This window comes from Leucoraja erinacea, chromosome 16, assembly GCF_028641065.1.
Source record: "Leucoraja erinacea ecotype New England chromosome 16, Leri_hhj_1, whole genome shotgun sequence".
NCBI classification, from domain to species: domain Eukaryota; kingdom Metazoa; phylum Chordata; class Chondrichthyes; order Rajiformes; family Rajidae; genus Leucoraja; species Leucoraja erinaceus.
In genome coordinates this window covers 7,656,106-7,728,194 of record NC_073392.1, presented here as the reverse complement: position 1 = coordinate 7,728,194, position 72,089 = coordinate 7,656,106, and the positions used below count along the sequence as shown (strand labels likewise).

Here is a 72,089-nt window from a genome sequence, read left to right as displayed (position 1 = left end):
TTGGACAGGCTAGATACAGGAAGATTATTCCCGATATTGGGGAATTCCAGAACAAGGGGTCACAGTTTAAGGATAAGGGGGAAATCTTTTAGGACCGAGATGAGAAAAACATTTTTCACACAGAGAGAGGTGAATCTCTGGAATTCTCTGCCACAGATGGTAGTTGAGGCCAGTTCATTGGCTATATTTAAGAGGGAGTTAGATGTGGCCCTTGTGGCTAAGGGGATCAGGGGGTATGGAGAGAAGGCAGGTACGGGATACTGAGTTGGATGATCAGCCATGATCATATTGAATGGCAGTGCAGGCTCGAAGGGCCGAATGGCCTACTCCTGCACCTAATTTCTATGTTTCTATGTTACCATATTAATGGAACAGCAATGAGCAAAGGCAGAAGAGGAGTGGGTACACAAGCAAAGCTGTAAATCTGACAAAAACGCTAAAATTATAAGTGAAAAGTGCGGCAGCCACTAATCTATAAACTGGTGGATGAACAGGAAGAACATGCACACACCAGGAATAATTTGCAATGATGTGTGAAGGGAGAACTTGGCCAATGCCCAAGGGCATTCTGAATGTCATACCTATCATCTTCCAGAGAGAAAGCGAGAGAGAAAGAGAAAGGGAAAGAGAGAGAATGAAAGAGAAAGAGAGAGAGAGAGAGAGATAAAGAGAAAATAGAGAAAGGAGAGAAAAAGAGAAGAGAAAGAGAGAATTAGAAATAAAGAGAAAGTGAGAGAGAGGGGGGGATTGAGAGAGAGAGAGAGTGATGAAAGAGAGATTATATATATAAATCCAGAGAACAGTCTTGCAAATAATAAAACATGTTTCATCATCTGCTTCCTTACCTGGGAAAGAAAGCAGGATACTGAGTCAACTGCATTCAATTACTTTTCTCTTCAGAAAAATTGTCTCCTCTGAGACTTGATTGGGTAAAGGTTAAATTCTAAGTTATTAGACATCCTGCATTCAGAAAATCTAATTTGTCACATTTACCCTTTCCTCATCATCCAGAATAACTTGTGTGTGTGAAGTGATTTTCCATTAAGCATACAGTACTTTGCTTATTAAGTAGTTATGAACTTCATTCTCTGCTATGGCTACCGAGGCTTAACATTTTGAAAATCTTCTAATCATCATGTCCCTTCTGAAGGCTCTTCGAACATCAGTATCCTTTTGAAGCCATGATTTTGAAAACTTTAGAGATACAGCATATCAAATGTGATCTCATTAGTTGGAGAAGCAGCTTCTGTATTGAAAGACAATACTGTTCAGCTTTTCCTCTACTTCTTCGATCCAAACGCTAGGTCCGATGTATGATTACAATCATCACTAATAGGTCAACGTGTCCAATGAATACATATTGTTCACCATCAAATATTTCTCCAGTCGAGCTCTAGATTTATAAAGGGACATTTCACAGTGCACCCTAATTCAGTAACATGCTAAAATTATGATATTGCTACCAAGTCTTTTCGAACAATCTTAATGGCCTTGTTGTTAACAAGTGGAACTTTCTGCAGTGCTGAGTATAATAGTACAAGCCCAACTTAATTAACGTATAATGAGACATTAACTTCAATAATGAACTGGAAGGTCACCAGTATTTCCATTGTCACATAATAGACTTTAAATGAAATAGCTAGTCTCCATAATCATTTGTATTCAATTAACTCACTGGTACAATGAAGCGACCCAGCCCAGACTCATCAACAGCGTATCCACATCCTTGGCAATGAATAAGAAAGAGTTATTGTTTTGTTTTCTTCAAGTCCTAATATGCAGCTTTTCAAAGTATTAGCAGTAACCTATCCTCAATCAATCAAATTAAACTAGACAATCACCAAGTTCCACGCCTCTCTGACCCTCACCACCTCCCCAACTGATCCCAATAATGGAGAAGGCAGAATGCACTCAGGTTGATGTGGGAATCAAAGTTCCTCTAGTGTAGCAAGATGGACCGCTCCTGCTAAATGCAATGGGCTGACGTGTAGAACGCAAAGGAAATGAACGTGGGTCTTTTTTTCATCCATTTCCGTAACTGGGCCAGACCCAACCCGACTCGCAGTGTCATTAGCGTTGTGGGGGAACAGTTTGTTTTAATAAATTAAAATTCCAAAAATGAGGAGAAGATTTTTCTCAAATTACTTTTATTTTTTTCAAGGATGTAAATTTTCCCAAATTACTTTTATTTTTACGTGCATCCGGAGAACAGCCACGCAGGTCATGGGGAAAACGTACAAACTCCGTATATCAGGATTGAACTGCAGTCAGGATTGAACCCGGGTCTCTGTGAGGCAACAACTCTACCGCTGCGGCACCCTGGTATATATTCTTGTTTTTTAAATTAATTTTAAATTAAATTAATTTTTTACACAGGGAGTGGTGAATCTGTGGAATTCTCTGTCACAGAATGCAGTTGAGGCCAGTTCATTGGCTATATTTAAGAGGGAGTTAGATGTGACCCTTGTGGCTAAAGGGATCAGGGGGTATGTACAAGATACAAGATACATTTAATTGTCATTTGGACCCCTTGAGGTCCAAACGAAATGCCGTTTCTGCAGCCATACATTACAAACAAATAGACCCAAGACACAACATAATTAACATAAACATCCATCACATTGCTGTGATGGAAGGCCAAATAAACTTATCTCTCCACTGCACTCTCCCCCCCCCGATGTCAGAGTCAAAGTCAAAGCCCCCGGCTGGCGATGGCGATTGTCCCGCGGCCATTAAAGCCACGCCGGGTGGTGCGAGGTCGCACACCGGGTTCTTGATGTTAGAGCCCCCGGCGTGCGCTCGCAGAGTCCCGCGGCCATTCCAAGCCGCGCGGGGCAGTGGTGTTAGGCCCCGCTCCAGGAGCTCTTCAACCCCGCAACACGGGCGGGGGAAGTCGCCGTTGCGAGAGCCCTGAAAAGCAGTCTCCCTCCAGGGACCCGCGGGCTCCCGGTGCCGCCGTCCACAGACCTGCCGTTGAAGCCTCCGACTCTCCGGTCGGGCCGCAGCAGCAGCAGCGCTCCTCCCGCTCCGGACTCAGCCAGCCCCGCGACGGTGACGGTGAGTCGTCAGCACCAGAGTCCCCGGTCTCTTCCTGTTGGAGGCCGCTCCTCGTTGCAGCCCCAACGATAACGGAAACCCGACGAGAAAAGGTCAGGTCTCCCGTGCAGGGAGAGATTTAAAAAGTTTCCCCCCCACACACACACCCCAACAAAAAATAACAAAAACTACATAAAAACACAGACAAAAAATAATAAAACGCGGACAGACTGCAGAGGCCGCTGCTGACGAGAGTCGCGCCACCCACCGGATCTTGTTTGTGCAGCTGTATTTCTTACGAACTGTTGAATTTATTCCAGTCATAGAAACATAGAAAATAGGTGCAGGAGTAGGCCATTCGGCCCTTCGAGCCTGCACCGCCATTCAATATGATCATGGCTGATTATCCAACTCAGTATCCTATACCTGCATAGGGTATAGGGGTAGAGAATGCAGGTGTAGGATACCGAGTTGGATAATCAGCCATGATCACATTGAATGGCGGTGCAGGCTCAAAGGGCCGAATGGCCTACTCCTGCACCTATTTTCTATGTTTCTACGAATGGAATAAATTCAACAGTTTGTAAGAAATACAGCTGCACAAACAAGATATTTACTTTTGAAGGAAGGCTTGATACTTGTGCAATGGTGGCTCCAGAAAGAATAGTTCCACTGGCCCTAAAGGGCTCCAAACCCACATGATGCATATTGGACAAATACCTTCCCCTGTATAAATTAATGAATCAATTAGCAGTTGCTAACGCCCATGTTAAATCTGCTCCCAGGTTTCTTTTCCCCAGTGAAAATAATCTCAGATGCTTGATCCTCCCTTATCCCTTTGATTTCCCAGCTGAGGTTTACATTCCCAGCTGGTGCAATGATTAATATTGAGTGTCCGTAACGATGAACAGAGGAAAGATTTATGGAGCGTACCACAGGAGAACATGGTTGTCATTGTTTATTATAAATCGAATCAATAACCTACATTAACTAAGCAAGATAAAAGATAAGCTGTGACCTTGACTGCAAAATTATCACCGTTATACCGTCACCAAACATTTCTCATTTATCTTTCATTACATTACAGGAGAAGCGGTATCACGTGCATCTCATTGTACAACATTCTATTCTTGCTTTTGAAGACCATGCAAAAATCTGCAACAGTTAGACATCTTAGATGAAGCAGAGAGAGCGTCGAGAATGTGTCCGTCAAGACACATTTGTGAAGAAAGAAACAGTTAACATAGAAAATAGGTGCAGGAGTAAGCCATTCGGCCCTTCAATCATACAAAAATCAGTACCCCGTTCGTGCTTTCTCCCCATATCCCTCGATTTTATTAGCTATATCTATCTCTCTCTTGAATACATCAAGTGAATTGGCCTCCACTGCCTTCTGTGGCCGAGAATTCCACAGATTCACCACTCTCGGGGTGAAAACGTGAAAACTGTTGTGCCGTTATTTAAGTTGGCATACAAGCCTGGAAACGGCAGGTGAATGAACCCATCATCAACAGTGGACAGTATTCTGAGACAAGGGCAATAAAGAGTAAAGTCAAGAATGTTTTATTGTCATATGTCCCAGATAGAACAATGAAATTCTTACTTGCAGCAGCACAACAGAATATGTCAACACAGTACAATGTAACCAATATAATAAACGAGAGAAAAAAGTTCAGTGTGTCTACATACATGTACATTCTCTCAAATACACATATGTATAGATTATGTATAATTATTTATACACGCACACATACTGTATGTACACACAAAGAAAACAAAATAGTGCACCAATAACAATAATAGTCTATGTAGTTCAGAGATTCTTTGAGGTTGTAGTGTTTAATAGCCGAATGGCTGTAGGGAAGAAGCTGTTCCTGAACCTGGACGTTGCAGTTTTCAGGCTCCTGTACCTTCTTCCCGATAGCAGGGGTGAAATGAGTGTGAGGCCAGGGTGGTGGGGGTCTCTGATGATGCTGGCTGCCTTTTTAAGGCAGCGACTAGGGTAAATCCCTTTGATGATGGGGTGTCAGAGCCGGTGATGGAATGGGCAGTGGTCACAGCTTTTTGCAGTCTTCACCCCTGGGCATTCAAGTTGCCGAACCAGGCCATGATGCAACCAGTCAATATGCTCTCTTCTGCTCACCTGTACAAGTTCAAGAGAATCCTCTGTGACACACCAAATCTCCGTAATCTTCTCAAGAAGCAGAGGCGTTGATGTGCTTTCTTTATAATTGCATCAGTGTGCTGGGTCCAGGAAAGATCATCGGAAAAATATGCACGCCCAGGAATTTGAAGCTTTTGACTCTGCAACCTGCACTTGATAAAATGTACAGCATGGAAATAGGTCCGTCAACCCACATGAACTATCGAACATCAAACAGCTCACACTAGTTCTATGATATCCCACTTTTGCACTATTCACGACACATCAGGAGCAATTTATAGAGGGCCAATTAACCTACAAACACGCACGTCTTTGGGATGTGGGATGAAACCAGAGTACCCGGAGGAAATTCACAGGGAGAGCATGGTGCAAACTCCTCACAGACAGCACCCAAGGTCAGGATGGAACCAGAGTCGATGTGCCACTCAAGGCAAAGACAAATTAGGGATCGTCAGCATGTGTGCGGCTTGATTATATTCATGTGCAGTCTTTTCCTTGACTGCATAGCTCACAAACATAAGCTTTCTACTGCCCCTATGTACACGTGACTATAATAAACTAAATTAAACTTTTTCAGAAAGTTTGGAACTTGCACTTTAATACCTGCCCGCATTTACCCTGGTTAATTACCAGAAACATGCCACAGAACTGCTGCTAAAAACCAGGAGAAGTCATCCCATGATGATTTGTGTCACACACCTCCAGCAGGTAAAGAAACTGGATATAATTGGCATTAAGGATACCGCATGACTCAGTAGGTCCAATCTAAGCATGGCCTGTTGAACAGAAGCAGGACTGTGATGGGCAACATTGTAGAGGGCTTCACTCACTGCCCTGTCTTTGCTCTGATCTTTGACACCAGTAATTTGTCCATGAAATCCGAATCTGTAGGCTGTCTCATTAAAACTTAGCAAAGTTGGATTTTGTGATCTGTTGGAACCAAGCTACAATTGGGTCAAAAAATCTCTAATTTGTCAAGAGTTTAGAGAGTTTTATTGTCATGTGTCCCAGATAGGAGATTCTTACTTGCTGCAGCACAACAGAATATGTAAACATAATACAAAACAGAAGATAAAAGTTCAGTGTGTCTATAGACCATATATACACAATAAATAAAGATATAGTGCAATAATAATAATAGGCTGCATTGTTCAGAGCTTGGACAATAGGTGCAGGAGGAGGCCATTCGGCCTTTCGAGCCAGCACCGCCATTCAATGTGATCATGGCTGGTCATCCCCATGATCACATTGAATGGCGTTGCTGCCTCAAAGGGCCGAATTGTCTTGAAGGGCCGAATAGACAACAGCTTATTTGATGTTGTGTTTAATAGCCTGATGGCTGTGGGGAAGTAGCTATTCCTACTTCTATTCCTATTCCTGAACCTGGTTGTTGCAGTCTTCAGGCTCCTGTACCTTCTTCCCGATGGCAAAGGTGGGATGAGTGTGTGACCAGCTTTTCGTTTAAATTCCCACACGCTAAACTGACAGCGCTGCTTAAACCTGGAGCGGGACAGGCAGACCAAAGCTAACAAAAATAATGATCCAGATCTTGTAGATTTAATCTGCTATAATTTTTAGAGGAACAGTATGACTTTTTATATCCTTGCATTTTTTAAGCAGCAAGATGAAACAGGAGGTCGGGCCGATTTAAAAAAAATCCGTATTTAACAACGCAAAATTGTACATCCGTATTCTGATTGCATTTCCGTATAAAATACGAAAAATCCGTACTACTTGACAACACTGATAATGGGATTGAAAGGTACATGAATTGAAATGATAGACAGAGTTGACGTGGAAAAGCTTTTCCAACTGAGAGTAGGGAAGATTCAAACAAGGGGACATGACATGAGAATTAAGGGACTGAAGTTTAGGGGTAACATGAGGGGAACTTCTTTACTCAGAGAGTGGTAGCTGTGTGGAATGAGCTTCCAGTGAAGGTGGTGGAGGCAGGTTCGTTTTTATATATTTAAAAATAAATTGGATAGTTATATGGATGGGAAGGGAATGGAGGGTTATGGTCTGAGCGCAGGTATATGGGACTAGGGGAGATTATGTGTTCGGCACGGACTAGAAGGGTCGAGATGGCCTGTTTCCGTGCTGTAATTATTATATGGTTTATATGAATTGGACAGGATCATGGATAGGAAAGGTTGAGAGGGATATTGTCCAAACGCTGACATACGGGACTAGTTTAGATAGGGTACCTTGGCTGGCATGGACAAGTTGGGCCGAAGGGCATGTTTCCATGCTGGGTGACTCTATTACTCTATTTATTTAGTATTGAGCAGCTATGCGTTCTGCCACTATGCATATGATATCATTTTTATTACAGCGATTTCATCCCATCTCCTAGAACATTACTTACATTTTAAATGGTTGTAGAAGACCTTTGGAATTTATTTATACAATCACTGCCATCGCCATCTCTCGTACACTCTCTTGCCTGCCTGATTTTTCTTTCCATTTATCCTGTGCACTTACTATTGTGCCTGCTTCTCACTGTAATCAAAATCATAAAACATTACCAAATTGCACTTTCAAGAGAATGTTATGAGTTGTATCATTGATGGTACACAGATTAGTGGTACTTGTGTGGACAGATTCTAGTTTCATAACTTAATATTATTTCCCTTCTGTAATTAATTTAAAATATTAATGAAAGCCATAGGCAAAAGGAAAGCATTGCAATCCTTCAGGAGAACAACAGAGGGAAGCACATTTGATTTCTGGATAGATTTTTTTCATTAAAATCAGCAATGGTATTACAAATATTAAATTTAATAAAGTAGCGACCATAACAATCGTTACAGCTTCTTCCCCTCTGCTATCAGGCTTCTGAACGGTCCTTCCATAAGCTAGGGCACTGTCCAATTCACTTTTACCCCAATGCGGACATTGGGTTTTGTCTATGAAACAGCTGCCTTAGTTGCTGCCTTAGTGAATGCAGCGCCGGAGACCCATGTTCGATCCCGACTACGGGCGTTGTCTGTACAGAGTTTGTACGTTCTCCCCGTGACCTCCGTGGGTTTTCTCCGAGATCTTCCGTTTCCTCCCACACTATATGTATGTATACAGGTATGTAGATTAAGTGGCTTGGTAAATGTAAAAATTGTCCCTCTTGGGGATAGGATAGTGTTAACGTGTGGGGATCGCTGGTCAGCGCGGGCCAGGTGGGCCGAAAGGCCCTGTTTCCGCGCTGTATCTCTGAACTAAACAGACGCGTTACAATGCTGAGAGTTATATTCTGAGAAGAGCAAAGTGTATCTTCTCCTTTGCTCTATCTATTGTACTTGAGTTTGAGTTGATTGTATTTCTGTACAGTATTATCTGATCTGTATGGATAGCTTGCAAAATAAAGCCTTTCACTGTACCTCGGTACACCTGACAATAATAAACTAACCTAAATATTATACAAGCTAATCTTTCAAAAGTCAATGTTAAAGCGTCCACTGTGCACAAGATGTAGTATAGCATGACAAAATGTCTCCATATTTAAAAACCAGCTTTACAGCCTTTTACCATTGGCATTCTCCACTGTATTCTCTTAGAAATCAGATTATAAGGTTCAACGCTGTGGCATGTCACGATCTGCAGTGGACCTTCCATTAAGAAGCTGCATTACATTCACCCGCTTTTTGTCCTTTAACAGAGAGAAAAGCCTGGCCAGGATCATTGGCACTTAGCAGAAGACTTCTCGCAAAGGGCTTCTTGGGGAGCAGGTCCCTACGAGTCCACCTCAGAACACGCCTGATTCTCAGGCCATAGGTTACGAAACGTGGATGCACAGGGAACAGCGGTAGAGTTTCTGCCTCACAGCGCCAGAGACCCAGGTTCGATCCTGACCTCGGCTGCTGTCTGTGCGGAGTTTGTACGTTCTCCCTGTGACTGAGTGGGTGCCCTTCGGTGTCCTCCCACATTCCAAAGGCATGCAGGTTTATAGGTAATTGGCTTCTGTAACTTGTCCCCAGTGTGTACGATAGAACTAGTGTGAACAGGTGATCAATAATCAACAGGGTGATCCAAAGGGCCTCTTTCCATGCAGTACCTCTAAACTAAACTGCAGATGCTTGAATCTTGCGTAGACCACAACGTGCACAGTGGGTCAGGTAGCATCTCTGGAGGACATGGATAGAGGGCCTTTCAGGTCGGGACCCTTCTTCAGACTCTATAATTTGGAACATGTACATAGATGTTTCTTTAGAAAAACTTAAATGGCCTCTGCATCTTAACTTGGAAACATCCAGCACCAAAGTGCATGTATAAACATTGTATCATAATACAATAATGGCTGCAAAAGATATCACTGGACATTGCTAATAATAAAACGTGGGTTTAACTGAGACTACAGACTGGGAGCCAGCAGCAGTGGGCAAGATTCATATATTACAGGACAGATAAAATGTTCAGCACAATATGTAGAGACTATGGATGGTCACCACGAACCACCCAACAAAGGGGGACCCGGCAGGGGGGCCGCCGAGATCCAAGTCCCTGGCGGGGGGGGGGCTGCCGAAAATGAAGGGGGACCCAGCGGGTGGGTCACCGAGAACGAAGGAAGTACTCAGCAGGGGGAGCGCGAGAACAAATTGGAGATGGGAGGGCACTAGAATGAAGGGGGATCCAGCATTCTAGTGGGCCTTGAGAACGATGGGTGGGGGCCCCAACAGGTCACGTGCGGTGGCAAGCAGAAGATAGGACTGTCTGGAGAAAGTTTTGTATCTTTGTCAGCGCCAGAAACGTGGCAACCCTTGTGTGCTGCCCAGATGAGGTCTGCTATATGATTTTACCAGTTTGTGCACAAAAACAAAGCAATCTCACTGTACCTGGATGCACGTGACAATAAAGTATCATGGAATCATCATTGAGCTACACACAAGTCTCAGATTTCAGCAGCAAACTGAGAATAACATTTATAGAGCAACTTTCAAAATGTAAAGTGCGAAAGTGCGTGACTTTAATAATTCATTTCTCTAAAGTAAACATACATCATTATTAGTAACTTGGTCTCAAAGGTAAAATAATGCAAGTCCAATTTTAGTAGGACTGCTGTTTTTTATTGCTTGCCAAGTACAATTCCCCTGATGTTTAGCAGTACTCTGACAGCCAATTTGGTAGCTAAGATTGTGTCAGCATCCCTGAATGTCTTCTGTGATATTATTAGAAATCAATCCATATTCCTTTAAGAGTTATGGGGTCTTTTGTGAGAATGCTGGTAATTTTACCATGAATTACTGTCAAGGTGAAATATGGCATACAGCAATAAAGCTCATTTTGCTAGTTTTAATGACATGGCTTATCGTCTGATATTAAAAAAAGATTCAACAGTGACAGGAGACACAGAATTAGGGGTCAGGCCCAAAGAACTAGTAAATCTGCCACTTTTTAAATATTTGAAAAGCAGAATGGGTCATAATCGAAAATTGAAAGGGACTGTGTTGCCATTTGTTTAATCTACTGAAAGTGTTTACAGTGAAATATATGTGGACAACCCTAAATATTTTTTTTGTGAAATAATAGTTCAATATTTAAAAAAAAAAGCACATGGGGTTATTTGCAACTAACCTGTAACACAAAGTACTGGAGTAACTCAGCAGGTCAGGCGGCATCTCCGGAGGACATGGAAAGGCGACGTTTCAGGTCGGGACCCATCTTCAGATCATCTATGTTTTCTTGAGAAAACTGTAAGCTTAAAAAAAAAAGGCTCAAAGTGCTGGAATAACTCAGCGGGTCAGGCAGCATCTCTGAAGGACAGGAATAGGTGACGTTTCTGGTGGCGATCCTTCTTCAGACTAATGCTCGCTTGTAATGACTTTATTGTTTTTACTTACTTTTCCCACAGGTTTCTATAGACTGCTGATTTATAAATATATGCGTTAGACATTCTCTTCTCTACATTCCGCAGCTCCGACGTTCTTTTCCCCATAGTTTAACTCTCTAATTGACCCCCTTCACTTATTGAATAGAGTTAGTTGAAAGATACAGCACGGAGACAGACAGACACAGACAGACAGACAGACAGGCAGACAGACAGACACACACACCTATTTTACACTTATACCAAACCAATTCACCTACATACCTGTGCGTCTTTGGAATGTGGGAGGAATGGAATAATTTATTGTTACATGTGACAAGGCACAGTGAAATTCTTTGCTGCCGTACCCAAGGTATGGAAATAGTGGCCACCTACGGCGCAGACAGAGTTACAACGTAAGCCGGCTCCTCCTTTGTTCCCTCACACTTGGTCCACCATTGATCATTGAAACCGAAGATCTCGGAGAAAACCCCACGCGGTCACGATGAGAACGTCCAAACTCCATACAGACAGCACCCATTTTCAGGGTCAAACCCGGGTCCCCGGCGCTGCAAGGGCTGTAAGGCAGCAACTCTACCACTGCGCCGCACGATAACCTTGTTTGTAGCCGATCCCCATGGTCATCTGGTTTAACCCTGTTGGAGACAACCTCCATCCCTCCCCCACCCTCCCTGCAACTTATTGAGCTGCATTTCTCAAAGCACATTGGAGTTATTTGCTACTAACCTGTAACACAAAGTGCTGGAGTAACTCAGCAAGTCAGACAGCATCGCTGGAAAACATGGGTAGATGTTGCTACAGGTCGGAATCCTAATGAACAAAAGTCCTAACCTGAAACATCACTTATCCATGTCTTCCAGAGATGCTGCCTGATCCGCTAAGTTACTCCGGCACTGTGTATTTTTGTAAACCATCGTCAAGGACGAGTCTCACCCCGGTCACTCCCTCTTCCATCAGGCAAGAGATAGAGGTATGGAAAATGCACACCTCCAGATTCAAGGACAGTTTCTGCCCAGCTGTCATCAGCCAACTGAACCATCCTACCAACAACTAGAGACGGTCTTGATCTACTATCTTCCTCGAAACCCTCAGACTACTTTTGATCGGACTTTACCTTGCACTAAATGTTGTTTATGTTATTCACTGTATCATGTATCTGTACATTGTGAATGACTCAATTATAATCATGCATTATCTTTCCGCTGACTGGTTAGCATGCAACAAAAGCTTTTCACTCTACCATGGTACTAAACTAATCTGCATTTTTTTTGTTGTCTACACTCAGCTTCATATCTCTCCTTCCTATTTGTGACATGGTAGCTCTGTTTCCCTTCACACAGATGTGGGCTGACCTGCCGAGTGAGGAGCCCCATCCCGTGTATCCACCTATCACTTGCCCGTCTTTGTCCTGCCCATACCTCTCTTTTCCATTTCTCTCGCCCCCTACCGCAATCAGTCTGAAGAAGGGACCCGACCCGAAACATCGCCTGTCCATTCCTTCCACAGATGCGGCCCAACAGTACTTCCGCACTTTTGACTTCCCTGTAACAATCCAGTATCTGCATTTCCTACTGAGTCTCTCCATTTCCAGCAAGTTCTGTTTTATGCACAAAATACTCAACAGGTTCCACACCATCAGCAGATGACTAATTATCACACATGTACAAGTACAGATACGCTGTATGACTCCATGACTCTAGTTTTGTGTCTGTGACGTCACCCCAGGTTCTTCTAAATTTCAGTGATTACTCACTCAATCTCGCATCACAGCACAACCTTTAAATCCAGAAATCAATCTACTGAAAATAGACACAAGGTGCTGGAGTAACTCTGCGGGTCAGGCACGTGCCTCTGGAGAAAAAGGATGGGTGACGTTTTGAGTCGGGACACTTCTTTAGACTGACTGAATCTACTCTCTCTGCACTCCAAGATTACCCAGGTGTGGTGTTCTTTAGCACTTTAATAAAAGTCAGCATGTATAAAATACCAGACGGTTTCAGAAAGTTTTTCTCAACACATAATTAGTAAATAAATAGGCCAAGATGTCATCTGCAGGTAACTATGGAGATGACTAATTTAGACTAGTTTTTAATTTAGACACACACTGCGGAAACAGGCCCTTCGGCCCACCGAGTACGCACCGACCAGCGATCTCCACACACAAATACTATCCTACACATGCCAAGGCCAATTTACATTTATACCAAGCCAATTAACCTACAAACTTGTACGTCTTTAGAGTGTGGGAGGAAACCGCAGGTCTTGAAGAAACCCGTGCGGGTCACGGGGCGAACTTAAAAAAATCTGTACATTCAGCACCCGTAGTCGGGATCGAACGCTGGCGCTGTAAGGCAACTCTACTGCTGTGCCACCATGCCGCCACTAAAAGAACCTGTGAAAGCATTGCAAATCACTGACAGGAACTTCCAATCTTCAGAACATTATAACTTTTTTTACATCACAACTTTAGAATTTAGAATTTAGAGATACAGCACGGAAACATGCCCTTGGGCCCACTGAGTCCGTGCTGACCAGCAATCACCCCTTACACTATCGCACACACAAGGGACAATTTTTTTTTAAATCTAAGTCATTAAACTACAAACCTGTATGTCTTTGGTGTGTGGGAGTGAACTGAAGAAAACCCAGAGTTACAGGGAGAACGTACAAACTCCAAACAGACAGCACCCGTAGTCAGGATAGAACCCGGGTCACTGGCACTGTAAAGCAGCAACTCTACCGCTGCCTCACTGTGCCGGGCTCTAAATTAGATCTATCTGATTTAGTAAACCAGAATGGTATGCAGAGAAAGGTTTGGAATAGTGTAAGAGAAAACTTTAGTACTCCAGTCAAAAATCTACCTCTAACTGCTGGAATGTAAACACCAGAATTTGCGGCCAAATTTTGCTCTTATACCAAAAACCTCATTGTTAATGTCATTGTAACTCGTAAGGCACTGTTTATAGTTCTGTTACGTGCCATTTTATTAGTTACGTAAGTACACTTTCATCTTCTGTGTGGTTTTGCTTTAAATGAAATAATTGTACTGGAATCAAGACCATAATGAATGTTCAAAGACATCGCTTACACTAGTCTAAACTCCTTCTCTTTTCATACCATTCGAACAAACCAAAATCAGATGTGACATACAAAATGTCACATTTGAATATCATGAAACCAGATCTCATGCCCAAATTTATGCAGCTTGCTGCCTCAAATATTATCATTTGCAACAGCTATTAATTTTATTACATTATACATTTTTTTCTAACACAGATGTGAACGTCATATGAAGTGTGTTAGGGTTGTTTACTAGTTTACAAATGTACGAATGGCTCCACATGAAATGGACAAGGACAGCGTTTTAGTAATTTATGAAGAAATCAATAGAATTATTTTTCCATTCATTCAAAATATTAACATATATATTTAAGTCTATTCCACAGGGAACTCCTGGCCCCACCAAGTTAATTGTGTTTTATAATTTTAAGTATGCATTTATCTCCTAATAGACATTAAACTTGAATTTCATGGATGTTTTATGCAAAACGTAATCAATATAACCCAATTATTCTTTTATGATCACAAACCATTACTGATGATCTTGATAATGCAACACCTCACTGGGTGAATTATTTCAGATAGAGTACAGGGACTCCATTTTCCTACGAGGATATTTTCTTCACTTACTTTCTTAAGTTATGATTAATTAATCAAACCTAGTGATAATGATCATTTCCAGGAAGTTAGTAGTACGAACACTTTACAGACTAATGAAAAATCAGCAGTAATACCCGAGAGGGAAAGATGAACATTTTTTGATGCACTCATTTAAATCTTAAGTGCTGGTTCAGTAAAAAGTTAAACATGCATATAAGAGGGCACAGTGATGCAGTTGCAGTCTCACAACGCCAGAGTCCTGGGTTCGATTCTGACCTCAAGTGCTGTCTGTGTGGAGTTTACACATCCTCCCCATTTCCTCCTGGTGCTCTGGCTTCTATGCACATACCAAAAACATGTGGGTTTGTAGGTTAGTTGGCCTCTGTATAATTGCCCATGACATGTTGTGAGTAAATGGGATAATAGAACTAATCCGAATGGATGATTGATCATCGGTGTGGACTCAGTGGGCCAAAGGGCCCATTCTCATGCTGTATCTCAAAACTAAATACGGAAATCCAGAAGCTGAAAAATTCCCTTGAAATCTTCATACAATATCCATTTGGTTTAGTATAGTAGGTTGCAGGTGTGAAATGTTAAGTTTAGTTTAGACATACAGCATGGAAACAGGCCTTTCGACCCAGAGCCTGTGCTGACCAGCGATCATCCCGTACACTTGTGGCATCCTGCACACTAGGGACAATTTATAATCTTTACCAGAGGAGTCAATTAGCATACAAACCTGTACATCTTTGGAGTGTGGGAGGAAACTGGAGCACCTGGAGAAAGCCCACGTGGTCACAGGGAGAATGTACAATCGCCATACTGACAGCATCCGTAGTCAGGATTTAACCGGGTCACTGGCGCTGTAAGGCAGCAACTTTACTGCTGCGCCCGCCAAAATAGTTAAAGACACTTAAAATGACTGCATACAGAATTGCAATTTTAAATAAATCAAACCATTCATCCTTTAATCAGTTTATTTCAAGAATATAGTCTCATTTCATTACAAGTCACAGTACTTTAAACTACATCATGTATCAAGTAAACCATCTTATCCCGCCTGAACACCAATTCTGAAGCATTCAAATCCTGTGCAAGTACAGCTAGATGTTATTTTACATCTCATAATTCAAGTCATAATCTCAAGGTACATTTCAAATCACAAAAAAAAATGTTAACTAGAGCTAAATCTTTGCACACAATGGAATGAGCAGCTTTGACAGCTGATGGAAAGAACACTAAATCTACAGGGCAAATATCTAAATTCTACAAGTGTTATACAAAAACACAGTATTCAACTTCACAAAAATCGTAAACCAGCTTTGTATTTTCACAATGCAAGCTAGACAGGTTGAATATTATATGGTGTGATGTGGTTCATTTGCTGAATCAATTCTAGCTAACTGCAGCTTCATTTAATTGCCCCCCCCTCCCCTCCCCTCCCCAATGTTGATACCCTCTATAAATAAAGATTGTCCTAAACAGCAGCAATATTGTTTAATTTAGAACAAATTTCTGAAAATTAAATATCTCACTGTATAGTTTCTTACATTTAATGCAACACAACCTGGAAAGGTGCTTTAAAAAGTTAGCAGTTACCAAATTGTAGAGTGGTTAAAATGCACAATATTCAAGCTGGCCAACACCATAATGACAAATGTTATGAATCAAAGAAAATAGCAAGTTTGTAACCTGTCAGGGTTTCTGATGCTGTGTATATCCAGAGTTGTGGCCAGCTTCATCGATACACAAGCTTATAGCCAAAATGTTGCTACCAAACTGTTTTCTGGACCTTTATTATTGCTAATAACCTATTATAATACATAGCACTTAGTTTACCTTATGCTGAATGTGGGGAATATACTAAGTTTTGACATTTAGATTTTAAAATGTAGCTGCCATTTTTATATTTCAGTCCAAAGAAATATTTCATATTACCTTCATTGAAGTACGACATAATTACAGTGGCAGAGAGGACTGCACCATTAAAGAGCTTCAAATAATTCAAGCCCTGTAGTCCAAACCGAGCAGTATTGAAAAGTTATGGAATCTGGAAAATGTAAATACCAACTATTATAAGGCATTCATCCCTTTTAAAATGCACCATGTATATTAAATACTAACATTGTGGCCAAGTGGCAAGTGACTGTCAGTTTCAAAATAACCTGGGAGACACCCAGTATAATACACTTTAAGATGATGGCTGGCTTACACGTCAATGAAGTATGAATGCTTAAAGTCTGAATGATTGCTAGTATAATTGGTAGCTCTTGTGCACACGGAAATATTACATCTACGGCACAAGTAAGATGTTGCTATATCTAACTTTGTCTCACATAGCAGAGGAAAGCTCTGGAATTCAAAAGTTTAAACACCCACATAGCAACAACAAAAATAGAATCCATCTGTGCTAGCAAATAGAATGAATCAGACTAAGAATTTCAACCAGGAATGAAATATTAAATTTGCTTTAAAATCCAGTTGGGAGAACTTCCTATCATATCTGGATTTGAAGCCTATGACCCTACATTAATCTATCATCAGTCTACTTCCAAGATTGCTTAACTTGTACTCAGGCCTACAGCTTCACTTAATTTTGCAGTTAGAGCTGAAAAGCAAGTTCCCAGTGTCAACCACAGTTTAGCCAAGAATGTAGACAAATGCACTGCATTATTCAATATTCAGTAATTGTCAATAAACATGTCCAATCCCTCAGAGGTTATCCTAAAATTATTTTAATTGCAACTGACTGCACTTTAAGTTAAAGCACAGGTCAACTGGGTGAAAAAAATAATTTCAGCTTGGCAATATTTATCTTTATGTCAAGACTTACTGGGTGGAACCAAGATAGAACTGGAATTTATTTACAGACAAATTTAACCAACTGGTTTTGTTAGATAACATTGGGTTATCTGGCGTTGTCATTATGCTAGATCATTTTAAGTATAAAATGTCAGGTGATTTTGGCTTTGCATTCTAACCATGAAGAATTCACCCTCAAATGAATTTAAAGATACCCAAGCACTCCAACGCTGCATATTCTTCAAATCAAGATTCAAGTACACTAGAATGTTCCGCCAAGGTATCCAGTCTATTGGAAATCCATCAAATTACGCATTATACAAAATCAACACCAAAAATGTTCAAATTAGTGCTGCTCATCTGAGATTGATTCACCTTTTCCAAGTAAATTTGAGACTGAAGAGCAAGGATGGAACTTGTGACCATAAGGCAGCAATCCTAATTATGTACAATTTGGTTTCTACAACTGCAATATTTTTCCTGGGAAGATATTAATGCCATTTAGTATACATAATCTATTTGCTGCATTTCGTATGTTACTCCATTCAATTTTAAACAATGTGCATGTTTTGAGAAATGCATAAAATATTGTTGCACCTGGTTATAGTTCTCGGCTGTACAAAATTAGTTGCTTTTAGCTTGTTAGAAGGTCTTATTTTGACAAAGAACAGTTTGGAAACAGATAAGATCTAAAATATCATTTAAGACTAAACTGTGCTAAAAATAGTGCAGATGACATACATAGGGGTTGACATTTCTAGCCTCAAATGCATCAGAAACAGTTCAACCAAATTCACATTTTATTCCCTTCAGTACACACTTGAACGAGTAGAAAAGTTCTGGTCAAGGATTTAATTTGTACAATAGTGACTGCTGATTACCAGTTCAGTCATGGTCTTCTTACAAGGTTTGCACAAAGAAAGCAGATTGAATTTTGCCTGTAATCATCGTTCTAACATACATTTCAGGCTTCTAATTTCCCTGTCTTTCTATGCACAGTTTCTATTAATGCTTTCCCAAAAACTGTATGCAAAAGGATTTTTGAAACTCATATGTGATATGTACATTTGCAGTGATGAGCAGAATGCAGATGGCATTATAATCAGGGCACATTAAACTGTTAAGACAAAGTGTGAATATGAAATTAAACCAAGGGAGGAATGGTTTACATAACAGCCAGTACACCATATTTAGGTGTGAAATAGTTGAAAATGATTTAAGCGAATCGGGGGGGGGGGGGGGGGGGGGGGGGGGAGATACAGTGCAAGCACAAAATACAAACATTGAACGTTTGAATGCTTTTTTTTTAAGATGCCGTTGTAGCTCAAGTCAATTGGAGAGGTTGGAGAATGAAGAACCAAAATCGCCCCATCACTCAATTCTGGTCTGTTCTCACTAACAAATGAACCACATTAAATGTTGTGGTACAAATATCATTGCTCGGGTTCTGTGCTACCACACTAAGAATGACAATGAAGCTCAGAGACCAATGTTTTGAAAAATACCAAATACATCTCCACCCTCCTCAAACTATTTTTTGGTAAATGCACCTAAAGTAGTTATGTCTGTTTCATTACAGAGCTTGAAATTGACACTTGTTAAATGTATATTATGAGTATTCAAAAGGTGTGTAATTAGAAATGAAAAATGTTCTCCTTAAGTAATGAAAGGGACAGGATGGGAACAAAAAACAATTCCGTGGGTGCCAATTTCCAGGTTTCTCCTCCGTATATTTAAACTGTTACGTTTGGTCGTCCATGGATGCTGAACTTCTTTCTCATTCAGATCCAGCCAAAATATCTTCACAATCATGTCAAGTAACTAAACATAACATACTCAACTCACAAATACAGACACACAATTACAAGCGTCTGCAGAACTTAAATTCATACCCGTATCTTAAAGGCTTCAGAGTTTTCCCATACCAATGGGCAAAGCAAATTCTTACTGACAAGCTGAATTTTGCCCGTTAGTCTGCATAGTTTTAAGGTTGCCAGGCAATGGATGACAGCTGTGCAAGAAGAAATGCCATTGAAAGAACCAGATAATTTAACAAAAAAAGGTAATCCAAGTAAGTAATTGCACTTTTATATTCCCCAGCACCAGTGAAGTTAGTAAAATTGATTAGAAAACTAAACTTTTGAACCAGTTCAAAAGACTGCTACTTTCAAAAGCACCCATCCAGCTTCATCAGTGCTTTTAAAACAGCCACTTTCCTCACACAAAATATTGTTAGCCCATGTCACACGTTATTTCATGCAGGATGCCAAAAGTAAATCAAAACACTTTCTGAAGACATTGTGGATAAAGTTTGGCGACAACACATTCAAAATGGCGGCCGAGATCCCATAGCTTGTCTGGTGACTCGTACACTTTCATCCACTGGTCGGATTCTTCGTCGTACTGGTACAAAGAGTTCTTGCGGCTTGTACGGAAAACATGCTCCTCCACCACCACCTGCGTTGCCCGCACAAAGAGGTGCAGTTTGTTAAGGAGCAGGAAGAGTTTAATGTAGGGGTTTGTGGACTGATCCAATGGGAGATCCTTCTTCCTTATCCATTTATTAAGTTGGATGTCATAAGCCTCGACCGTGGGCATCCGCTGATGTGCTTTGCAAATCCCAGCCACGTAATAGATAAAATCTTTGCAGACAGTGGATAATCCTGCAGATCTAGGCACGCTCATTGGTGTCAGACAACCCCAGTAGTCTTTGTGAGGGTTGTAGCACAGAAAAAATTCCCCTAAAAACAAAACAAATTAAGTTGAAACTTTTTACCCACTTCTTGTTTCTCACAACACTGGATGGGGCTATTCAGCTGACCACATCAGTGTCAACTCTTAGTCCATACCCATCCATCAATAACTATTGGATAGCAGAATTCATCAGCCTAATATGTTCGAGATTAATTCACAAAGAAAATAATTTAATGTTTCAAATTAAACTGTGCTGGTGATAACACAAATGTTTAATTCCTCAGTTCCTGAATTCAGCAGTGCTATGAAGTCAATGTATTCTAGACATTGTGGATGAAGGAACTGGAGATGCTGATTTACACCGAAGATAGACACAAAATGCTGAAGTAAGTCATCGGGTTAGGCAGCATCTCTGGGGCACAGGAATCTATGACATTTTGGGTCAGACACTTCTCCAGAGTTGGGGCAGAGGGAAATGGTATTCTAGACATTCCCTAGAGTGATTCACAGGGTGTGGGTTGTGGTCACGAGCCTGGCAGAAGCTAATACAAAGTAAGGCAAGCTTAATTGTCATGCTTTTATAACAAAACCTATGGAATACTTAATGTTTCAGTTGATGGGAGTGGAATGTACCCACTGCGAAAGTTATGGAACGTTGAGGCATTAATATAACGTACACCATTTTAACACCCATAAAATAAACAGTGCTGATTTTTTTCATTGTATGACCATGACAGGAGTCATTCACCTCCATAACTGGAGCACTTTGCAGATTTACCAATGATGTATAAATCTGCTGAAAAAATATGTGCTAGTTTTTCACACCTGAATTACAGATACCTGTTAAAAATTAAGACCTCCAGATTCTCAACTTCATTGGGCATTTTCAGGATATCCAAATCATGCAGCATATTAAAAGTTTGCAAAATATTTCTGGTTCAGACTCATTAGGTAAATGTTATATTCAACTAGTAGTTTACACCTGTTAATACACATTACTAAATGACCAAATCTTAAGAAGACTCCAAAATGATTGTTTAAACCACATGTCATATTGCATGGTAAAATAAATGTATTCTTAAAACATTTTGGGGCATTAAAAAAATTACTGTTAAGCGTCTACATGTTTCCTTATTTTTTGTTAACTGCATAAAAAAGGAATTGGTTAAAAAAAAAAATCAACTATAAAAATGAGCTTTCCACAAGGTATGAAAGATGATTTAAAAGGAATGGAATGAACAGCCTTAAGGTGATCTGAACTTTTGATTTTGGTAATTTTCCCGAATAAACAGGATATCAAAGTAATAATATATTTAAAGATGATCAACTACACTTTCAGTTGTATCTAAAATAGATGACACTTCAAAGCAAACTTCCAGCAGAGATTCTCCTTACTGAAGCCAAACAGAAAATATGGACTACAAAGAAAATCACATTGTTGTTGACCCTGCATCATAAACGAAACAGGAGAAAAAGGGATGATATTAAACAACTAATGATAACTAAAGGCAGTGGAAAATACACAGGTAAATATGCAAACAAAAAATGAGTTCAAAGCAATACTCTCCCCTTCTTCCCAGTCCCAACTCCACACAATCTAGTCAATTATCCAATTAGTACCACAGTACATCTATCAGCACCATATCTAGTTCCTACCAGATGCCAGGTAAGGATTCTGTATTCCATAATTGATACGCTGAGAAGAAGCCACAGCAGTAATCTTAGTATAACTTACCTGTACTGGGATAATGAAATGATCAATAAAGGTATTCTCAAATCTCTGTAGTCAATCACTGCAATTAAAATCCTATGACTTATGAAAATAGTTCATAAGATATAGGAGCAAAGTAGGGCATTCGGCCCATTGAATCTACTCTGCCATTCAATCATGGCTGATCTATCTTTCCCTCTCAACCCCCTTCTCCTGCCTTCTCCCCTGACACCAGTCACTGATACCCGTACTAATTAAGAATCTGTCAATCTCTGCCTTAAAGATACCCATTGACTCAGCCTCCGCAGCCTTCTGTGGTAATGAATTCCACAGATTCACCAATAATGTCCCATTATTAAAATAGTTATGAATTCCACAGATTCACCACCCTCCAACTAAATAAATTCCTCCTCATCTTTCTAAAGGTACGTCTTGTTATTCTGAGGCTGTGCCCTCTGGTTCCAGACTCTCTCACTGGTGGAAGCATCCTCTCGACATCCACTCTATCGAGGCCTTTCACTAATCTATGTTTCAATGAGGTCCGCCCTCATCCTTCTAAACTCCAGTGAGTGCAGGCCCAGTGCAGTCAAACATTCATCAGATGCTAACCCAGTCTATTGTCTATTACTCGAAGGGCCAAATGTCCTACTCCTGCACCTATTGTCTATCCCCAGATCATTCTCGAAAACTATAATACATGATATATATATATATATATATATTATACAAATATAAATATAGCACTACATTACAGCATGGCTTGGGAACATTTGTACTGAGAATTTAGCTCATTTTCAACAATGTATCCAGAATTAGCAGAACACTGATGACCTTACCTTGCAATACATAGATATTATCCTGATGCTCCACTGCAGTGTGAAACTCCATAGCGACAGGCATTGGACACACAGCTATCCAGCAGTTGTCCCTGCCGTCGTAGCTCTCCACTGATTTTAGTGCATTCCGCCCATCACCTTCGTACACACGGCCTCCAATTGCATAAATCTTGCTAATACAATAAACTAGCTTACAGCCAATGCGTGCCCTGAGCAATGGAGCTCTGGGCAGCCACCTATTAGCAGCATGGTCGTGCATCCAGAAATCACTCTCGGCCTTGTGATCTATGGAAACGTCACTGTTACTTGGCCTGTAACCTCCTGCAATGTAAATGTCATTGTCAGGCGACACCAGGATTCCCACCTCCCTCAGGTCATTTGGGGGTTTGCATAATTTGAAGACTTCTCCCGTGACGGTATCTAAACAAGGCACAGTTTGTTTCTTCCCTGAGTGTTTGTTGGCAGCTTCGAAGCAGATAATCATCTGCGAGGCAGTCATACCAAGTCTTGGCTTACAGCCGTCTGCCCCTTCACAGTTTCCATCTTCCGAGGAGCTGCAAGCCATAGCCTGTGCAAAAGTGCAAGGGATTTTCTGCAAAAAGTTTTCATCTATCAGAGGTACGCGTATACATTTGGCAAAAACGTCCGCAAGATCCGGTTCCCGTTTGTCTCTGTTATGCTCGAGCCACAGAATGATGCTTTCATAAACGTGTTCTTCCTTCTCTACATTTAAGTCATCACTGTTTAGGATGCTCGTGAGCTGGTCTTTAGTCAAATGGAGGAATTCTTGCTCTTTGGCAACACATAATATTTTCTTTCTAATGTAATCTTGCGATTTCTCCTTCAACTCCCTGTGTCCGTAAGCATCAGCAAACATGAAGACCCCGATGGAATTCTGCGGATCCAATCGGCTGACCATGTACTGGGCACACTGGTCCTGCAAGGATGGGATTTGGAAGAGACTAGCAGCTGTAAAAAGAGCCTGCACATTGACCTCCGTCAGCAATATTCGGGAAGTATATGCATAGTCCAACACAAGCCGCATTGCATCCTCTTCCACTCCCACAATCCGCACTCTTCTCTGGGTGCTCTCTGTAAGGCCACTTGTGAACATAGACCTAGACAAATAAAAATATTAAATGAATTGAACCCATTCTGAATTTAAAAAATGTATATAAAAAATAATGTACACAAGCATATAAATGCATACAAAGCATCACAAACCCCATTTTAATGCAATACTCAGCAGTTTAGCAATTTATGGAATAACATTACAGCGTTGTTCTGCACTAAAGCACATGTAGCAAAGAGATGACTATCAATTGCGTCTGAAGAAGTGTCCCAACCCAAAACATGGCGTTTCCATTCCCTCCACAGATGCTGCTTGGCCCATTGATCGTTTGCTCAGGATCCCAGCATTACGGTTTCTTGTATCTCCCGACTATTAATTTGTTTGATTACAGTGATTGACGGAATTTTGCCCCAACAACGAGAAGGCTTTAAGTGATGTTTAATATTTTCAACTACTTGAAAAGCTGGAAACTCTAAAGTCAGATCTGAAAGAAAGCTTGAATGCTGCACAGGGGAAACTAAACAATGGTAATTTTGGACCAGTGTGGGATTTTCCTGGCCCAAAGAAGATCTAATCATAATAGTAGAAATTTAAAATTAAATTCCACATTCCAAGATTGAACTATTTTATTTGCAAATTTCAAGAAACCACCCAAAGTAAAATGAACCAAACATGATCAAAGACCACTGCATTCAAAAGATGAAGTTTTCAAACTCCTAAACATGGTGACGAATGCTCCAAATAGCAAATTATAAAGACTTTTTCCTCCCATGGATTATACACAGGGCAAGATTAATGAAACGTTGTAACCATATTTAAGTGTAAATCTTTAAAACAGTCAACTTAAAAACCCCAATGGCCCACTCATTCAATTACATATCATTTGCACACAGTTGATTAGTTCTACAATTATCTTTAAAAAACTTTAACACTTTCACAACTTAATTCAGATTGAAAAATAAACTTTCATTGCATATTGCCACTGCTTCGATACGCCATAAGCTGGTTTGTAATATTAGTATGCAACTAGCTACCAAAACAGCAAAAGCGTACCTAAAGTAAGGACTAATTGCAGCGAGTACATTTCGGTGACAGGAAAACGTTTTTCCATGATCTACCTCCACCACAATGTCTGTCAGCTGCTGTTCATCGTACATACATTTAAGCTGCTGCAGTATGCAACATGCATGTGAAGGATCCATCCCGACATTCTGGCTTTGACTTGAAATTCCATTGTGTCCCAGTAAAAACTTGTTCAATTCTGTGGAAAAATACACACATGTACTCATTGCTTATCATAAAAACATTTTAAATATATTTGCATTCAGTTTTAGACATCAGCTTTGTTTAGTTTAGAGATACAGCATGGAAACAGGCTCTTCGGGCCACCGTGTCCATACCAACCAGCGATCCCCGCACACTAACACTACCCTACACACACCAGGGACAATTTTTAGATTTCTACCAAGCCAATGAACCTGTAAACCTGTACGTCTTTGGAGTGTGGGAGGAAACCGAAGATCTCGGAGAAAACCCACGCAGGTCACGGGGAGAACGTACAAACTCTGCATAGATAAGCACCCATAGTCAGGATTGAGCCCGGGTCTCTGTCGCTGTAAGGCAGTAACTCTACTGTTACGCGACCGTGCCACCGGGAAATAAATTTAAATATTATACAAGCATGATTATAAATTTTAGACAAATCTACAACACATCACGGAAAGGCTAATTACAAGATTTGCCTGAAAGGAGGATTCTTGTGTGTCCAAAATAGTAATCTCTTCTTTTAGATGGTGATGAAAGATGGTATCTGATTTCAATTTGCAAACAATTTATAGGGCAACACCTTAAAAGCAGACTTAACTTTTAAAATTAGACAAGTCTAGCTATTGCATATTCAAGGTCAATCTTCATTTATTAAGGGAATGAGGTTGTGCTGATTGGATTAATTGCTGGTATTGATAGCGAGTTGGTGAAATAGTATAAAAATGTGTTCAGGATTAGACATTTACAATTCATCAATATAGAGCAAACAGGAGCACGATTTTAATATTCAGTTGCTCAAGCCCTGGATCCAGAACAGGAAATGGAACAAATTTTACATAGCTCAGTACAATCGCAAGACATCATTAAAGAAGAATTACTTTTAAGTGCAATTATAGAGTGTAATTATTTTTCCTGCAGCCAATTTAAGGTCAGCTTCAGTTATTTGACATGGCTGAAAAATAAATCCTGAAAACAGCAAAAGAGAGCTGCTCTATAAATCTGGCCCATCCCATCTTATTCAATGAACTCTGAAAATTTAAAAAATATCTCACCAAGCAAGGTGTCATTTGCTAGACAAGTATTGACCAGATTCACATGCTGAAGATAAATTAGAATCTGGAATGACTGAACTAGCAACCCAAAACCTAATACCTTGTTTCAAGCTAAAACACATGCCCAAGAATGGATAGATGTCTGAATGCACTACCACTGCTCAAAGATATACAAACACCATGTGGGCAAAAAACTACCAATGGTTATGTCCCAAACTTCAAGAACATTTTCCAAGATCCTAATTGTTGTTCTTCCATATACCATTAGTGACCTGGTCTGGGTGCTTGGCTTTCAATTACACTAACCTTGTACCCGTTTCCCTCAACCCAGTCACGTCATTGCTTAATATGACAAAGACATCTGATTATTTTCTGCCGTGCTTCAGTTAAACAAGATATTGAATACTTCGAGACTAAAGATGTCTACATTTCATTGTGTTCCAAATCACAGTGAACGGAGCAATTTTGTTAAAAACTAGGCACTTCAGATTTTAATCTTCGAGGAAATATTTACATGCAAAAAATCCAATTCATATTTTTTAATAAACAAAAGAATGAAACAGATTTGGATGCATTCTTCATTTTTACACAGAAAGTTTTAAGGAAAAAAAGATAAAGGACAAAAATAGAACAATGCGGTAACCTGGACTGCAGATAAAAAAATAATAATTCAGAGTTTGGAAGGCAGGCTAATGCACTAGGAAATGTGGACATCCAATACAATTATGTTAGATCAAAGCAGAACCCATGACAAAAACATTTTGATAATATTGCCAACACTGAGGTTTTATTGGGTCTCATCTTTTGCCGATGGTGGAATCAGGTGTTGAAGGAACTGATAAGAATAAGAGTGAGATGAATTCCAAGGATTAGGATCGGGAAAACGAAATATATAGCTGTCCATGACAGACCAATTCGCAATTCTCAAAAGATGGAAGAGCACACACGAGGGATACAAGGTGGGATAAGATATCAGAGCTCAGGGCGGGTGCAAGGTTATGGTTTTGTTTTAAGGGGAGGGACGAGAAGAAATTGTAGGAGTGAAAGGATTTGAAAGCAAGACTCATTTTTATCTCATGGCACTGCTCAACCTTGAGCCACAGCTGATGCGAGCCCAGACAAAATACAGAAATTAGGTAGTACAAGGCAGCACAGTTTCAGAACCAGAAAGTTACAGAAAGTACAATAAAAGCACTGGGATAGTCAAATCTGAGGGCAATTAAGAACATGACACTTTTCAATCAAAGATCCGGGTGGTATTGTTCATCATTTTTGGCAAGATGGAAAAAGACTGCCAAAAAGTGAAGCTGACGCTCCAAACCCCATAAGGAGGTAAAAATGACAAATGCCGTAAGGAGTCAGGTTCAGCAAAAACACAAAGAGAGCAAGAATCAGAGGCTGCAGAACAAAGTTTAGGACACCAAGGAGAAAATACTTTCTGTGCTCAATATTAAATTGGAAGAATTTCTGCCCACCAAACAATCTAAAGAGTGAAGAAATCAAGATGGTGACAACATGGAACCATGCACTGTTTGTTTCAGATGATGTTACAGAGGGGCTATATATGGATGAGAAACACAAGAACTAAAGATAGAGTATGGGAGGTCATGTTGCAGTTGTACAAGACGTTGGTGAGGCCACATTTAAAGTGTTCAGTATGTCACCATGTTATAGGAAAGATGCAGTCAAGCTGGAAAGGGTACAGAGAAGATTTACAAGGATGTTGCCAGGACTAGGTCTGAGCTATAGAGAGGAGGTTGAGTAGGCTGGGCTCGATTCCTTGGAGCGCAGGAGGATGAGGGTTGATAGAAACATAGAAAATAGGTGCAGGAGTAGGCCATTCGGCCCTTCGAGCCTGCATCGCCATTCGATATGATCATGGCAGATCATCCAACTCAGTATCCCATCCCTGCCTTCTCTCCATACCCCCTGATCTCTTTAGCCACAAGGGCCACATCTAACTCCCTCTTAAATATAGCCAATGAACTGGCCTCAACTACCTTCTGTGGCAAAGAATTCCAGATTCACCACTCTCTGTGTAAAAAATAATTTTCTCATCTCGGTCCTAAAAGACTTCCCTCTTATCCTTAAACTGTGACCCCTAGTTCTGATCTTATTGAGGTGTATAAAATCATGAGAAGAATAGATCTGGTAGAAGCAGTCTCTTGCCCAGAGTAAGTGAATAGAGGGTCAGAGGACATAGGTTTAAGGTGAAAGGGACATAGGTTTAAGGTGAAAGGGAAAAGATTTAATAGGAATCTGAGGGGTAACTTTTTCACACAAAGGGTGGTGGGTGTATGGAGCAAGCTGCCAGAGGAAGTAGTTGAGGCAGGGACTTTCCCAATATTTGAGAAACAGTTAGACAGGTACATGGAAAGGACAGGTTTGGAGTGATATGGTCCAAACACAGGCAGGTGAGACTGGTGTAGATGGGACCGGTGTCGGCAAGTTGGACTGAAGAGCCTTTTTCCACACTTTTCCATCACCACTCTATGAGATCCTTTGGGGAGACTAGAAGCTACAGTGGGGAAAATGTCTATAGGTTATAAAAGGGCACCCAAGTATTAAACTTGTCTTCTGATTAGTAGCAAGGCAAAGCTAATCAGCTGCTTGCGCAGTTTTCTAAAACAAACATTGAGAAGTTATGACAAAATGATTAGTCTTTTAGTAGAAAATGTTTGGTTATGAAACAGTACATCTAAAAACACACATCCCCCTTCCTGGATCAAGAATGAAGAGATAAATAAAATTTGGTGTAGGCAGGTTTGTGAAAGGATGTGGGATTTCGAACTGGAAGCTAACTGATGGAGATTGATTCAATGGTTAGGGAAAGAGTAGATAGGTGGTTGAAGTTGATAAGGAAATCCAAGTCAATATAAATCCAACCAGTCAACGTATTTGAATGATCCAATCCCTCCAAGTCAGAATAACATTTATAAGAAAAAGCATTTAAAGCAAGACAATTTCTCCATTAAATACAACCATAAAATGCCCTAAACATTCTCAAGACAAGTAACATCCAAAGCAACGGAACCCCACTGAGTTATGGGTTTGCAGAGAATAATTGGGTCAGTTAGTTATCTACCTTATAAATAGAGTAGGGGCTACAGTACATATTTTGTATTAACTTGTGACTTCTTAAGAAGGGTCCCAACCCAAAATGTCTCCTGTCCATTCCCTCCACAGATCCTGCCTGATCCTCCAGCAGTTAATGTTTCGCTTCCCAAATTAAAGTTGAACTTCAGCTTACCTTGTGGAGTAACACAGCATGAAAAAAGGACTTCAGTCCAGCTCGCCCATGCTGAACACTATGCCCCATCTATGCTCGTCCCATTTGCCTCATATCCCTCTAAAACTTTCCTATCTATGTACCTGTCCAAGTAACTCGGTCAGCATGGACGAGTTAGGCCAAAGGGCCTCATTTTCTAGTCTTAGGATATGGCTCGAATGCAGGCGAATGAGACTAACTTAGACAGTGCTTCTTGATCAGCAAGGAGAAGTTGGGGTGAAGGATATGTTTCTGTGCTGTATGACTAGGTCTAAGAGACCATATCCTTCTAAATGTTTCCTAGCCATCTACCTGCCCGTATCCATCTGTCCAAGGTCCATCTGTCTCCTCAGATTCTGGGGAACGTCTACCGCTGCACCATCGAGAGCATCCTTACCAACTGTATCACAGTATGGTATGGCAACTGCTCTGTCTCCGACCGGAAAGCACTGCAGAGGGTGATGAAAATTGCCCAAAGCATCACGGGTACCTCACTCCCCTCCATTGAGTCTGTCCAAAGCAAGCGTTTTCTGCGAAGGGCGCTCAGCATCGTCAAGGACTGCTCTCACCCCAACCGCAGACTGTTCACCCTCCTACCATCCGGGAGGCGCTACAGGTCTCTCCATTGCTGGACCAGCAGGTCCAGGAACAGCTTCGTCTTTGCGGCTGTTACATTACTCAACACTGTACCTCGGTGATTGCCAATCACCCCCCCCCCCGGACACTCCTTCCAACGGGAAAAAATAATTGCACTACTATGACTGAATGCACGTAAATATATTTATTTATTGCTCATATTCTTTGTCGCTCTTCTAGGGAGGTGCTAACTGCTTTTTGTTGTCTCTGTACTGTACACTGCACAATGACAATAAACATTTTGAATCTGATCTAACCTTTTCCCCTCTATAAACCTGTTCAAGTGTCTTTTAAATACTATTATAGCACCTGCCCCAACTATCTATATTCATCCCTCTCTAACCCAACTGCCCGTATCCCTCTAACCCATTCCTTTTGATGAAACAAAGATATGAACCACCTACCTTCTAACCCTTTCCTATCTACAGAGCTGTCCAATTGTCTTTCAAATATATTTATAGTACCTGCCATATCCCTCTAATCCTTTCCAATCCATGTACATGTCCAAGTATATTTTAGATAAAGTACCTGTCCATATTCCTCTAACCCTTTCCTATCTAAATATCCGCCCAATTGTTTTTTTAATACTTTTATAGTACCTTTCTATATTCCTCCAACCTTGACCTCACAATGTACCTGTCCAGGTACCTTTTAAATAATTTTTAGTGCCTACCCCAACTACCCATATCCCTCTAAACCCATTCCTCTCTATGAATCAAAGATAGACACAAAATGCAGGCATAATCTCTGGAGAGGTTCAGCGTCAAGGCCCTTCTTCAGACTGACCTCTCTATGAACCTGTCCAAGTACCTTTTAAATACTTCTGTAGTACCTGCCCATATCACTCTAACCCTTTTCTATCTATATACCTGATGAAGTGTATTTTAAATACCTGCTCCAAATGCCCATATCCCTCTATCCCATTCCTATCCAGAGGCCCTTTAAATGGCACAATTACTGCCCCTGTTATTCCACAGTCCACACACAAGTATCCCTCTGATCATTTACAAATACTTATTGCCCACAAAGTTTATTTTTTTATAATTATAAAAATGTTTTTTTTAAATATCCTGCATCTTAACCAGAATTAAACAAAAACAGGGTTTTAAAAGCCACCCTTTGTTGCAACAAAAGAAACGGAACTATATCAAATGAAAAGGGAACAAACAAAAAGGCTGGGGAGGGCAGGGTGAGGGGAAGATGAGAGGGGGGGGGGGGTTGTTGTTGTGAGGAGGAGGAGAGGTGAGAGAGGGAGGTGAGGGGGTGAGGGGGAGAAGGGGGGGGAGGGGGGAGGGGGAAGGGAGGAGGGGGAGGGGAGGGAGATGAGGAGGGGGGAGGGGGGGAAAGATGATGGGGGAGGGGAAGATGAGGGGGGGGAGGGGGAAGATGGGGGGGGGGAGGGGGAGATGAGGGGGGGAGGGGAAGATGATGGGGGGAGGGGGATGAGGGGGGGGGGGGAGGGGAAGATGGGAAGATGAGGGGGGAGGGGAAGATGGGGAGGGGAAGATGGGGGGGTGAGGGGGGGGGGGGGGGGAGGGGGAGGGGAAAGATGAGGGGGGGGGGGGAAGATGGGGGGGAGGGGAAGATGAGGGGGGAGGGGGAGGGGAAGATGGGGGAGGGAAAGATGAGGGGGGGGGGGGAAGATGGGGGAGGGAAAGATGAGGGGGGGGAGGGGAAGATGGGGGGGAGGGGGGTGATGAGGGGGGAGGGGGAAGATGGGGGAGGGGAAGAACACCCCGGGGGGAGGGGAAGGTGGGGAATGGGGGGGGGGGAAGATGGGGGGGGGGGGAGGGGAGATGAGGAGGAGGGGGAGATGATTGGGGGGGGAGGGCAGGGGAGGAAAGGGAGGGAGGGAGGGGTGGGGTTGTGTGAGGGGGAGGAGTATGTGAGGGGGAGAAGGGGGGTGAGGAGAGGGGGGTGAGAGGGGGGGGTTTGTGAGGGGGAGTGGAGGTGAGGATGGATGGATGAGGCCGGGGACTGGGCCACAACACCCCGCTCCCCCTCTGCTCCCAGCCCGGGGGGCGAGAGAGAGAGGCCCGTGACCCGGCCCCGCCATTGTTCCCCAGGCCGGCGGCGCGGTCAGTCCCTCGCCCTCTAACACACACACACAAACCGGGGCCACGGCCTCTCCCCTGCCCGAGCCCTGCGTCGCCACTAACCTCCCTGCTGCAGCCATTCTCCCGCCGCGAATGACGCCGCCGCGGCCGCCCCTTCACCTCCCTGCGTGCGCGCCCCCTCCCCCCTCTCTGTACGTGCGCGCCCCCCCCCTCTCCTGCGTACGCGCCCCCTCTCTCCCTGCGTACACGCCCCCCCCCTCCCTCCCTACGTACGCGCCCCCTCCTCCCTCCCTGCGTACGCGCCCCCTCTCCCTACGTACGCGCCCCCTCCCCTCTCCCTACGTACGCGCCCCCTCTCCCTGCGTACGCGCCCCCCCCTCTCCCTACGTACGCGCCCCCCTCTCCCTGCGTACGCGCCCCCTCTCTCCCTGCGCGCCCCCTACGCGCCCCCTCCCCCCGCCCTCCCTGTGCGCGCACCCTCTCCCTGCGTACGCGCCCCCCTCCCCTCTCCCTGCATCTTCACCTTCCTACATGTGTGCCCCTGCCTCATTCTTCATGCGCGCCCCTTCACCCCCATGTGAACGCGCCCCCCCTCTCCGCCTCCCTGCCCCCGCTCCTCTTGTATGCGCCCGCTCTCCCCCTATGTGCGCCCCCCCCCTCCCCTGTGTGCACACCACCCTCCTCCACTGTGTGCACGCCTGACCCTGTCATCTCCCCACCCCTAGTTCCTAACACACAAGGAGCTGCAGAAACATGGAGCTGCAGATGCTGGGTATTATAGTAAAAAGACACAAAGTGCTGGAGTAACTCAGCGGATCGGGCAGCATCTCTGGAGAAGGGTCTCTGGCCCGAAACTTTGCCTATCCGTGTTCTCCAGGCATGTTGCCTGACCTGCTGTGTTACAAAGTGCTGGAGTAACTCAGCGGGTCAAACAGGGTCTCTGGAGAACACGGACAGGCAACATTTCGGGCTGGGACCCTTCTCCAAAGATGCTACCCGACCTGCTGAGCTACACAAAGTGCTGGTGTAAAGGGCCTGTCCCAATATACGAGTTTACTCAAGAACTCTCCCGATTTAAAAAAAAATCAAACACGTGGTAAGTACGTAGAATGTACGTAGTGGGTACGTCCGGGCTCAGGACGTCTCTTAGCAGCTCGTAACGCTAACGGCAGGTACTCGGGAAACGCAGTAAGCTCGTAAAGTTTTTTCAACATGTTGAAAAATGTCCACGAGAGCCCCGAGTACCTACGAGAGGCTATTACCGTTATTCTCCGAGTTCGAATCAGGGGAAACTCGGGAGAACCCTTGAATTACCTCATACAGTGGGACAGGCCCTTAACTCAGTGAGTCAGGCAGCATCTGTGGAGAACATGGGCAGGTGACGTAGATGAACTTCCACCTGAAGCATTGCCTATCCAAGTTCTCCAGAGACGTTGCCGGACCCGCTGAAATACACCAGCGCTTTGTGTCCTTCAAGGAACTGCAGATGCTAGTTTGTAAGAAAAATATACAAAATGCTTGAGTACCTTGGCAGATCAGGCAGCATCTCTGAAAAACATGGATATGTGACGTTTCATGCTGGGACCCATTCTCCAGAGATGTTGCCTGATACACTGAGTTACTCCAGCACTTTTTGATCCCCTCTCCTCAGTCAGATATAAGTTCAGGCAGTCGCTGTGAATGCAGCGGTGACTGACCCATGGGGATTGCTTAGGTCAAGCAGAAATTAAACACTGGGCTTGCAAAGGCATGATTCACAATAACGGGATTGGCTGATTACTAAATGCTCATCCATTAATTAGGATATGAGGACAAAAGAAGAAGGGTCATAAGGAATAGGAGTAGAATCAGACTTATCAAGTCTACTCCGCCATTCAATCATGGCTGATCTATCTCTCCCTCCTAACCCCATTCTCCTGCCTTCTCCCCATAACCCCTGACACCTGTACTAATCAAGAATCTATCTGTCTCTGCCTTAGAAATATCCACTGACAGCCTCCACAGCCTTCTGTGGCAAATAATTCCACAGATTCACCACCCTCTGGCTAAAGAAATCCTTCCTCATCTCCTTCGTAAAAGAACGTCCTTTGATTCTGAGGCTATGACCTCTCGTCCTTGACTGTCCCACTAGTGGAAACATCTTTTCCACATCCACTCTACCCAAGCCTTGCACTATTCTGTATGTTTCAATGTTTCATTTAAATTCTTCTAAATTCCAACGAGTACAGGCCAAGTGCCGACAAACGCTAATCATAGGTTAACCTACTCATTCCTGGGATCATTCTTGTAAACCTCCTCCGGATCTTCTCCAGAGCCAGCACATCTTCAGATATGGTGTCCAAAATGTCACTGTCTGGTACCTTTTAATAAGGTCCCCCCCTCATTCTTCTAAACTCCAACAAGTACAGGCCCAGTGCCGTCAAACACTCATCATATGTTAACCACATCCTTCTCAAATAAATTGGAGCAGTAAAGTGTCCATAGATTATTACATTTCTAGAACATTTCTGACGTAATTTTCTACAAAATTCCTATATAAATTGAGTTCTTTAAATTTAAAATCAAAACCGCTCATTAAAAATTTCACAGAGAGAAGGAATCCTTTGTAATTTTAATAAACAATGGACACTGATAAAAAAAAATTAAAAAAACAAGATTGCTTTTGCATTGAATGAAATGTAGGAAGGAAAGGGTCTCGACCCGAAACGTCACCCGTTCCTTCTCTCCAGAGATGCTGCCTGTCCCTCTGAATTACTCCAGCTTTTTGTGTCTATCTTCCATTGAATTAAACATATTGATTATTTTCCACCAAAACGCAGTGTAAACTTTTACATAGACACTGATTGGGCATTTTCTTCATTTAACATCATCAACTAGACAAATTAGTTGTTTAGGAATCAGTAGGATATCAGATGTAAATTAATAATGTTCCTAATGGATATGTTTAATATGTTAATTATTTAAGTGAGCCCAGTCATACATTTTCAATTGACTAGCTCATGCGAATTCCATCTATAACCTGCAGCATTGTCAGCATTTTAAAAACATAGAGACAGTCAAACCGAGTTGATAAAGCCATTAAAAAAAATGTAAATACATTTTGTTCTTACATGCAAGCCTTCTCCTCTCCCCCCCTCTCCTCTATGCCCCACCTGGACTAGCACCTATTTTGCCCCCCCCCCCCCCCCACCACACACCTCCCCCACATGCCTTTCTTTTGACTTAGGAGATACAGCGCGGAAACAGGACGTCAGCTTACCGTGTCCGCGCCGACCAGCGACCACCAAGTGTACCAACACTATCCTACACACACTGGGGATAATTTACAATTTACACAAGCCAAATTAACATACAAACCTGTACGCCTTTGGAGTGTGGGGGACAAAACCGGAGCAGCTGGAGAAAACCCACGTGGTCACAGGGAGGTGGCATAAACTCCGTACAGACAGTACCCGTAGTCAGGATCGAACTCAGGTCTCTGCCGCAACTCTACCACTGCGCCACCGTGCCGCCCCAATCTGATGGCGTTTTTTCAGGAAGTAACCAAAGAAGCTGATGGACTTCAGCAAGGCTTTTGATCAGGTTCCTCATGCTAGGCTGCTCTGGAAGTTTGGATCGCATGGGATCATGGAAGAGCTGGCTGACTGGATGGAGAATTGGCCTCATGGAAGGAAACAAAGGTTGATGGTGGAAGGTTATTTGTGGGACAACAGAACCATGACCAATGGTGTGCCGCAGGAATTGGTGCTGGGCCCATTGCTGTTGGTGATCCATGTCAACAATTTTGCGTAGAATATACAAGGCGTGATTAGTAAGTTTGTAGATGGCACTAAAGTGGGTGGCGTTGTAGATAGTGAAGATAGTTATCAAAAATTACAGCAGGTTCTTGATTAGCTGTGTCACAGAGCTGAGAAATGGCTAAATACTCTCTTGAACATCAGGTTTACTGACCTCCCCACCAACAAAGGGATGTGCAGGAGGTGCTTCCTCAAAATGGCAGCCAGCATCATCAAGGACCCACACCACCCTGGCCACGCTCTCATTTCACACGTGTAGTCGGGGTCGAACCCGGGTCTCTGGCGCTGCTTTCGCTGTAAGGCAGCAACTCTACCGCTGCACCACCGTGCCGCACTTTTAATATGTTGCCTATTGAGTACTGTATTTACAGGCATATTATGCTGCTGCAAGTAAGAATTTTATTGTTCCGTGCGGTACATATGACAATTAAATACTCTTGACTTGCCTAGGTTTCCTCCATCTTAGCCTTTAATTTATTATTCCAGTATTTCTTTTTGTTTTCTCAATTAGTGATTAAATTCAGGAGCAAAGTGTTTCCAGCTAAGGTACAAATTCAGAGCTTTACGAAATGCAAGAACAAACACAAACACACGACCACATTTTAACCCAGACTCGCTACCACAGCCACTAATGGTTTAAATCTTCTCTGTACCCCTTCCAACTTGACAACATCTTTCCTATAACATGATACCCAGAACTGGACACAAATGTGGCCCCTGACGTTCAGCCTGAAGAAGGCTCTCATAGAAACATAGAAAATAGGTGCAGGAGTTGGCCATTCGGCCCTTCGAGCCTGCACCACCATTCAATATGATCATGGCTGATCATCCAACTCAGTATTCTGTACCTGCCTTCTCTCCATACCCCCTGATCCCTTTAGCCACAAGGGCCACATCTAACCCTCTTAAATATAGCCAATGAACTGGCCTCAACTACATTCTGTGGCAGAGAATTCCAGAGATTCACCACTCTCTGTGTAAAAAATGTTTTTCTCATCTCAGTCCTAAAAAATTTCCCCCTTATCCTTAAACTGTGACCCCTTGTTCTGGACTTCCCCAACATCAGGAACAATCTTCCTGCATCTAGCCTGTCCAACCCCTTAAGAATTTTGTAAGTTTCCATAAGATCCCCTCTCAATCTTCGACCCGAAACATCACCCATTCCTTCTCTCCAGATCCCGCTGAGTTACTCCAGCATTTTTGTGTCTATCTTCGGTGTAAACCAGCATCTGCAGTTCCTTCTTACACAATGCAGTTGCTGTTGGTTTAGGGCCTCCAGACCAAAACTTGGCAAAGACTGCCCCCTGCTGTTCGTTCTTCCCCAGTAAAGACACTTAAGATCTGACATGACAATAAATAAAAGAAGAAAAAATATAATCTTTGTTCAATTTTTAACCATTACTGTGCTTTTGCTTTAAACATGACTGTGTTCCGTTTAATGTATGAAAATGTCTTCTTTTGACAATTACAAATATGAAATTGAAAAAGGTGTGTAAGATCATAAATGCAATAGATATAGTAGCATGGGAATCAAGAACCAGAGGACATACTGTAGGTTTAAGGTGATTGGGGAAAATATAACAAGAACCTGAAAGGGTAACATTTTTATACAAAGGATGGTGGGTGTATGGAGCGAGCAGCCGGAGGAGGTAGTTGAGGCTTGATGTTAAGGCAGAACATGATGTCAAGACCATATCACAGCCATAGAGTCATAGAGTGATACAGTGCAGAAACAGGCCCTTCGTCCATCTTGCCCGCACCGGCCAACATGTCCCAGCTACACTAGTCCCTAGTGCATTTTTTATGTAATGTTGCCCCTTGTCTGGACCTCGAGTCCGTAATAATAGTTTATTTATGAGTAAAAATAATGTTTTTTCTACATCTTTTCTCTGGAAAATTGGTCAAAAATCCTAAAACATGTTTGGCATCTAAATAGGGAGTAACATTCGGGAAATGGCGAATGAGGTACGTGACAACAAAATATTTCTTGTTTACAAGCAAAAACATCAGGTTTTTTCAGATCATGGTCCAGTTTCGAGCATTGAGAGTGGCCGGCCTCAAAATAAATCCTGCGTGCATTAGACTTGCAAAGCTTTGGGAGTGTGCTGCAGCTGTACGAGGTGCAGATTAAAATGTTTTGTTTTGTCGAGTTCAATGTGATGTTTAATTTATTACACAGTGGTAAATAAAGTAATTAGCACAGTCGGAGCACCACTGCATACTGAATAAGAGCTACATTATTCATGTACATTGGGCCCTTAATAAAACACAAAATGTCTGTGTTATCATGTGTCTTCCGTGCACTTGTGCCCAAAGCTAATGCTGCTTAGGTTGGTAACTTGGTAAAAATGCATTGCCCCCCCGTGTGAGATGTTGACGCTGTGTGCATCTCTCCTAGATTCGCCAGACCTCCACAAAGCAAAGGGTATTGTAATGCAACTTCAGTTAAGAATGGTAACATGTGTAACTGGAGCACAAAGAATCGAGCTTTTATCTGTATTATTTCCAGCTGCTTAGCAGTGAAACGAAACATCCCCCCCCCCCCCCAAAGGTTTTATTTGCCTGCAAAGCTGAGATAGGGACAGAGTGATGGAAATGCCAGGCCAGGAAAGATACTTTATCAGCCACTGGACTCTTTTAAATTGCAGCTGTTCTTTCTTTCATCCTTGCTTGGTTTATTGTTGAAACACATTTCTCTCCAATCCGGCTTAAGTAAGTCAACTGCCCATGTGTAACTCACTCCCTTTTAAATTGCTTCATGAGAGGAATAGATAGGGTTGAGCCACACAGAGTCTTTTACCCTGAGTTGGGGCATGAAGATAGACACACAATGCTGGAGTAACTCAATGGGACAGGCAGCATCTCTAGAGAGAAGGAATGGGTAACATTTCGGGTCGAGACTCTTCTTCAGACTGAATCAAGATCCAGAGGTTTTAGGTGAGAGGGTTAGATTCTTGATTACAAGTTCACAGATTATAGGAGTAGAATTAGGCCATTCGGCCCATGGCATCTTCTCCGCCATTCAATCATGGCTGATCTCTGCCGCCTAATTCCATTTTCCTGCCTTCTCCCCATAACCCTTGACACCCGTTCTAATCAATAATTTGTCTATCTCTGCCTTAAAAATGTCCACTGACTTGGCCTCCACAGCCCTCTGTGGCAATGAGTTCCACAGATTTAACTACCCTCTGACTAAAGAAGTTCCTCCTCAACTCCTTTCTAAAAGAGCGCCCTTTAATTCTGAGACTATGGCCTCTGGTCCTAGACTCTCTCACCAGCGGAAATATCCTTTCCACATCCACTGTGATTAGCACGGGTGTCAGGGGTTATGGGGAGAAGGTTGGAGAATGGGGTTAGGAGGAAGAGATAGATCAGCCATGATGGAATGGCGGGGTAGACTTGATGAACCATATGGCCTAATTCTGCTCCTATCACATGAATTTATGAGGGGCAAGATATATTAGGAACCTGAGGTGCAGTGGGATGGGATATAGAACAAACTGCCCGAGGAGGTAGTTGAGACTGATACTATTACCATATTTAAACAACATTTGGACGGTACATAGACAGGAAAGGTACTGTAGAATGAACCGCAGATGCTGGTTTATCCCAAAGATAGACACAAACCGCAAGGCACAAAGCACAGAGTAACTCAACGGGTCAGGCAGCATCCCAGGAGAAAAAGGATGGGTGACGATTCGGGTCGGGACACTTCTTCAGACTCAAAGTAGAGGGGAGGGGAGTGGAGGAAAGAACATAAAAAGATTTAGAGGGATATGGATCAAAGGTGGACAAATGGGACTAGCATCTTGGTCGACATGGGCAAGTTGGGCCGAATGGCCTGCATCTGTAGTAAGTGACTCTATGACTAAAAGAAATTCATGTTTTGATTCTCTCGTGAAACAAATTATATCAATCATTTATAAGTAGGCGCATACACTTTTGAGTGGGATTTTCACCTTAAAGAACAACCTAGTTTGACTGCAAAATGACAGCATTTTGCAATATATGTAATTTATTAGATAATATTCTCTATCCTCTGGCTTGTGAGATGTTAAATTCTATATGCAGTTTTTCAATTTCATTGATGGTATAATCAGGAATTGTGCAAATTAAGTTGTTAATTTAAACTCATTATCTATTCAGGCAACCATTTATATTCAGTACAATTAATCAGTAAATCTATGAAACTATAATGGGAACAGAAGTTTTACTGCCCATGTCTCTTGTGTCTTGATGTAAGAATGGCCTTGACATTTTGCAAAGCAGGGAAACAGCTGTTATGGGACAGAAAGAGATCATGGTGGCTTACAGAAACTGGACGCAATAATTCTAGACCTCAGGACTTCTTCGTATCAAGTGAAACCCAGACAAGGAAAATAGACAATGGACAATAGACAATAGGTGCAGGAGTAGGCCATTTGGCCCTTCGAGCCAGCACTGCCATTCAATGTGATCATGGCTGATCATCCCCAATCAGTACCCCGTTCCTGCCTTCTCCCCATAGCCCCTAACTCTGCTATCTTTAAGAGCCGTATCTAGCTCTCACTTAAAAGTATCCAGAGAACTGGCCTCCACTGCCCGAGGCAGGGAAAGGCTAGTTCTGTCAAATATTACCACAAGGTTCTTGAGAGATAACATAGTTTAGTTTAGTTTAGAGATGCAGCGCGGAAACAGGCCGTTCGGCCCACCGAGTCTACGTCGACCAGCGAGCCCCACACATTAACACTACCCTACATACACAAGAGACAATTTACATTTATACCAAGCCGATACACCACTCAGCCAGAGTTGTCAGGGTGACCTGCGATAATTGGAGGGATCTTGAGTTTGTAGCCGGGAGTAATATTGGACATCAGGGGATTGGTATCTGATATTTCAAGAATAGGCCCCAGGTTAATAGATGCCTCAAGGGATTTTTATCCTTTAAGTAATTATCGACAGCGTTCTGAAGATCCAACTATACCACATACACTTGTTCCACTTACCTGCTCTTGAAATATTCCCTCAGGGAACTCCAATAGCTTAGTTAAATATTATTTCCCTTTCATAAATCAATTTGACTTTGTTCAATCATAGGGTGACACGGTGGCGCAGCAGTAGAGTTGCTGCCTCACAGCGTCAGAGATCCAAGTTTGATCCTGACTATTGGTGCTGTCTGTACAGAGTTTGTACGTTCTCCCTGTGACCTGCGCGTTTTTTCTCCGGGTGCTCCAGTTTCCTCCCACACTCCAAAGACATATAGGTTTGTAGATTAATTGGCTTAATTGGCAATTGTAAATTGTCGATAGTGGTGGAGGTTGGGGTGGGAGATTGCAACCTTCACGTAGTCCGCCCTGTTTCGACGAATGCAATCAACCTGGCGTGCACAATCAAATAAGATCAAATAAAACAATTTGTCCTACAACTTTAGGCTGCGCACGCCATAGGCATGAGGAAGAAGAAGAAATGGTGTAGGTCAGTGTAAGCGTGCAGGGATCGCTGGATGGTGCAGTCTCGGTGGGTCGATGTACCTGTTTCCGCGCTGTATCTCTCAACTAAACTAAGCTAATCTAAATAGTTTTTTTTATTTCCTGAACAGCTTGATGCAAAAGGAGGTTGATGCACAGGACGTCCTTTACAATGTGTGTAAGCATTTTCTTGACCATCTATGCCAAACTAACACGATGGTAAGTCGGTATCTTCTTTTTCACTCCATTCTTACACAATGGGTCATGTTTGCTATCCTCTAATTCAGTGATTCCCAACCTGGGGCCATGGCAAATTTCAGGGGGGGCACAGAAAAAAATGGGGATTTAGGGGGCCACAGGTTTAATGAAGGGGGCCACAGAGCTACCACCCTGTTGAGGTGGTAAATTAAAATCTATGGAATAAAAGAGAATATATTTGCAATTAATGGACACTGATATTTTTATAGAAGGTATTATAATATTGAAGTACTTTATTTCCGCTCATAATGTCTGGGGGGGCCATAGAAAAATTAAAAGATCCCAAGGGGGCCATGAGCTAAAAAAGGTTGGGAACCACTGCTCACAGATACCAAGTCTCCTTCTATTCTTAGATGGCGGCGCGTGTATGTGCAGCGGCTCAGCACTCCCCGAGCCGGGGCTCCTCGTTAGTTAATTTATTATTCGTTTATTTATTTTTAAACGCCACTAACACATCCATTATCGTTATTATTTATCTGTTACGTTGGAGCTCCGCTCCGGCATTGCGCCTGAAATTTTGTTGTACGTAATAAAATTTATTATTATTAATATTATTATTATTATTATTATTATTATTATTATTATTATTATTATTATTATTATATTAATACATGATAATCTGAATTGAATTGAATTGAATACATTTTATTAGCCAAGTATGTATAGACACAAGGAATTTGCCTCGGTGCTTTGCTCACTAGGATAACAACATGATATACAGTAGACAATTAAAAATTGAACATTATAATTTAAACATGTTATAACATTATAATTTAAAATATAAAAGGAAAAAGAGGCCACAGACTTTTGGCTGTTGAGTAGAGCTACTGCTGATGGAATAAATCTGTTGTTATGTCTGGCTGTGGTGGTTTTGATAGTCCGGAGTTGCCTCTCACAGGGAGTTGCTTCAAAGACTTTGTGGCCAGGGTGAAAGTCCACTACCTCCACAGCCACCTGTTCCAAAACTCTGGAATGACGATCATCATGTCTTTGGTGAAAGAAAAATTACTTTTTTTTTAACGCTATTTTCCTTTAGTTCATCGTTTGCACCAAACCCGTGGGATAAAGAATTAAAATATAATCACAGAGACCAGTGGGGTCACAAGGAAATGCAGATGCTGGAATCTTGAGGAAAAGAAACACAAAGTGCTGGAGTATCTCTGTGGGTCAGGCAGCTTCTCTGGAGAACATGGGTAGGTGACATTTTGGGTCGGGACCCTTTCAGAGTCTAAAGATGGGCCCGAATCCGAAACATCACCTATCCACGTTCTTCAGAGACGCTGCCTGACCCATTGAGATGTCTCTGTACTTTGTGGTTTCTGTTCACAGAGACATTATGGTGAAGCGAGAAATATTGAAGCTGGGACGGAGTGTTTGGAACAAAGCTAGACACAAAATGCTAGAGTAACTCAGCGGGTCAGGCAGCATCTCTGGAGAAAACAAATAGGTACGTTTCGGGTAGGTACCCTTCTTTAGACTGAAAGTAGAGGTGTGGGGGGGGGGTGGGGGGGAATAAACTGGAGGCCAGAATAAGCCAGAACAAACCAGGGCCAGCAACAGATGATCTCAGGAAGGATGAGGCCCATAATGACCCATTGTTGGCTGGGGAAGGTGTGATAACAGGAGGGATACCAGGATGTGAACTGTGGGAGAGTTTGGAGCAGCGTTTTGGAATCTGATGGAATGGAGTGCTACTTATCAACTAAAAATTAAATGGACTGTGCAGGAAGGAACTGCAGATGCTGGTTTACACAGAAGATAGACACAAAAAGCTGGAGTAACTCAGCGGGTCAGACAGCATCTCTAGAGAGAAGGAATGGGTGATGTTCGGATCAAGACCCTTCTTGAAACGCTAAATTAAAGGGAATTTAGAAATGGGCTGGCAAATAGTCAGAGTATAAATGTTGAGAATGCAGTTTGCCAAACAGCCATGTCATGTCCACAGGAATCACGATTTGGACAAACCAACAGAGCATTTAACAAGAAAACCTTTTTCCAAGTTAACGCAGTTTTAGATTTGTATGAAGCTAATTATTTTTACACTGTTAGCACATACCCCACTCTGGGGGGAACAAGACTTTATTTAGTAATAGAACTTCGTCTGGACGGATCAATCAGTTTACGAGCAATTTTAGGACAGCGCACTGGCACACAAGCAGCAGAGTTGCAGCCTCACAGCGCCAGAGACCGGGGTTTAATCCCGACCACGGGTGCTGACTGTGTGGAGTTTGCACGTTCTCTCTGTGGCCGTGTGGGATTTCTCCGGGCGCTCCGGTTTTCTCCCACATTACAAAGGCGTGCAGGTTTGTCAGTTAATTGGCTCCTGTAAATTGTCCGGAGTGTGTGGGATAGAATTAGTGTACGGGTGATTGTTGGTCGGCGCGGACCCAGTGGGCCGAAGGGACTGTTTCTTCATTGTCTCTCTAAACTAACCTAAACTAAAACTAAATTATAGACAGAAGTGAGCGGTAACATGGAATTGGTAGAGTGTTTGATTCCGACCATCTGTGTTCGAGAGACTATCTTTCATTCACTCTGTTCTGTGATGTACCCCTGTACGGAACTTATTTTAGAACACAGATCTTATCTATTAATTTTAAGGGATTTGATATCTTTGGTTACTCTGTTGGGTCGAGCTGTGAAGGACATCCGATACTTTCCGCTGGCAAGATTTAATAAGATTGTCTCAATGGAAATTTTATAACTCGCCATTAGAGGAAAAATTGATCTTAATTGTGACATAAATAACGAGCTTTATGACAATCAATAAAGGGGGCAGCAGATTCATCAGTCATTTTATTGGAAACCTTTAAGATGGTTTTATTATATGTCACACTTCAGCACTGAAGACATTGAATATTCGGAAAGCGGAATTAGAAAAGTAATCAGGGTTTTGCGAAAGAGCAATGAATTGGACTTGAAAAACACAACCAAAGGACACTTAAAATAAAGTTTATTGTATATCATACTTGCTCTCTGTGTCTCAAGAGTGTTATTTTATAAAAAAGATAAATAAATAGTCGAAGGTAGACAAAAATGCTGGAGAAACTCAGCGGGTAAGGCAGCATCTGTGGAGCGAAGGAATAGGTGATATTTTGGGTCGAGACCCTTCTTCAGATGTCACCTATTCCTTCTCTCCATAGATGCTGCCTCACCCGCTGAGTTTCTCCAGCATTTATGTCTACCTTCGATTTTTCCAGCATCTGCAGTTCTTTCTTAAACAAGATGAAACAGCCAGTCAGTTTAGTTTTTTGTCACGTGTGCCGAGGTACAGTGAAAAGCTTTTCTTGCGTGCTATCCAGTCAGAAGAAAGGCAATACATGATTACAATCAAGCCATTTACAGTGTATCATAGTTAAAGTGAGAAATGTTGCTTTAGGAGTAGAGGTTTAAGAGTGTGGAGCGATTGTAATACGTGATTGTAGATCTGCTTCTGTTGCTAGCGTGCAATGAGTTGTCTGGATTGAGCGCCGTGGAGTTCAGTTTAGAGTTAAGAGATACGGCATGGAAACAGGGCCTTCGGCCCACCGAGTCCACACCGATCATCGATCACACGTTCACACTAGTTCTATATTATCCCGCTTTCTCATCAATTCCTTACACACTGAGGAGCAATTTACAGAGGGCCAATTGACCTACAAACCCGCAAGTCTTTGGAATGTGGGAGGAAACCGGAGCACCCGGAGGTCGCAGGGAGAACGTGCAGACTTCACTTGGACAGCACTGGGGAGGAGGATCGAACCAGGATTTCAGGCGTTGTGAGGCAGCGGTTCTACCAGCCGCGCCACTGTGCCGCCAACGAAAATCTCTGCCCCATACCATAAAGAGAAGGTGAAGACCCGCTGGAGAGAACACATCTAACCTGCAGCCAAAATGATGACAGATAGATGGAAAGCAACATTGAACTTTGCCATCATGCCTCAAGCGTCAAAGACACCATTCACGGTGAGTGTGTAGCAAGGAACTTCAGACTGGGAACTTCTGATATGCTGTGCAAACAAATGCAAATCCGTTCCTTGATTAGAACGTTTCTAATATCAGATTAGATTGATTAGATCCGTTTCTTGGTCTGTTTTTTCTCCAGACAAAGCTGTTTGTTGATTAGAACGGGTCAAGGGTTATGGGGAGGACATGGAAATGGATTAGGAGGCAGAGATCAGCCATGATTGAATGGCGGAGTAGACTCGATGGGCCAAATGGCCTAATTCTCTTACAACTTATGAAATTGACTGCCAAATAAATGTCCGTCAGTGGCATATTTTCTATAATGTAGAGATTCAATAGAAAGATGAATTTATAATAAAAGATATTTTGGTTCAAATGAATTAAGGGCAATAGATTCTGCAATGTTTGCAGCATCGTTGCTTGGAAAAGTCAAAGCTCCCCTTTCCTGAACTCACCAATGCTACTGATCAATTTCCTCATCTTCTTTATATCATTAACCATTCATCAAGAGTCTTGTACTCGATATCACACTGCAAGATGAAGCTGCTGCTGGGATGTAACGGATGTACTTGCCTGTAATGTGAATAGTTGGCTCTCTCTCTCCATTTGTATTATGATGTTGGATTCCATTGCAGGATCAGTGTTGCGATACAATTGAGACAAGCCCACTGCTTCTGTGACACAACCTCAGTCTGAAGAAGGGTCTCGACCTGAAACATCACCCACTCCTTCTCTCCAGAGATGCTGCCTGACCCGCTGAGTTACCCCACCTTTTTGTCTCTATCTTTGGTTTAAACCAGCATCTGCAGTTCCTTCCTACACATATCAGAGGTTTAACTGTCTCGGGTCTGTTTCATGGGCGTTTTATTGATCATTTGATAAAATAACAATTCAAGTGTAAGTTCAGCATTGATTTGAGAAGAGAGCCAATTCCAATGAATATCCTAAATTCACAGTTATAAAAAGATTCAGTTAGCAAGGAAACAGATTATAATTAGCGTACAGGGATTACATAAATGGTACATGATCCATTACACTTTATAGTCAGATTCACACTCTGAGCAATGACAGTCTCACTATAAGATAATTTGATTCTAGTCAGTTATGTACTGAGTAAGCTAAAACATTAAAACTCATTATATCCGAGAATGCTACTTTTAGTAACTCACTCAATGGAGAATTCTCAATGGAGAATTTCACCCAGTGAAATTGTGTGGAATTTGCTGTTTCCTCCTACATCCGGAACAGTGAGATGTAAGAACCACTGCCTCACAGATCCAGAAACCTGAGGCTGCTGTCTGTGTGGAGTTTGCACCTTCTCCCCGTGACCACGTGGGTTTTCTCCAGGTGCCCCGGTTTCCCCCACATCCCAAAGGCTTGTGGGTTTACGGGTTTAAAATTGCCCGTTACGTGTGGAGTGTGAATGAGAAAATAGAATAGAAGTAACGTGAATGGGTGATCGATGGCCGGCTTGGACTCAGTGGGTCGAAGGGCTTGTTTCTATACCCTATCTCTAAACTAAAATGTACATCCAAATGGTTTCCATTGTACCTCGGTACACGTGACAATAAACTAAACTAATTAACTGGTTTGTAGGTTAATTGGTGACTGTAACTTGTCTCAAATGCAGAAGAGTGGAATGAGAATCAGAGGAATGTCATAAGGTCATGTCATGAGTGATAGGAGCAGAATTAGGCCATTCGGCCCATCAAGTCTACTCCGCCATTCAATCATGGCTGATCTACCTCTCCCCCCTAACCCCGTTCTTCTGCCTTCTCCCCATACAAATCAAGAATCTAACTATCTCTGCTTACAAATATCCATTGATTTGGCCTCCATACCCTTCTGTGGCAAATAATTCCACAGGTTCACCATCCTGTGCCTATAGAAGTCCCTACTCATCTCCTCCCTAACGGAACATCCTTTAATTCGGAGGCTATGGCCTCTGGTCTGAGATTCTCCCACTAGTGGAAAGATCCTCTCCACATCCACTCTGTCCAAGATCTTCATCAAAAATGTTGATGGTCATATGTGGGAGGTAGACAAAAATGCTGGAGAAACTCAGCGGGTGCAGCAGCATCTATGGAGCGAAGGAAATAGGCAACATTTCGGGCCAAAACCCTTCTCCCTGCCCCCCCCACCACCACTCTGAAGAAGGGTTTCGGCCCGAAATGTTGCCTATTTTCCTTTGCTCCATAGATGCTGCTGCATCCGCTGAGTTTCTCCAACATTTTTGTGTACCTTTGATTTTCCAGCATCTGCAGTTCCTTCTTAAACAAACATCATATGTGGGGGAATGGAATTGATGCAATTGCTCTGAGAACCACATTGACCACATCAATCAATCAACCTTTATTGTCATCTTGCAAGCAACAGTTGTACAGTGCAGTACAGGACAAACTGCACCCCCTCCACATACACCTGGATCTCCTGCCATCAGGCAAGAGATAGCGAAGCATCAAAGCCCGGACTACAAGACTGCTAAACAGCTTCCTACCACAGGCTGTGAGGCTGCTAAACAGTCACTCTGTACTCACAGTCACTTGATTCTGCAGCTGGCACGGACACTTTAATAACTGGCACTGGCCACTCAAATCAGCTGCCCCGGACATTTTTATGATTGGTTTATTGTATTTTAACATTGTGTTTTACCTGCTTTTAACTATTTATACTGTTCCATCAGGGACTGGATTGTTTTTAGTGTTATTATGTGTGAAATGTTTTAAATTTCATGTGCGATGCTCCGCTATTCCCTGGGAAACGTCTTTTCATTTTGCACGGTACAACTGTTGCTTGCAAGATGACAATAAAGGTTGATCGATTGATCGATTGATCGATTGATCGATTGATTGATTGGCCCAATAGACAAATGGCCTCCTTTCACATTGTAACAAAATATGAGACACTGCACACAGTATATCAGGTGTAGTCTCACCATGCCCTGCCTAAATGCAACAAGACATCTTTTCCTCTTTGCTTTAAACCTCTTGCACTAAAGGGCAACATATTATTTGCCTTTTTAACTGTTTGCCTCATCTACATGTTTACATTTATTAACCACTGTAGAAAGACACCCCAAATCTTTTGATAGACAAAATGTCAGAGTAGATCAGCAAGACAGGCAGCATCTCTGGAGAGAAGGAATGGTTGTCGATCTGTCATTTGTGGCTATCTTCGGTTTAAACCAGCATCTGCAATTCCTTTGACCCGCCCTTAATCTTTTGTATGTCTCTGTAGAACATGGAGACATCGAATCTGAAGACGTGTCCTGACCCAAATGTCACCTGTCCATGTCCTCCAGAGATGCTGCCTGACCCGCTGGAGTTGATGGGAATGTGGGGAAAAATAAATGAGCACAGTGTAGGATTAGTGTAAATGGGCATAGATTATGGAACGAGCTGTCGGAGGAGGTAGTTGAGGCAGGTACAATCACAATGCTTGAGAAACATTTGGACAGGTACATGGATAGGACAGGTTTAGAGGGATATGAGCCAAATGCAGGCAGGCGGGACTAGTGTAGATGGGACATCTTGGCCGGTGTGGGTAAGTTGGGCCGAAGGGCCTGTTTCCACTATGGCTCATGCAGAAAAGTCCTTCATATTCAGCTTTAATTATAACACAAGATTGAATGAAGTCATAATGTGTGCTGCAGCTGTGTGGTTACTATGGGGATTGTTTTAACTAAAGCACTCAGTGGGCTGAGAGGTGTGTTTGCATGCTGTACAACTCCCTCCTCACAGCCCCAGTGTGCCCATGTTGCAATTACGGTCGGAATATGTTAAGTTCACCTATTCCTTCTTCCAGCCCACAATTTATTTTAATTAACAATGAATTTATTCATATTTGTTTCTTTGTTTTCAAATAAAGAAACATTATTATTAAGTGGCATATTAAGACCCATATTATTAGTGGTGGCTCGGTGGCGCAGTGGTAGAATTGCTGCCCCACAGCGCCTGAGACCCACGTTCGATCCTGACTACGGGTGCTGTCTGTACAGAGTTTGTACGTTCTCCTCGTGACCGTGTGGGTTTTCTCCGTGATCTTCGGTTTCCTTCCACACTCCAAAGACATACAGGTAGGTATGTTAATAGGCCTGGTAATTGTAAATTATTTTCCTATGCTAGGTAGGATAGTGTTAATGTGTGGCAGTCGCTGGTCGGCACGGACTCAGTGGGCTGAAGGGCCTGTTTCCGATTTGTACCCCAAAATTAAACTAAAAACAATGAGCACTGTGATCAAATGGTCGATCTCCAAGCCAGAATTCTGACAGTGAACACGGCAGAACATTTAACTGCAGAAATATCATAGCTGAGCTTTATTCTACACTTTCTCATTTCGATGTCTTTCTGTGTCTCTTTATTATATTAATCAGAAACGCTAAGAGAATTTCTCTGCTCCCTGAAGGGGGTAGGAAATCAGTTGTTCTGCTCCTTTGTTTAAAGAACACTCTCAATATAGGCCAAGCGATCCACTCCAAACTGCACTCAATGCAAACTACAGGCAGATGATGCATAAAAGCCCTTCATATTCAGCTTTGATTACAGCACATGATTGAATGAAGTCATAATGTGTGATGTAGCTAGTTGGTTACCATGGGGAGAGTTTCTAGTAAAGAACTGTCTTTTATACTAATTAATCCAGGTCCAGGCTACCCACTGGATGTAGAGCATGTAGAGATGGTACTGCCACGGTGGGGCAGCGGTAGAGCTGTGGCAATACAGCTTCATGGACCTAAATTTGATCCTGGTGCTGTCTGTGCAGAGTTTGCACGTACTCCCTGTGACCATGAGGGTGCCCCGGTTTCCTCCCACACTCCAAAGATGTGCAGGATCTTTGGAAGTTAACCAACTTTGGTAAAACTGTAAATTGTGTCTAGTGTGTAGGATAGTGCTAGTATATGCGGTGATCGCTGGGCGGCATAGACTCAGTGGGCCGAAGGGCCTGTTTCCGTGTCGCATCTTCGAAGTTAAAGTAAAGCTAATGATAGGCACAGACTCTGTGGGCTGAAGGGCCTGAACTTGTGCTGTACTGTTCTATGTTCCAATGTGAGAAAGTAGACTAGGGCACGGGTCCATTTGGCAATGCAGCGTTCTTCGTAGAAGATATATTCGGGTTGCTTTGTTGTGGCTTGAGCACTGTGGCGCAGTGGTAGAGTTGCTGCCTTACAGCGCTTTCAGCGCCAGAGATTCGATCCCGACTATGGGTGCTGTCTGTACAGAGTTTGTACGTTCTCCCCGTGACTGCGTAGGTTTTCTCCGAGATTTTCGGTTTCCTCACACACGTCAAAGTCGTACAGGTTTGTAGGATAATTAGCTTTCTATAAATGTAAATTGTTCCTATCGTGTGTCGGATAGTGTAAGTGTGCAGGGATCGCTGGTCAGTGTGGACTCGGTGGGCCGAAGGGCCTGTTTCCAGGCTGTATCTCCAAACTAAACTAAATGGTCACAAAGATGTTATTTACTGACTTTAGCTGATTGGGCTGTTTAGGAAACAGCTGTGTTGGTCAATAGTCTTGGCATATCATTGAGATCAGGACGGACATCATAACCCCATCAAGAAACTGAATGCAAGTCACTTTCTTTGAGACAAGCAGGAGCTAGCTGACTTTACAAGATTGTTGTCAAAATGGAGATCGGTTTGATCTGTTCCCCTGTGAAGGTTAAATGAGAAAGAGACCCTCGCAATTAGAATATTGACATCGGCAAGAAATGGATCGATAAAATGTTGGCTTTGTATTAGTTCGGCAAAAAGCCACGCGCAGCAAAGAGAGATAGTCATGCACACTGGTGTTAAAATCGATGGGAACACAGACCATATGTTTACTCTGCAAATCCACGAGATTACATGCAGTTCACATTATTATAGTCCCCATTTCTCTTTCTCATCCCCAAAAATTAAATGTCAGTCCCTCTCTCCTTAAGCTTGTATTTGATTGATGTTTAAATCACATTCATATCTTGAAAGTTACTGAATCCAATTTCCTTTAAACAGTAGTTTCTGGTTTTAAACTTGTGGAGTCCGGTATCTGTTCTTTATAACATCCCAAAGGCTGAGTAATAGAAAAGGGACAGAAATTTTCACATCAGTGAGATTCTGAATTTCTTGTTATGCCCATAAGATATAAGTTCATAAGTGATAGGAGCAGAATTAGGCCATTTGGCCCATTGAGTCCATCCGCCATTCAACCATGGCTCATCTATGTGCCTCTCTCTCCTAACCTCATTCTCCTGCCTTCTCCCCTGACACCTGTACTCATCAATAATCTTTCTATCTCTGCCTTAAAAATATCCATTGACTTGACCTCCACAGCCTTTTGTGGCAAAGAATTCCACAGGTTCACCACCCAATGACTAAATAAATTTCTCCCCATCTCCTTCCTAAAGGAATGTCCTTTAATTCTGACGGTACGACCTCTAGTCCTAGACTCTCCCGCTAGTTGAAACATCCTCACCACACCCACTCTATCCAAGCCTTTCACTATACGGTAAGTTTCAATGAGGTCCCCCTTCGACCTTCTAAACTCCAGTGAGTACAGGCCCAGCGCCAGCAAATGCTCATCATATTTTAGCCCACTCATTCCTGGGGTCATTCATGTAAACCTCTTCTGGACCCCCTCCAGAGCCAGCACCAGATATGGATCCCAAATGTGCTCACAATACTATAAATGCAGCCTGACCAGCGCCTTGTGGAGCCTCGACATTACATCCTTTTTTTGTATACAAGCCCTCTCAAAATAAATGCTAGCATTGCATTTGTCTTTCTTACTACCGATTCAACTTTGCAAATTAACTCCCCATTAAGAAAGCAGTCTATGCCTTTATTCCTACTACCAAAATGCATGACTCCACACTTTGCTACACTATATTCCATCTACCACTTCTCTGCCCACTCTCCCAACCTGTCCAAGTCCTTCTGCAGAGTCCCCTGCTTCCTCTACACTACCTGCCCCTCCACCTATTTTCGTATCATCTGCAATGACTCCTTCCTATCAAAATCTTACAAATTCTTGTTATGCCCTCAAGATAGGTTCTTAAGTCATAGGAGTGGAATTAGGTCATTCGGCCCCTCAAGTCTACCAGGCCATTCAACCAGTTTCTGTTTCAGTTTAGTATATTGTCATGTGTACAGTCAAAAACCTTTGTGGCATGCTAACCAGTCAGCGGAGCCATTTACAGTGTATTGATACATGATAAGGGAATAACATCTAGTGCAAGGTAAAGCCTGCAATGTCCAATAAAGGATAGTCCGAGGGTCACCAATGAGGTAGATGGTAGTCCAAGACTGCTCTCTAGTTGTGGTAGGATGGTTCAGTTGCCTGATACCAGCTGGGAAGAAACAGTCCCTGAATCTGGAGGTGTGCGTTTTCTTACTTCTATACCTTTTGCCTGATGGGAGAGAGGAGAGCAGAGAGTGACCAGGATGCGACTCGTCCTTCATGATGCTGCTGGCCTTGCCGAGGCAGTGTGAGGCATAAATTGAGTCAATAGAAGGGTGCTTGGTTTTTGTGATGGTCTGGGCTGTGTCCACAATTCATGGGCAAATCATTGCTGATCTATCTTTCCCTCTCAACCCCATTCTCCTGCCCTCTCCCCATAATCCCTAACACCCATACTAATCAAGAATCTATCCATCTCAGCCTTTAAAATATCCAGTGACTTGACTTCCACAGCAGTCTGAGGAAGGATCCTGGCTCAAAGCATCACCTTTCAATTCCTTCCGCAGATGCTGCCTGACCCGTTGAGTTACTCCAACACTAGGACTTGTTTTGCTAGGACTTATATACCTGGGTAAACCTTTAAGGTGAAGACATAAGGAACTGCTGGTGATGGTTTACATAAAAGGAAACAAAGTTCTGGAGTAACTTGTGTAGGAAAAAACTGCAGATGCTGGTTTAAATCGAAGGTAGACTCAAAATGCTGGAGTAACTCAGGGGAACAGGCGTTGAAAGGAATGGGTGACGTTTCAGATGGAGTCCGAAGAAGGGTCTTGCCCCAAATTGTCACCCTTTCCTTCTCTCCAGAGATGCTGCCTGTCCCGCTGAGTTACTCCAGCATTTTGTGTCTACCTTCTGGAGTAACTTAGCAGGTCAGGGAACATCTCTGGAGAACATGGATAGAGGGTTGCAATCTGAAAAAAACACCTGTCCATGTTGTCTGGAGATGCTGCCTGAATGGCTGAGTTACTCTCTCTATAACTCTACATAGTTTTAAGTTGCTCATACTGTATATTTTCTGCTGTCTTTGGTAAAAGCCAATACCCAATCTGCCTCATAGGAATAAATCTTATTGTGTAGGAAGGAACTGCAGATGCTGGTTTAAATGAAAGATAGATACAAAAAGCTGGAGTAACTCAATGAATGAGACAACAGTTCTGGAGAGAAGGAATTGGTGACGTTTCAGGTCTGAAGAAACGTCCTGATCTGAAACGTCACCTATTCCTTTTCTCCAGAGATGCTGTCTGACCGGCTGAGTTACTCCAGCTTTGTGTGTCTAAAATCCTATTCACGTCTTATGGTGCGGCCTTTGCCCAGTGTAAACCAAATGGGATTAAATACAAAGGAATAATTTATGGCTCAACAAAGGTAGAAATGCATGTGATTGATGAAAACAATATGCAAATGATTCACGGGCTTAACAGTTTCCATTATCAGTGGCGTTCAGGCTACCCACAGATATAATCCCGAAAACAATGCAGGAGTTGATAGGAACGGTGATGAAAGAAGTGTAAAAGAAATGAGACTGCACTCAGGCAAATCAATTCCACATTTTTCATTTTGCTTTTCGCAACTTGTATTGGCTGTGAAATTGGCCACAGATGTCAGAAATGAAAATGAAGGGGAAAATCCTCACTGGGGCCCTACACCGTGCTATGAAAAACAAATGACACCCTGGCAATTTTTATTTCTTCCAGGCTTTGCAGTTACTTGCTGCTTAATAACTTCAACATGTCATTTCATAGAGCGGAAAGTGCATTTTCTGTCATATCAGAACCGGTGACATTACCAGTTCGACTGGAGAAGGGTCACGACCTGAAACGTCACCCACTCCTTCTCTCCAGAGATGCTGCCTGTCTCGCTGAGTCACTCCATCATTTTGTGTCTATCTTCAGTGTAAACCAGGAACTGCAGTTCATTTCTGCACCTACTAGTTTCAGCTTCAGTTTCAGTTTAGTTTATTGTCACGTGCACCGAGGTACAGTGAAACGTTTTTGTTGCGTGCTAACCAGTCAGCGGAAAGATAATACATGATTACAATCGAGCCATTCGCATTGTATAGATACATGATGAGGGAATAACGTTTAGTGCATGGCAAAGTCTGAATGAAGATAGTCCAAGGATCACCAATGAGGTAGATAGTAGTTCAGCAGTGCTCTCTGGTTGTGGTAGGATGATTCTGTTGCCTGACAACAGCTGGGAAGAAACTGTCCCTGAATCTGAAGGTGCGTGTGTTCACACTTCTATAACTTTTGTCTGATGGGAGAGGGGAGAAGAGGGAGTGGCCGGGGTGCGACTCATCCCTGATGATGCTGCTGGCCTTGCTGAGGCAGCGTGAGGTGTAGATGGAGTCAATAGAAGGGAGGTTGGTTTGTGTGATGGTCTGGGCTGTGTCCACAATTCTCTGCAATTTCTTGCTAGCGATTTTTAATGAATAATAACCTCTTGCTTTCAAGCCCAATCTAGCTGTGGGTCCTGGTTTGGTGAGATATAGGAGGAATGTTGGAACAAGATCTAAGCGAAAGCAAGCAAAGATACTAAAAATATCACCAGCAGGAGCTGAGAAAAATTCTATATTATCGAGGATTACCTTGCACATATTTTGGTTTAAATTCATGATTTCTTTAAATCCTCAGGGATTATATGATATTAGTTCTCTCTCGTTCTCAATAATTGCTTTGATGTGAACTTTGTTTGATAGAAAAATTCCAACTCGAGTAAAAGTGAAGCGATTTGACTCTGTGGCTCACAAATGCCACCAGAGAAATAATCTAAAGATAACTTGATGCCAACGTAGTGAAGTCTGGTTGGCACTGGGATGTGGAAGCAAGGAACTGCAGATGCTGGTCTGTACAAAAGGATGATAAGTGTTCATAAGTTTAGAAGTGATAGGAGCAGAATTAGGCCATTCGGCCCATCAAGTCTACCCCACCATTCAATCATGGCTGATCTATCTTTCCCTCTCAACCCCATTCTCCTGCCTTCTCCCCATAACCCCTGACACCCATACTAATCAAGAATCTATCACCTCCTTAGCATCAGTGTTAAAGTCATAAATGATAGACATAGACATAGACATGGGGGCAGAATTAGACCATTCGGCCCATCAAGTCCACCCTGCCATTCAATCATGGCTGATCTATTTCTCCCTCCCCACCCCATTCTCCTGCCTTCTCCCCTTAACCTCTGACACCCGTACTGATCAAGGATCTGTCTATCTCTGCGTAAATATACCCATTGACTTGGCCTCCACAGCCTTAAGGGTGTCACTGAATGAATGTGAGAATGATTGTGAGATTGTGGTCCATATCAGCACCAATATCAGTTGTAAAAATGAGAACAAGGTGCTACAGACAGATTTGAGAGTGCTGTGAAAGAGATCTGTAGAGAACTCCTAGTCACAACCCGAAACATCACCTATCCATGCTCAGACTGAAAGTGCTCGATGGTTGAATGTCCAATCGTTCTACACCTCCATCCCCCATCAGGCAGGCCTTCAAGCGCTCCGTCACTTCCTCAACTACACTTTCAGTCTGAAGAAGGGTCACCACCCAAAATATCACCCATCCTTTTTCTCCAGAGACGCTGCCTGACCCGCTGAGTTACTCCAGCACTTTGCATAGAGATCAGTGTGATTATTGCCGTACCCAACTACACTGCCCAGTTAGCACATAATGCACAGAAACAGGCACTGAGTCTATATGCAATAGTCGGCAGGTGTTGGCGCCATTTCCTAACTCTGCGGGTGGCCATGAAGGCCTGTTGCAGCCATCGTATCAACAGAAACATCATGTCCCCTTCTCCCCCCGCATTCGCACACAAAACTCTGTGTGTGTGTGTGTGTGTGTGTGTGTGTGTGTGTGTGTGTGTGTGTGTGTGTGTGTGTGTGTGTGTGTGTGTGTGTGTGTGTGTGTGTGTGTGTGTGTGTGTGTGTGTGTGTGTGTGTGTGTGTGTGACTGTGTGTGTGTGACTCTGTGTGTGTGTGTGTGTGTGTGTGCGTGTGCATGTGTGGGCGCACGGGAGTGTGTGTGTGACTGTGTGTGTGTGTGTGTGACTGTGTGTGTGTGTGTGTGTGTGTGTGTGTGTGTGTGTGTGTGTGTGTGTGTGTGTGTGTGTGTGTGTGTGACTGTGTGTGTGTGTGTGTGTGCGTGTGTTTGTGTGCGTGTGTGTGACTGTGTGTGTCTGTGTGCGTGTGTTTGTGTGTGAGTGTGACTGTGTGTGTGTGTGTGTGTGTGACTGTGTGTGTGTGACTGTGTGTGTGTGACTGTGTGTGTGACTGAGTGTATGTGTGTGTGTGCATAATACAGGACCCATTGGTAAGCCATGGCGGCGATTGGTACGTGTAGTAACTAACAAGTGTGTCGGAAAACAAGTGGTCAGTATCAGCTTCACAAGGCTGAAGCTTGAGATGCTGCCGGGAGCAGACGTACAGCGAAAACGTGGCGGCAGTGACAGCAGGTCACATTCCCCGCTCCCTCCCATCATCAACCTCTGGGCCTTCCGATTCCCGCCCTTCATTCCCACCCATCGGGAGGGAGATGTACAGGGACGACATTCTCCCTGACCACAGACTGAAACATTGATTGCAATGAAACATAGGTTGCAACCGCAGAGCCCACACAGAATATTAGTAAACCTTTGTTAAATAACGCGTGGAATAATGCAGTTTAATGGTGATTAAAAGCCACGGTAAAGGTTGGAAGCCAGCGGTGGCACTGACAGTCAGATGAGAGCAGGAGAGATTCAGACAGTGTATAATCCATAGCACATTAGTGTACAATTTCATAATATATACTAAATAACAGGGCTGACAGACCTTGGCTGGGAACCTGGGGATTTCACCAAAATTGTTCCCAATTGGGCCCTGCACCTCCTAAGGCCGGCCCTGGTGGTCGGGGGGGCGATTCATCCTAGATTATGCTGTAGGCCTAATCAAGGACGAGTCTCATTAGTGAGAGCATATTCTGATGATTGCGATCAAAATTAGGTGAAAGGTTTGGCATGGTTCTGCCCTTTTCCTTGTTTCCCTAATTCTGTTTCAACACTACACATACACTTAATATACACCTCAAGGGTTTCTACAGCATCGAGCCCCAGTATCTGGCACAGATTCTATTTCTATTTTTAACCTTATTCTGCTCTATGAAAAGGCAGGAATGACGTTGGCAAGAAAAACCTGAAATTGATTTATAAATGTACAAAGAAAAAGAGGAATATAAGAGGAAAATAACGGTGAGTAGTGGATCATGAGGTGGAAGATAAGAGTTTGGTTCGGCATGAATCTTTGTGGCTGCCCTCATAAAACTTGGGGAGTGAGGAGTCTGAAATATAGTTTTATTTTTATTGTTCGAGACACAGCATGGAAACAGGCCCTTCTGCCCACTGAGGCCACACCGACCATCGATCGCCCATTCACACTAGTTCTACATTATCCCACACTCACATCCCTGATATATTAGCAGCAAATGTACCAAGGCCTAGTTATCTCCAAACGCGCACCTAATTCACAATGTGGGCGGAAAGCAGAGCACCCAGAGGAAACCCACGCTGTCCCAGGGAGAGGTTTCGGGTCAGGATCCTTCTTCAGACTGAAGAAGAGTCCCAACCTAAAATAACCATAAACCATATAACCATATAACCATATAACAATTATAACAGCACGGAAACAGGCCATCTCGGCCCTACAAGTCCATGCCGAACAATTATTTTCCCTTAGTCCCACCTGCCTGCACTCAGACCATAACCCTCCATTCCCTTCTCATCTATATGCCTATCCAATTTATTTTTAAATTATACCAACGAACCTGCCTCCACCACTTCCACTGGAAGCTCATTCCACACCGCTACCACTCTCTGAGTAAAGAAGTTCCCCCTCATGTTACCCCTAAACTTCTGTCCCTTAATTCTGAAGTCATGTCCCCTTGTTTGAATCTTCCCTATTCTCAAAGGGAAAAGCTTGTCCACATCAACTCTGTCTATCCCTCTCATCATTTTAAAGACCTCTATCAAGTCCCCCCTTAACCTCCTGCGCTCCAGAGAATAAAGACCTAACTTATTCAACCTTTCTCTGTAACTTAGTTGTTGAAACCCAGGCAACATTCTAGTAAATCTCCTCTGTACTCTCTCTATTTTGTTGTCATCCTTCCTATAATTGGGCGACCAAATGCCATCTGTCAATCCCCTCGACAAATGCTGCCTAACCCGCTGAGTTCCTCCAGCACTTTGTGTTATATCTCACCTTTCCCTGATCTAAGAAGCACAGCATTTATTCAGTACGGGTCCACCTATACTTCTCCCCAAATGTAAACTCCACAAAGTTAACGATGGGGGAATTTGGGGATGTTAATGTTAGTTCATTTTCCATATTTATCTGTTTGGAGGTTGCGGACATCACGGGCAATGCTGGTTTTTATTGTCCATCCTTAATTGACAAGCTCTTTGTCAATCACATTGGTGGATCTTTAGTCATCTATTAGCCAGATAAGGTATGAATGTCTTAGAGTGATACAGCATGGAAACAGGCACTTTGCACAACTTGCCCACACCGACCAACATGTCCCATCAACACTAGTCTCACCTTCCTGTGGTTGGACCATATCCCTCTAAAAGTATAAACAGATCACTTTTTTAATCCTTGCTGGCGGCACGGTGTTGTAGGGATAAATTTGCTACCTCGCTGCAGCCAGAGACCCGGGTTCGATCCCGACTACAGGTGCTGTCTGTACGGAGTTTGTACGTTCTCCCCGTGACCCCGAGGGTTTTCTCCGGGTGGCTCCGGTTTCCTACCACATTCCAAAACGTGCAGGCTTCTGTAAATTGCCACTAGAGTGTAGGATAGGGTTTGGGTGATCATGAGGTCATAAGGTCATAAGTGATAGGAGCAGAATTAGGCCATTCGGCCCATCAAGTCTACTCCGCCATTCAATCATGGCTGATCTATCTCTCCTTCCTAACCCCATTCTCCTGCCTTCTCCCCATTACACCCGACACTTGTAGTAATCAAGAATTATTGGTTGGCGTTGTGGTGAGTGTGATCGTTGGTCAGTGTGGAATCGGTGGGCCAAAGGGCCTGTTTCTCTAAACGCAGTATCTGTATCTCTAACCTAAACTAACTGAACTCTCAGATCTGTTGACATGAAAATGTAATTTAAAAAAATAATTCAAGCAGGTTAAAATGTTTTTCTTTTCAATAGATTGTAGATGAGAAATGTTTGCAGGCTAAAGTGGTCCTTTATGTGTTCAGAAGTGTTAAACTTTCCACTTTTCCTCCACCATAATAAATGGACATTTGCATTCAGAGTGTTTCACGGTTAACATTTTCCAGGGTTGCAAGTCTAGAGGAGCAAAATATAACAAAACTCCATGAGAATCTGATTTATTATGTTTCCCATTTCCAAAACCTCCATGGTGCCCTAATCAACTCCTTCCTGTGTACTGTTGTGTAAAATGTTCAGGCAGTAACTGCAATTTAAAATAATGCTTGCACAAATAATTCTGTATCTAATGCAGGAACATTTAAAACAAAGGGAATGAGTGCTAACTTTGATCTCAGTATTGTGCTCCGAAACTCTCAGAGACACACAGCGTTCTAGACGGGACAGGCATATAATGAAGTTAGATATTGGAATACCTGTTCCTGATCTTTACACATCAATATACCTGCATGATGCAGCCTACCTGGCAGTGCGTTACTGAATGCCACCGGTATACTCCCACTAGGGTTGCCAACTTCTCACTCCAAAATAAGGGAGAAAAGGTCAAAATACGGGACAAATTCCCGACGGCAATTCGTTGACCGACTGGGCCGTGGCTGGGTGAATGATGAGTTGGCCCGGGTGCTGGACTGTACACAAAGCCCAGCCGGCGAGCCAGCTGAGGAGTTTTGGCTTGAGCCAAGCGATGTCGTCCGCAAAGTCCGGCACCCCATCCAACTCATGAACCGATGGTCGGCCCATGGGAAGGAGGAGTGGTGGTGGTGTCGGCGGTAAGTGAAGGTCCGAAGGATGGACAGCTGGCCGGGCTGCCGACCGATGGGGCCACGGGCGAGGCGCTGCTGCTGCACTCCATGGGCTGCACTACATCAGGACGGGTGAGGCGGGGCCGGACGAGGCGCTCCGACCCGACAGTCCCCTCGACCCGAGTAGTAGCAGTCAAATATGGGACGTACCAATTTTTGCCCAATATGCAGGATGTCCCGGCCAATACGGAACAGTTGGCAACCCTAGTTCCCACCCCCCCAGTGTTTGAATGGCTTATCTTCCTTGACCTTACAAGTGTTTCATTTCAGTGAATCCCTCTGTGTTAACCCTTGCAGTTCCAACAAAAAAAGACTCTAGATTGGCAGTGTAGACCCCCTCTGTCCCTCCAGAGTCAGCAGATCAAAATCGATCCTTCAATCAATCCATCGGTCACAAACTTATGCTTCAATTACAGTCTAGTTTCAGTTTAGGTTATAGACACAAAATGTTGGAATAACTCAGCGGGCCAAGCAGCATCTCTGGAGAAAAGGAATAGGTGACGTTCCGGGTCGGGACCCTTCTTCAGACTGCGAGACAGGGAGGAGGGAAATGAGGGATATAGTCGGTGATATATAATAGAGAAACAGAGAACAAACTCGATGCTGGCTCGAAGGGCCGAATGGCCTCCTCCTGCACCTATTTTCTATTTTCTGTGTAAACAAATGAAAGATATGCAAAAAAGTAACAATGATAAAGGAAACGGGCCATTGTTAGTTGTGTGCTAGGTGAAAATGAGTTACAGACAATGAGACTCAACAAGACGACTTTGAAACTAGAAACTTCTAAACTTTAAACTTGTGTTGGGGAGGGACGGAGAGAGAGAGGATGCAAGGGTTATTTGAAGTTAGATCAATATTCATACCAGTGGGATGTATTTTGCGTTTATTTTTTATGATGATCATACCATCATATTTGACCCATGTTCTTTCTGCCACATCAATTCTCAATGTTAGATTGCAAATTCAACAGATAGAATTGTCAACATTCTGGAACAATTCTAGAATTGTCAACAGACAGAATGGCCCAGTAGTCATAGTTTCTGCTTTTTGTCCTATATTTTCTTTTGTCATGTACCACTTTTAGTTTAGTTTAGTTTAGTCTAGTTTAGTTTAGTTTAGTTTAGTTTAGTTTAGTTTAGAGATACAGCATGGAAACAGGCCCTTCGGCGCAAAGAGCGCCAGAGACCCAGGTTCGATCCTGACCACGGGTGCAGTCTGTACGGAGTTTGTGCCTTCTCCCCGTGTCCATGTGGGTTTTCTCTAAGTGCTCTAATTTCCTCCCACACTCCAAAGACGTACAGGTTTGTCGTCAACTGGCTTGGTATAATTGCAAATTATCCCCAGTGTGTGTAGGATATTGTTAGCGCTCGGCGAGCGCTTGTCGGCATGGACAAGGGCTGTTTCCATGCTGGATCTCTAAACTCAAAACCAGTCAATAAATAATGCAAAGGGTACACCCAACATGAGCCTATTTGTCCTGTCGCAGTAAAAGAAGCACACGAACAATCCTATATTTGAAAACAATTAACAGCTAAAATATTAAAGCTCGCTATCATTGACTTTTCTAGTTTCCATAAAATATCCCAATTTTTCTGACATCTCACCCACATTTGGTGAATCACAGTTGGACGTTTAACACGTAAAATTACAGATTGAGAAACAAAATTGAAGCAGCTTAAACACATTTGAAACCGCGAGGAATCTTGTTAAAAAACAATGGAAGTGTAAGGTTCTACATGCATTTGATTAAATTGTTCGAAAAGCAATTTTACTATCAAGAAACCCAAAGGAAGAATAGATACCATAATTTCTTCAAAAGAACAATGCACCATATTACATGCAGAGAAAGCATCTAATAATTTAAAGGACCTACATAATCATTTAATAATGAAGGAGGGTCTGAAGAAGGGTCTCGACCTGAAACGTCACCTATTCCTTTGCTCCATAAATGCTGCCTGAAGGGTCTCGACACGAAACGTTGCCTATTTCCTTCGCTCCATAGATGCTGCCTCACCAGCTGAGTTTCTCCAGCATTTTTGTCTACCTTCGATTTTCCAGCATCTGCGGTTCTTTTTTAAACAAACGCTGAGTTTCTCCAGCATTATTGTCTACTTATTTAATAACATGTTTAGTTTAGTTCAGTTTACTGTCACGTGTACCGAGGTACAGGGAAAAGCTTCTGTTGCATGCTAACCAGGCAGCAGAAAGACAATATATGATTACAATCAATCCATTTACAGTGTGCAGATACATGATAAGGGAATAACGTTCAGTGCAAGGTAAAGCCAGCAACGTCCGATCAAGGATAGTCCGAGGGTCATCAAAGAGGTAGATAGTAGTTCAGCACAGCTCTCTGGATGTGGTAGGATGATTTAGTTACCTGGTAACAGCTGGGAAGAAACATGGGGCTACAATGGAAGCTTGTTAATATAACTACTGCAGATGCTAATTTCCAAAACAAAAGACACAGAGCGCTGGAGTAACTCAACGGGTCAGGCAACATCTCTGGAGAACATGGATAGGTGATGTTTCAGGTCGGGACCCTTCTTCACACATTGTGGAGAGGGGGGTAGGGTGGAGGAAAAGCTGGAGAGGAGAGGAGAGGACCAAGCGTGGCAGGTTATAAATGAACACAGGTGAAGGGGTTGATAAACACATGGTTAGGCAAAGAGCAGAGATGAATAAAACATATTCAATAAGCTCTCTTTCACAATTAAAATGTCAATGGACGAAATTGAAAAACAAAAAGAGCAAGTGGCGTGGGAATCGAGATATTACTTGGTAAGCCACAGGGAAAGCATTGTTTTAATATTTGTAATATTAAATATATTAAATCATTAATATATTTAATGAGGGGGGGATCTTATAGAAACTTACAAAATTCTTAAGGGGTTGGACAGGCTAGATGCAGGAAGATTATTCCCGATGTTGGGGAAGTCCAGAACTAGGGGTCACAGTTTAAGGATAAGGGGGAAATCTTTTAGGACCGAGATGAGAAAATCATTTTTTACACAGGGAGTGGTGAATCTGTGGAATTCTCTGCCACAGACGGTAGTTGAGGCCAGTTCATTGGCTATATTTAGGAGGGAGTTAGATGTGGCTAAAGGGGATCAGGGGGTATGGAGAGAAGGCAGGGATGGGATACTGAGTTGGATGATCAGCCATGATCATATCGAATGGCGGTGCAGGCTCGAAGGGCCGAATGGCCTACTCCTGCACCTATTTTCTATGTTTCTATGTCTATGTTTCTATTAAGCACTTGAATATTCAAAATCACATGCAGACAGGGGAGTTTAGTTGAACTTAGTAGCCTGTTCAGCATAGACTTTGTGGGCCGTAGGGTCTGGTCCTGTGCTGTACAGTTCCATGTTCTTTATTATTCAATAAAATCATGAGAATAAAGAAATTTGCTTTCATATTACCTAATAAAAATTAAAGAGGTTTTCTTTCCTGGCTCTTACCGTAATGCATTAGCATGTTTTATGGAGTGTATTTATATGTTTTCATAATAGAATTACAAAAATATACAGCACAAGGGACGTAAAAAAATTAATTTGTTGATGAATTAGCCACTTAAGTTATAAGGCTGTGTTGCAAAAAACTGTCATTATGCCTGATGCAGGAAGTTATTAAGGCTAATAGTGCACATAGAAACTAATAATAAGGAGAGAAGGAATAACCATTGCAATGAAAGAATATCCCAAGCAAACCTATAACCTTCTCTTCACTAAATCTTGGAACCGTTCTCATTTTTTGTTAATGTCTCATTGATCAATATTTATTGTAACAAGTCGCATTTTGTCCTGTAAAGGATGATTTAGGACTTTAGGGCCATTTTGTGCGGGCTGCAATAACAGTTTATAGAGTTGTGGAGTCACAGAGTGATACAGTGTGGAGACAGGACCTTCGGCCCAACATGTCCACACCGGCCAACGTGTCCCAGCTACACTAGTCCCACCTACCTGCGCTGGGCCCATATCCCTCCAAATGTGCCCTATCCATGTAACTGTCTAACTGAACCATTTAACATTGATTTTTTTTCTTGCACCCTTGAAACATCCCATTATTTGCCCAGTTTGTCTGCCGCTTCTGTGCAGCCAGTAATGGCAGCTGGTCAGTGCAGCCTGAATCATAAGCCATTTCATGATCTAACACCAGCCGACAAGGAATTATTCCTGGTAGCAAGTTGGACGAGCTATTTCCAGGACTTATCTTGTTTGTTTCTGCTGTCTTGGTATAGTATTCAATACTACAGTGCACGCTACTATTAATGCTGTTTAGTTTCGAGATACAGTGCAGAAACAGGCCCTTCGGCCCACCTAGTCCACGCCGACCAGCGATCCCCATACACTAGTACTATCCTACACATCAGGGGTGCTTTCCAATCTTTACCGAAGCCAATTAACCGACAAACCTGGACGACTTTGAAGTGCGGGAGGAAAACGGAGTTCCCGGAGAAAACCCACGCAGGTCCCGGGGAGAACGTACGTACAAACTCTGTACAGACAGCAACCGTAGTCAGGATCGCATCTGGGTCTGCAACTCTACTGCTGCCCAACCTAAGTTCTCTATGTTGACTCTGTAACAATGATGTCCATGGAGCAGATTGTATAAACTAGCCTCACATTCTCTTCAGATGGAAGCTCCAAGCTTCAGCTCAATAGACGGAAAATAATAGATGAATATTAAGATTTTTTAAAAATCACAATCAACTTATTGCTGAATGCACAGAAGTAACATTTAACTTAAGCTCGGGAGACTGGTGTCGGAAAGCAATCACAAGTCACAAAGACAGTCTTTAGAGAACTTGAGATGCAAGTTTAACAGTTTGCCTTTTAGACACAGACCTTGGTCTGAAGATATTTAACCATTTCTCTGGGAAAGCTTTGTGTTCATTACCATAATGATGAGTATCTAATCGGGGAAGAAATGCACACATTAAAAAAAACAGCACGGAGGAGAATATGTGAAGTTAATCTTTATGCATTTTCTTTACTGAGGATGCCATTTCAAAGAAAGAAAAACAAAGTCTTTTACTTCGCTTTGGGGCATCCTAATAAGCCCAAATGTTGTTTGCACAGGCAAATGATAATTCTCAGTGCTCAGTGGAAGGTCATTTCATACAATACAAAGTAAAGCAGCATTAATTAACATTATCCTGAGGCTGCTGAGAAGCTATTCCAACTTAATGTATGCAATTGGTTTAATACACAAAATATCACTCACATTGCACAGTGTTTTTGAATGCTGAGTTGGTACGATTTGATGTTTTTCGATGCAAACTTGCGATTCGGGCCCACTGCGAGTGTTTCACAGAAGCTAACTTTCAGCTCAACACTTATAAATACACTTGTTTAGCAGTGTTTAGAGATACAGCGCAGAAAGAGGCCCTTCGACCCACACCTGCCAGCAATCCGTGCACATTAACACTATCAGTCAGAGTATTGATGATAGAAGTCGGGAGGTCATGTTCCAGATGTATAAGATGTTGGTGAGGCCGCATTTAGAGTATTGTGTTCAGTTTTGGGCGCCGTGTTATAGGAAAGATGTTGTCAAGCTGGAAAGGGTACAGGGAAGATTTACCAGGATGTTGCCAGGACTAGAGGGTCTGAGCTATAGGGAGAAATTGAGTAGGCTGGGTCTCTATTCCTTGGAGCGCAAGAGTTTGAGGGCTGATCTTATAGAGGTAGATAAAATCATGAGAGGAATAGATCAGGTAGATGCACAGAGTTTCTTGCCCAGAGTAGGTGAATCGAGGATCAGAGGACATGGGTTTAAGGTGAGGGGAAAACCTTTAATAGGAATCTGAGGGGTAACATTTTCACACAACGGACAGTGGGTGTATGAAACAAGCTGCCAGAGGAGGTAGTTGAGGATGGGACTATCCCAATGTTTAAGAAACAGTTAGACAGGTACATGGATAGAACAGATCTTGGAGAAAACCCATGCAGGTCACAGGGAGAACATACAAACTCTGTGCAGACAGCCCCCGCAGTTGGGATTGAACTCGAGTCTCTGGCATTGTAAGGCAACAATTCTACCGCTGCGCCACCGTGCTGCAGCCTGAAATTCTAACGTCCAGGTTCAGGAGCAGCTTCTTCCCTACAACCATCAGGCTAGTAAACACTACAATCTCTGATACAGAAGGCAGTGGAGGCCAATTCACTGAATGTATTCAAGAGAGAGTTAGATTTAGCTCTTAGGGCAAACGGAATCAAGGGATTTGGGGAAAAAGCAGAACAATGTAGATGCTCGGCCATGATCATATAAATGGCGGTGCTGGCTCGAAGGGCCGAATGGCCTACTCTTGCACTTATTTCTCTATATTTCTATGTTTCTATGGTTCCATCTCCAAATAAGATCCGAACTACATTGACTTGAGAACATTGCTTTGTCTTTGCACTATTATCATTTGATTTCTATTGAATGTTTTCGATGATCATTATATGTAACACTATGCTTACATATCTGTTGTGCCACTGGAAGGAACGTCACCTCTCCGGGTGTCAGCGGTTACGGGGAGAAGGCAGGAGAATGGGGTTAGGAGGGAGAGATAGATCTGCCATGATTGAATGGCGGAGTAACCTTGATGGGCCGAATGGCCTAATTCTGCTCCTATCACTTCTGAATTTATGTTCTCCAGAAATGCTGTTTGACCCGCTGAGTTCTCCAAGCACTTAGTGATTTAAAAAAATTCTCCAAGATGTGTATCGAGGTACATAAAAAACTGTTGTGTGCAGGTTAAGTCTGATAAGCGATAGGTGGATACAGGTGAGGGGGGTTGGTTGGCAGATTAGAGGAGTAAGTAACAAAGGCTAGAGATGGGGAGGATGGAAAAGGAGTGAAATGTAAAGCCAGAAGGAGAAGTGTGGGTAGAATGGGGGTCTCAAGATTTAGCTTATCATGTAGAAACAGTGAACTGCAAAAAAAAAGTAACTATAATAATAATAATCTTATTTATATAGCACATTTTTAGTCAACTTGCATTGACCCCAAAGTGCTTCACATAATTACATTACATTTACACACAGGCAAAGGCGGGTGAAGTGTCTTGCCCCAAGGACACAACGACAGTATGCACTCCAAGCGGGATTCGAACCGGCTACCTTCCGGTCGCCAGCCGAACACTTAGCCCATTGCGCCATCTGTCGTCCCAACTAGGCGGGTCAGGCAGCATCTTTTGAGAACATGGATAGTTCAACTGAAGAAGGGTCCCGACGTGAAATGTCACCTATCCCTGTTCCTCACAGATGCTGTTTGATTAATGATCAATGGTCCATTGTGGGCTCGTTGTGCTGGCTCCAATTTGTGCTGTACCTTTGCATACCTCTAGTTTCCCTCTACACCTTACTCTCAGTCTGGAGAAGGGTCTCGACCCGAAACGTCATCCACCCTTCATCTCTAGAGATGCTGCCTCACCCGTTGAGTTACTCCAGTGTTTTGTGTCTATCTTCGATGTAGGCCAGCATCTGCAGTTCCATCCTACACATGCTACTTGATCCTCTGAGTTGCTGCAAAACTTGGTGTCATTTATTATCACATCCTGTCCTTATTTATCCATCTGGAAAAAAATCTATCTGAAAAAGTTGTCTCGACCCAAATATTCACCTATTCCATCTCTCCAGAGATGTTGTCCGACCCACTGAGTTACTCCAGCATTTTGTGTCCATCTACTGTGATGTTTTTGGGGGGGGTCCCGGAGGTTTTTGTCAGTCTCCCTACCTGCTTCCACTACCTGCAATCTCCGGCAACCACCTGCAACCATCGGGAACCGCACGGCAACCTTGGGTGGGGCGCAAAGTCTCCAGAGGTTTCCGTTCAGGTTTCCGTTCAGGTTTCCTAAGTGGGACAGGGGCATTACACTGCACGGTGTCCAAAATGGAAGTTGCGACTTTCACACACAACTGCACACACGTCACTGGGGAGATTGAAAATCCTGTTTTACTGTGACGTCTGTAGCCACTCTGGCTGCCGAAAGTCACATCGGATGAGCTGAGCCATATATCCCGCAGGCTAAGCTGAATAATTGAAACTAATGGCACTGTCTGTCGCATGCCGTCGAAGAACATCAAAGTAAATCAGAAAAAAATGAAAAGCAGGAAGCCCGTCTGATATGCCAGGTAATAATGTGCGATGATCAACCCCAGCCTGGGAAACCTCCACTGCATGGAGCTGGGGCAGCACATAGAACAGTGCAGTTAAACACACTGCGCTGGAGTGACTTTGCTAGTGGGTCAGGCAGCATCTCTGGAGGTGCGTGCGCAAGTGACGTTTCAGGTCGGGACCCTGCCTCAGTCCTGACCCGAGATGTCACCTGTCCACATCTTCCAGAGATGTGTAGGAAGAAACTGCAGATGCTGGTTTAAACCGAAGAAAGACACAAAAAGCGGGGGTAACTCAGCGGGTCGGGCAGCATCTCTGGAGAAAAGGAATAGGCGATGTTTCGGGGTCTGAAGAAGGGTCTCCAGCATTTTGTGTCTGGCTTCGGTTTAAATCCAGCTTCTGCAGTTCGTTCCTACACATTAGGGTTGTGTGGGTTGCTTCAAGAACCTGACAATTGTGGGAAAGAAGCCGTTCCTGAACCTAGTGATGTGGGATTCAGTATAAATGGATCATTTTATAAGAGAAGTATTGCTATGCTACAGATGTGGGGCCATGGATTATGTTTTAGTGAATCGTTGGCCTTTGAAACACTCTTCTTCAAAACGCAGTGAAAACCGCGTCTATTTTTAAGGCATAAATAGATAGAGTCTTGACAAGCAAGGGGTTTGCAGATTAACATGGGAGTTGATCTTAAAATTGGATTGGCACGGTGGTGCAGCGGTAGAACTGCTGCATCACAGCGCCAGAGACGCGGGTTCAATCCTGGCCGTGGGAGCTGTCTGAGTTGAGTTTGTACATTCTCTCTGTGACCATGTGGGTTTGCTCCAGGTGCTCTGGTTTCCTCAAAGACGTGAAGCTTTGTAGATGAATTGGCTTCTGTAAATTGCCCCTGGTTGTGTAGGATGCAAAAGTGAGATAACATGCAACTGGCGTGCAGGTGATCAATGATCGGCATGGACACGGTGGGCCAAGGGGCTTGTTTCCATGCTGTATCTCTAACACTAAAACCACTCACTGCTAAAAGACCCTGGCCCTGACTTACCTTTTCCCCTACATTTACTCCACACTGGTGCAATGCGTGTAGTTTATATAGACAATAGACAATAGGTGCAGTAGTAGGCCATTCGGCCCTTTCTTGGTGTAGGGGCTACCTCAGAGTCACAAGTGGTCTTGGACATACAACAGCAATACCACAACCCCAATGGCCATTGAATCATCATGCAGTAACCAGTTAACAAGCTACCGTGGACAGCACTGGATTCTTTATTTTTCCACGTTCATAAGTGATAGGAGCAGAATTAGGCCATTCGGCCCATCAAGTCAGCTCTGCCATTCAATTATGGCTGATCTGTCTCTCCCTCCTAACCCCATTCTCCTGCCTTCTCCCCATAACCCCTGACATCCAAGAATCTATCCATCTCTGCCTTAAAAAATACCCATTGACTGCCTCCACAGCCTTCTGTGGCAATGAATTCACCAGAATTCCTAAAGAAATTCCTCCTCATCTCCTTCTTAAAGGAACGTCCTTTTATTCTGGTGCTGGCTCGAAGGGCCGAATGGCCTACTCCTGCACCTATTGTCTATTGTCTAGTCTATTCCGAGGCTATGACTCCCACTGGTGGAAACATCCTCTCCGCGTCCACTCTATCCGGGCCTTTTCCATAAGCCATGAGCCCATTTGTTCGCCGTTCTCCCGGAAAGGCCTTCGACACGAATGCCAATATCAGCGTGAATGTTGAGAGGCAGCCACTCGCCTCTCAGTATTCCATCCTTCTTGCAGACAAGTAAAGTGGATCATTTCCAAGAACAGGAACTCTCTCCTTAAATCTCATTTACTGGCTGCAGAGAGAAAATATAAGTAGTAAAATATTCAGCAGAGTAAGCTGGTGCTCTCAGCACAAGAAGACAGATATAGCCAGAACATGTAGAGTAACGTGCGCTGACAGGAATTTTAATCGAGATCTCCTTTACAAATTCTTGACTTATTCATGATTTACCACCAGGCCCTGTTAAACAGGGCACTGAATTAGCCTGGGATTTCATTTTCTTGGCCGTCTGGTGCTCATCACGTCTCAGATCCATCTGCCTGAAAGTGGAATTGGTGCCTTGAAAGCTACGGAGATCTTTTCAAGGCTGTCACGCTAACCTCTAAGTGAGAACAACCGCTGAAAGCAGCTGTTACTCTGAGCTGAGTGTAACCAGTCCAGAACCAACCTGGGCCCCCAGTTCCACGCAACTGAATTATTCAGGTAGACGATGTTAGCGGGCTGCTGCTTGCAACCACGCTCATAGGTTCAGGCCCTCAAGGATTGATGCCTAATTCATCAGAACTATCTTCTGAATGTAAATGACAGAAATCCTCCAGTGCGGTTACTCTGAATTGCTACAATTTTGCATATGTTTTGAATAGCAAAAGAATTACAGTCCTTTTTTATTCACATTAAGCAGTAAAGAATTGTCCTTTAAACAACTCCGTGAAAGCGGTGGAATATGAGCCCCTGTGGATTATTTTGCTCCAGGATATTTTACATCCATATCTAAAATAATAGGGATAAAAAATATCCAAGGGCAATTCAATGATTGACTTTTGAGAGAAATTTTAATTAAGAGGGTTAGTGTTTTCATTTTAATTCTGGTTATAACTTGATACTTTCCTTTTTTTAATTTGACCAAATCAATAATTTATCTTGAATTTATTCTGAAAGGGGATTCTCAAAGCTGATCAGTGATGTTTATGGAATATCATTTCAAGGTGGCGTTTCGGGCCGAGACCCTTCTTCAGACCGAGAGTCAGGAGAGAGGGAACTAGAGTCCTGACATCCCAGGAATCAGTCGGGTGAACCTTCTCTGTACTCCCTCTATGGCAAGAATGCCTTTCCTCAGATTAGGAGACCAAAACTGTACGCAATACTCCAGGTGTGGTCTCACCAAGACCCTGCACAACTGCAGTAGAACCTCCCTGCTCCTATACTCAAATCATTTTGCTATGAATGCTAACATACCATTCGCTTTCTTCACTGCCTGCTGCACCTGCATGCCTACTTTCAATGACTGGTGTACCATGACACCCAGGTCTCGTTGCATCTCCCCTTTTCCTAATCAGGGTCTCTTCCATACCCCGCAACACTGCTCTCTCTCCCCATCCCCCCACTCGCAACAAGGCAGAGTCCCCCTAGTCCTCACCTTTCACCCCACCAGCCGTCACATACAAAAAGTAATCCTCCGTCAGTT

General features: G+C 43.0%; 1 protein-coding gene across 2 annotated transcripts; it reads right to left on the bottom strand.

Annotated features, from left to right (window-relative positions):
- Positions 1-15,644: 15,644 nt before the first annotated feature.
- kbtbd8 (kelch repeat and BTB (POZ) domain containing 8) lies at positions 15,645-28,856 on the bottom strand. 2 transcript variants are annotated; one of them, XM_055647633.1, is made up of 3 exons: positions 24,850-28,856; positions 22,725-23,842; positions 15,645-20,224 (listed from the first exon to the last, which is right to left on the bottom strand). In XM_055647633.1, the coding sequence occupies exons 1-3, from the start codon at positions 25,083-25,085 to the stop codon at positions 19,761-19,763; spliced, it is 1,818 nt and encodes a 605-aa protein (XP_055503608.1). In that variant the 5' UTR covers positions 25,086-28,856; the 3' UTR covers positions 15,645-19,760. The 2 variants fall into 2 exon arrangements, with proteins under 2 accessions (XP_055503608.1, XP_055503609.1); XM_055647634.1 differs by having other exon boundaries at positions 24,956-25,059.
- Between the last annotated feature and the right edge of the window lie 43,233 nt (positions 28,857-72,089).

What these genes read in the sequence shown, in the direction of transcription:
- kbtbd8 (XM_055647633.1), bottom strand. Translation starts at nt 25,085, where the DNA reads ATGAGTACATGTGTGTATTTTTCCACAGAATTGAACAAGTTTTTACTG. An exon ending in GCAATTAGTCCTTACTTTAG is followed by an intron (nt 23,843 to 24,849) that starts GTACGCTTTTGC and finishes TTATTTGTCTAG; the next exon opens with GTCTATGTTCACAAGTGGCC. An exon ending in TAATATCTATGTATTGCAAG is followed by an intron (nt 20,225 to 22,724) that starts GTAAGGTCATCA and finishes TTTTGTTTTTAG; the next exon opens with GGGAATTTTTTCTGTGCTAC.